A 72,089-nucleotide genomic window follows, 5' to 3' on the forward strand; every position below is an offset into this window, starting at 1 on the left:
TTGATTGTATTATATCGCCTTTACATCAAAGTTAAACAATTTGAAAAACTTTTTAAAATCACTATTCATGAGTTTAAAAGTTAATTTACTTCAATGAGTAAAGAATGCCCTCTTAAAGTTCCGTGCATTGTCAAAGTATCATTTGAAAGACTTACCTAATTCACAGGTCAATCCACGAAACCACTTGGGGCAATTACATGTGAAATCATCAAGAGAATCCCCTCTGGCAACGGATTCACACGTTCCTCCATTCGCGCATGGATTCAAATCACAAGCACCTGCGTGCCACGGCAAATCCACGGATGATCAAGAGAAAGATTATGGATGCAAACATGGGAGTAATCACAAAGACAACTGTTTGATAAAAAAATGTACCGTTACTGAAATGAACAAGTGCAAGATTCATCAGGAAGGTTTGTGTGGATTTGGTGCAGAGTTGAAGAGAGTACAAATTTGGAAGCATTTTGAGACGTACGCATGTAATTCTGGAAGAAATGTAGTCTGCAGGTTACAAATGGGTTGTTGTGAAAAAGGTGGCTGGGTAGTGGTGGTAAGATTGTTACTCGAGGTGGATCATCATGGTGAAGGGGTGCATTGGGACAGGTATTTGTGGTACAGGGGGAATGTCGGGGTGGTTCGTCATCGTGAAGTAGACTAGTCGGGACAAATAATTGTGGTGAAAGGGGATCCCCCAGGGCAGGTCGGTGTGGTGAAAGGGGATCCCCCAGGGCAGGTCGGTGTGGTGAAAGGGGATCCCCCAGGGCAGGTCGGTGTGGTGAAAGGGGATCCCCCAGGGCAGGTCGGTGTGGTGAAAGGGGATCCCCCAGGGCAGGTCGGTGTGGTGAAAGGGGATCCCCCAGGGCAGGTCGGTGTGGTGAAAGGCGATCCCCCAGTGCAGGTCGGTGTGGTGAAAGGGACTCGTCGGGCCAGGTCTTCATGGTGAGAGAGACTAATCAGTATGAGTAAGGCGTGGTGAAGGGACTCGTCGGGCCAGGTCTTCATGGTGAGAGAGACTAATCAGTATGAGTAAGGCGTGGTGAAAGGGACTCGTCGGGCCAGGTCTTCATGGTGAGAGAGACTAATCAGTATGGGTAAGGCGTGGTGAAAGGCGCTCGTTGGCACTGGTCGTCATGGCGAAGAAGGCTCATTGGGATGGGTTGTCATGGTGAAAGAGGCCCGATGGGCCGGGTGCCGGATGCCAGGGGGACTTTCAATATACAATGCCATTTCAATTGCTAGCATTATAAATGTATTTTCATTTCTCTACAAGAGTAAGGCTCATGGAGGGTGAGGTGGGGGAGCAGAACAACAATTTGGCACAACCAGCAAAGGAATAAACAAAAAGTAAAGAAGAGAGAGAAATAAGGGGAGGAAACAATGAAATGAGCAAGTAAGAGGGTTGGGGTATGAAGGGTTAATGCGGGTAATAAAGATCATGGGTCATGAGGAAGGATGACACAAGGTGGTGGCGCGCTGCCTGCTTGAATCCTTGGAGGGAAGAGTGGGAATAAACAGCCTCTGGAAGGCGATACCATACATAGGAGAAGCAAGGAACAAGGAAGGGCCGGGAAGTGTGCGGTCAGTACAAATTGGATATGCAATTGAAGAAGATTCGTGTATAATTGTTTCGAGCGAGGTTTAACACAGATGTGGAGTATAACAAATCAGGGCAAATAACAATAAAACGGAAGGTGAGGCCCAATCAGGATCTCTGTAGTACCACAGCACAAGAAAAGTATGCGTCACTTTCATAATGAAGCAAACATGATTTCATGTAGTACTTATGCTGAGTCATCTATAAGTCAGGACCAAAAGGGCATGCTTCATCTCCATAAAGGAATCCACAGGTAAATCACTGCCTCACCGCTTGTGGCTTTGATTAAACAATGGAGGTCAATGTAGCCAGGTGGACAAACGCACAACCAAACTTGAGCTTCCTCGTTCTTCGTGCATACACCTCCATTGTAACAGTTACTTCCGTTGCACTGGTGGATGCTGTATTCAATGTTTGGTGGAGTAGCTGCAGGAAACAAAACATGATATTACAGCAACAACTATAACAAAGAAACCGACCACGGATCATATGATCCTATTACTCAATTACAACACTTGGTAGAGAGCATAGCTACGCCAGGCTGATTAGTTTACGCTTTGTATCCCACTGATAGGTTGGATCTGGATCCGGACATTAACCAAAATGTAAGCAATTCGTCCTTGTCACACACCCAACCTGTCCTCAAAGTTTCGTCCAAATCCATCCACAACTTTTTGAGATATCCTGCTCACAGAAAAATACCCACGCAAATTGACTGAGCTTGAACCGTTTTGTACAGAAGAATTGGCAAATATCACCCAATAAAGGTGTGCAAAGTTGGTGGAGACCTATCCCAACAGACTCACAGCTGTAATTGCCGTCAAAGGTGCCTCCACCAAGTATTAACTCAGGGGGGTGGACACTTATCCAACCAATATATTCTAGTTTTGTATTATAAATTAACTTTCTGAAATTTGTAGAATTTGTTTGTCGCTTGGAAGTTGTTGGTTGCGATGTGTAAATAAAGGTGGAAATTTTTTTGATTTAATGCAATTTAATTCCTGGTGACAAGGCAACAAAAGGTGAAAAATTTGAAAGGGGGTGTAGACTTTCTATAGGGACTGTATATGAGTGTGCACTCAAGTGCAGCCTTTCTGCATTTGCGAAGCGCTTCACACAACCCGCCCTGCATTTGCAGCGCTTCACACAACCCTCCCTGCATTTGCAGCGCTTCACACAACCCTCCCTGCATTTGCAGCGCTTCACACAACCCTCCCTGCATTTGCAGCGCTTCACACAACCCTCCCTGCATTTGCAGCACTTCACACAACCCTCCCTGCATTTGCAGCGCTTCACACAACCCTCCCTGCATTTGCAGCACTTCACACAACCCTCCCTGCATTTGCGAAGCGCTTCACACAACCCTCCCTGCATTTGCAGCGCTTCACACAACCCTCCCTGCATTTGCAGCGCTTCACACAACCCTCCCTGCATTTGCAGCGCTTCATACAACCCTCCCTGCATTTGCAGCACTTCACACAACCCTCCCTGCATTTGCAGCGCTTCACACAACCCTCCCTGCATTTGCAGCGCTTCACACAACCCTCCCTGCATTTGCAGGACACAATGTCGTGGAAGGTCTGAGCCGCATCGGGTAGTGTACTCCAGTGCGTCTCGAACAGACCGTCACCAGTCTTGGTCCACCACCAGCTGGTCTGTGAAGTCATTGCAACCACTGGCGGCCATTTTGTAAGATGGTCGCCACAGCCGTCAGTGGTCAAGTCCTCAATACCTCAATATCCTGATATGTTCATAATATATTAGTTTATCTCTGTGCCAAATTTGGTGCTTTTATCACAAAATGCACAATTGTTGTGAATATTTTGGCCCTGGCGTCCCACTATGATGGCCGTTGCAGCAACTGAGGCACAGCTCTAACATGATGGGAGCAAGAGCATGCTGTAATGCACCCATAATAGCTAGCAAAATGGCATGAGCACCAATGACCAATGCCAGCTGGTTTCCAGTACGAGTGAGAGCACGGTTACTGCGTGACGGTGGTGGACGCTATTCCACTCCCTTGTTGGAGACGAAAATCTTTTCCACACTGGTCCTCGTCAGTGGACACTTATGCAGGTGGATGTAACATGAGATCATCAACCGAATTCGGTAATCACCATGTACAGAGGGCTTTTGGAGTTAAACGCCATGCCGTTTGGCCTCACCAATGCACCATCTGCTTTTTAGCACCTCATGTAACTAGTGTTGGTGGGGTTGCGGTGAAGCCTGTGTACCTGGATGGCATCATTATTTTCAGCCGCCTCAAAGAGGAACGCCTAGAGCAGCTCCAATTACTGTCCGAGTAGTTGAGAAGTCATCGAGTGGGCAAGCAAGGTTTGGGTGGCCTCCGATTTACCAAATCCACCAAACGACTAGATCAGTTGATGGTGAAAAATATGTCCTTTCCGTGTGACCCTGACCGTCAATAGGAATCTGAAACCTGCGAAGATTGCTTGACAATGGTGCTTATCCCAGTCTTTTCACACTTAACCGGCCATTCCTCCTGGACACATGCCTGAGACATCAGAATAGGAGCTGTGTTGGCACAAACGGACAAATAAGGGGTAAGCGGGTGATAGTACAAGTCAACCACAAACTGAAGGCCAAGGAATAAATTGCTAGTGTAGGTTTACGTACGTCTTTTTTCGACCTGCATGGCCGAGAGTTTGCTGCCTGGACAAACAATTCAGCCCCAGCAGTGGCTCCATGATTTAAAGGATAACATGGGGCAGCTGAAGCGCTGAATGGAGATCCAACATGCCTACTTATTCAGGTGGAACATCACCTGGGCCTCACCCATCACAAGGTAGATGCTGTGTACAGGTGAACTGCTGAAATGTAAGAGAAAACTCTGGTGGCTGCATTGGACACCATGCCATTCACCTGTGCGTGGGCACCAGGTCTGTCAGGGCAGGAGCTGCAAGTCAGTCTCATCGAAGATGGCATTTTGCATACGATGCTGAAATCGCTGGAGGTGGGCACACACTTATGTTTGAGCCTGTATTTCAACCTTGGGTTGAGGCTTTGGGTGGCATGCGGCCTGGTAAAAGTCAGGTGGTGGGATGATTAGTGGGTGCTGGTGTCAGCTAGACTGCTGGCATGGGTATTCCGCATTACCAATGACCAATCAACAGTGGGTCACAGGGGCAGCCACTAAATGCATGGGCAGTTGAGTGACAAAGTGTTTTGATCTGGAATGCATGAGGACATGGATCGATCAATTGAAAAACCTGAACTACTCACGGCCTACGTAAGGCCATTGTCCACACCTAAATGGAGTAATGCTCTTCTGTATGGGCTGGCGCTCCAGCATCACATCTATCTCTACTGGAATCTGTGTTATCTAAAGCTCTCAACGTTATTGACATCTGCAGCAATGAGGGCGAAGCACAAAATCTGTTATTCTCACATCTCCAGCAGGTCGGTTGCCCGTTTTTCACTCCCTCTTCTCCGGTCTACCTCCCCCTGCTCTCTCAGCCCTCTTACCATCCAAAGAAAATCCAGGATGCATGTGTTCCTCCTGGTTCAACTCCACAAATCAAGACTGACAACACATCTCCCTTGTTTTGTTAGTTTTTATCCCACTTGTGGAACTGCCTTGCTGAGGATCGTCAAACACATTCTTCTCCAGGGCTTCAAGCATGCAATGGATCATTATCTAATGTCATCCCCCATCCCTACGCACAATCATTTCTACCTCAATTAACCTTATCCAACCTAACCCACTGGGATGATAGCCGAGAGGTACGTACACTCGTCTCTGAGCTGTCTCGCTTGGGTTCGGATCTCGACCCAGGTATGCAGACTTTCATCCTTGTGCTTCACAGACAGGGCAATTAATCAATGTCTGTGCCGTCCCTTGGATGGACGTTAAGCTTGGCATCGTGTCTGAAACTTCTGGGATTAGTTTGTGGACGTTATAGATCGCATAACATCCTTCATGAAAAGTATGTGACCCTGACAAAATTCCTTCCCTCATCACCACTGGGAAGGCAATGGCAAACCAGCCAGTGTAACACTCACCGTGAAGCTACTTTGGCAGCACAGAATCTGCCTTCAACGAGGTTACCATAGTTATATTATACTAGCAGAAGTACCCGGCATTGCCGGGCGGGGGAGGGGAGGGGAACGGGGGGGGGGGGGGGGGAGGGAGCCCCTTAGCAAAGCGAGCGATTTTTTTTTTCATAGCGTCATAGCGTTCATAGCGTTTCATAGCGTCATAGCGATTTTTTTTTTCATAGCGTCATAGCGGTCATATCGTTCATAGCGTTTCATAGCGATTTTTTTTTCATAGCGTCATAGCGTTCATATCGTTCATAGCGTCATAGCGTCATAACGTTCATAGCGTCATCACGTGATCGCTCTGAGCGAATCAGCGCCCACCTGCTCTGATTCCGTCGATTCCGTGCGCTGAAATGCGCTGAGGTAAATATGAATAAAAAATATGGATCGTCAAATATTTTGAGTTCGGCCATGTTCGTCCCACGCTCAATGGCCATGTCTATGTCAAATATCAAGCACGTAAGCCTCTCCGTTTAGGAGTCTATCGGTAACATTACACACACACACACACACACACACACACACACACACACACACACACACACACACACACACACACACACACACACACACACACACACACACACACACACACACACACACACACACACACACACACACTGTGTTTTATATATATAGATTAACCTAAGTCAACCCGAATGTTATTTGGAGGTTACTGTGCTTCCTCCACTCCACCACTCTTTTCCTGTTTGTTCGTTCTCTTGCTAATTGTGTCCAACTGTCGTCTCACAGTCATTTTGTTGTCCTTTCAACTTCTGCCACCTCTCTCTTCCATGAGCCTCGATCTTGAATAATAATAGAAAATAATGCAAGGAAAGGCAATAAATATATTTCATAAACAAAGAACTGTTCATCATTAATGATAGCTAGCAATCTGAAGGTCAACATCACGCAATGGCGCTCATATCAATCTAATAGTCATTATTATCACGTGGTGGCGATCCTAATAATAACATCACGTGATGGGAATGCGCACGCGACTCCAACTAGAAACAAAATAAAGTTCATCGCAAATCCAAGGGGCTTCGGCAGGGAAGAGTGAGAAGAGCTGGGACTCACCAGCCGAGGATGTCTGTCGAAACACAGCAGCGATCATGAGCACAAGAAGCGCCTCCATGTCGACAGATTCCGCGGAAATGACCTTCATCCCACATTAGCCCTTTGTGGGATATCCGTCCCCATCATTATGCTCCTCCTCCTCCTCCTCCTCCTCCTTTACTCTTGCTCCACCCACAACCTTCCTGTCGTCCGGTTCCATTCAGGGTAAAGGGTACAACATGGCTAGGCATGGTAGTCATATAAAGACGTTAGAAAGAGCCAAAATAAACGATGTAAACCGCACTTTATCTAACAACTCAACAAGACAAATTGATATTGATTGGATAAGGGTAACATGGGGCGGAGCTAAGCTGGGTGCTGGAAGGGCGGGGTTTTGCCTATGACGTCATCGTGCGATCATTCCCAACATGTTGTGTGTGCTCTTATGTTGTTGGGAGGTTAGAAACGGACATATAACGGTTCACATTCCAACGTCCTCACTCATCTCACATCGTCCGACAGGATGGAGCGCAGCAGCCAAGTTCCCCCTCTTCGGAGTGAGCAACTCCCTTGGTGTTCGTCACACATTCCAGCTCGCTTGTTCATAACATTCACATTCAAGCATCTATATCCGTCGCCTTGCTTTCATCCCATTCGATCCAACATCGTTTCCAGAACCATTTAAATAATTATATCACACACACACACACATCTCGTTTTTTCATTTCTGTAACTCAAAATTCTTTCTATCTCTCTCTTTTATTCACACTCTCTCTCTCTCACACACACACACACACACACACACACACACACACACACACACACACACACACACACACACACACACACACACACACATATATACATATATATATATATATATATATATATATATATATATATATATATATATATATATATATATATATATATATATATATATATATATATATATATATATATATATATATATATATATATATATATATATATATATATATATATATATGTATATATATATATATATACAGGGCGAGACAGAAATATGATCATTTTTAAAAGTCGTGTGAAGGAAATAAAAATTATATTTCAAAATAAATTCATTCATGATATTGAAGTACATAACATGCATTTTTTTACCTTCGCAAAAGCGGAAGGTTATGTTTTGATCGCTGTGTATTTATTTGTATGTCTGTGTGTGTGTATGTTAATCGCATAACTCAAAAAGTATTCAACCGAATTGCATGAAATTTGGTGGGATGATTGGTTATTATACGGGACACATTTGATTAGATTTTGGGAAACAGATTTGCTCAAATTCTGACTATTTTTAACTCGATCGTATTTCACTCAAAGTTATGAGCGACTGAAGAAGAAGATGTCCATCCAGGACGTCATCACTATAACGCGATCTCCCGCGATCATTTCAACCTCAAAAAAAATTATAATTGCAGATTTGACAATAGATGAGGCATATTAACAAACGAATGAAACAGATTTGCTCAAATTCTGACTATTTTTAACTCGATCGTATTTCACTCAAAGTTATGCGCGACTGAAGAAGAAGATGTCCATCCAGGACGTCATCACTATAACGCAATCTCCCGCGATCATTTCAACCTCAAAAAAAATTATAATTGCAGATTTGTCAAGAGATGAGGCATATTAACAAACGAATGAAACAGATTTGCTCAAATTCTGACTATTTTTAACTCGATCGTATTTCACTCAAAGTTATGATTTGTATGTCTGTGTGTGTGTGTGTGTGTGTGTGTGTATGTTATTCGCATAACTCAAAAAGTATTCAACCGAATTGCATGAAATTTGGTGGGATGATTGGTTATTATACGGGACACATTTGATTAGATTTTGGGAGCAATCGGGTCAAAGGTCAAGGTCAAGGGCAAGTACAGAACAGTAGCTGCGGCGAAGGTATGCGCTCTACCGAGTGCCCGTTCTAGTTTTTTTTTTTTTACTGATTTAGTTTTATATTTTGCAGGCAAAACACTTGAGTGACCATGTGGAACTGATCGGGTGAAGAACGCGCTTTTGCTATCAAAGCTTTTTACAAGAATAATAATGTGCAACTGCTGCACAACGTCAATTCAAACTCCATTTCAATTGTTGCGGATCTCTCGAAGCCCGTCGACGTACAGAGGGGGGGTTATTCCCTTTTCCCCCTCGGGTCTTCGAGTCCACGAGGCCGGGTCGCCACTCCCGTAGCGAGCGTGCGGAAAGGTATCGGGTCGAGCACACGTACCTTCGGTACCCACGCTGCCACGAGAACGGGGACTGGACCTCACACAAGCCACGCTAATCAGATACGCCGAGCGGTTTGCGTGTCACGTGACTTGTGCCGTTACTTTTATTGAACCCGATTGAGCAGTTTTATTCGTACAGTGCTCGGCCAATGGTTGGAAATGACGGGAATGATCAAATGGAAGGAAGAACACAGGTTTATTTACAATGTACAATGATCAGGATAAGGAGAAGGGACACAGAGCAGTTGCTTAATCAGTCTTAACTTATCCCCAGACAAGGGCCCGCTTACTCACGCAGGGAAAAGAAGGAAGGACAAGTTCGCGCTCCAAACGCGCCTTGGCGCCATTCACTCCGGACAGCTCCCGGGCATGGCCCTCGGATGTTCGCGGCACGTGTGCTGGGAACGCAGGCAGGAAGATCGTGCGTCTGTGGCCCCGGGATGGATCGCCTTCACAAGCGCGTTATTCACATCCTCAGAGTGCAGGGCACAGGGATAGTTCGTGCACAGAGAGAGCTATAACAAGCCACCGATTGCCTTCACTCGTGACTACAACGTCTCTTTCTCACTGGGACGTGGTCACTGGTACTCTGACCGACTCGTTCACTGGGGCACTCTCTCTCTGACTCACTGGGGCACACTCACAACGCTCTCTCGGGGTGACTCACTCTGGGGGCTCAGGGCGGGGTGTTATATCGCCCCTCCCCAGTCTTACCCGAATGTTCCAAGCCCCACCTCTGGCTGCCGTTGTGAGCCACTCCCCTTGAGCTCCGATTGGCTGCTCGCCGCTTACCGGCCACTCCCCTGCAGCTCCTCCCTTCGGCCTGCCAGACTTGTTCCAGGCCTAGCACGTAGCATTCTAGCCCAAAGAACACCTAACTTACTGGCCTGCTCAACGCATACTAACACAGGAAAGGAGACTACACTTACATTTAATAAGAAATAACTGAACTAAAGCGAGGCTACATGTTGTAGTGCAGCTACCTACGAGGGGGGTCATCCTTTATTCCCACAACCGCAACACAATGTTCAACGTCATGGAAATGTGCCGTCTGTTCGTGCTATCACGTTATGGGTTCAGAAGTTTGATAGGACCGGTTCAACTTTAAAAGAGAAACCACCGGGAGCACCCAAAATCAGTAGGAACGGCACAAAACATTGAGTGTGTAAGGGAGTTTTGAGAGTTTTGTGTAAGTTTTGAGAAGTCTGCATTGCTCCAGCCGAAAGCATGTATCAGCCTTAATAATTTCTCACACATCACTACGCCGCATATTGCATAAGGATTTAAACTGTTATCCCTATAAAATTCAAACTGTCCAGGAATTAAGCCAAGATGATGAGATTGCCCGCAATAATTTTTGTGAGGGAATGCTTTCATTTATGGATGGAAATGAAAACCAAAACATTGCTAACAATTTGTTCATGTCTGATGAAGCACATTTTCATCTGTGTGGCGATGTCAACAAGCAAAATACTCGTTTTTGGGTAGCCGAAAACCCAACCAAGAGAAATGCACATTAAACCGTTACACAGTCCCAAAGTCACAGTGTGGTGTGCACTTTCGCCATTCGGCATCATAGGGCCTTGCTTATTTGAGAACGATAACGGAAATGCCGTCACTGTTACTGCAGCTCAATATACCGATATGGTTTCTAACTTCCTCTCCAGAGAATTAAACAGATTTGCAGAGGTGAGCCCAATGACGTGGTTTCAGCAAGATGGTGCATTGGTGCAACCTCCCACACCGCCAAAGTGTCCATGACAACTATAAGGGCGCTCTTTCCAAAGCATGTCCGGTATGATAGACCTGAGCCTCGGCCTGGTGGTGGGGTGGCTATCTTTGTCAAAAACTCTCTTCCTCACTCTCCTTGCACTGCTCTCTTTCCTCCTCACCCGCAGGAGTACCTCTGGTTACGGCTTCCTCTCCGCTCCCACCTTTTGTTCATATGTGTTCTGTACCGTCCCCCAAACAGTGATGACTCCATCTACATTTCAATGTCTGACAACATGGACCAACTTCTATCCACTCATCCCAACTCTCTCTTCCTCATATGTGGTGACTTCAACTGTCATCATGCCACCTGGTTGGGTGTGGGTTCCTCTCTCACTAGTCATGGCACCTCAGCAAAGGACTTCTGTGACTCACTGGGATTGACACAATCTGTCAATTTCCCGACCCGGATCTCAGCCAATGGAGTATCTTCTCTTCTAGACTTGGTTATGACAAACTTCCCTGCTAATGTCTGCTGCTCTTCTTCTGCTCCAATCGGTTCTTCTGATCATGTGCTTGTCAAAGTGGACATCTCTCTGGCCATTCTCAGAGAGCCTCCTCAGCGTCGACGAGTCTGGCATTTCACTCAGGCCGACTGGGACGGTCTTCAAGCAGCCATCAATCGTCTGGATTGGTCTCCCATCTCCACTGCCTCTGACATCAATTCTTCCTGGGAATTCTTCCAAAGCAAACTGATCTCTCTCATGCACAGATTTATCCCATCTCGCCTTCAATTGTCTTACCCTTCCTCCCGTCCATGGTACACTGAATCTTGTGGTGAGGCAGTTGCCCTGAAACAACTTGCCTTTGCCTCTTGGAAGGCTAATCCAACTGAAGGAAATCTCAGTTCCTTCCACCAAGCTCGGAACAAGTGTGTGTCTACCCTCAGGAGTGCCAGGAAGCACTATCTCTCCTCACTCAAGAATGAACTCTCAAACCTGTCTCCTTCCTCCAAATCCTGGTGGCGTCTGGTCAAATCCGTTTCTGGTGTTTGTTCCCCCTCCATCCCCTCCCTTACCTCAAATGGCCACACAGTTGACATCGCACGTGACAAAGCCGAATGCCTCAACTCTGTGTTCGCCTCAAAATCCTTAGTCCCAAACCCATCTCTCTCTGTTCCCACCTTTCCCAGTCGAACCAAACTGCTCCTGGACTCTGTGTCCTTCTCTCCTGACAAGGTGGAGGAGTTTTTGTCAAACCTCGACTCTGATTCTGCAACTGGACCAGACGGCATCAGCCCACGGGTCCTAAAATCCTGCTCTGCCGCTCTATCTCACCCTCTCTCTGTTCTTTTCACCCTATCTTTTGCTCAAGGTCATCTGCCAGCATCCTGGAAATCAGTTAACATTACCGCTTTACACAAAAAAGGTGCAAAAACAGATCCTTGCAACTACAGACCAATCAGCCTGCTCCCAATTATCAGCAAAGTCATGGAATCCATCATTGCTTCGGATATGAAATATTTCCTCTTCTCCAATGGCTTGATCTCTGATCATCAATTTGGTTTCAGACCAGGTCACTCTACTCTGGACATGCTGCTTCTGCTGTCTCAACAATGGATGGAGGTCCTCAATGCCAAACAGGAAATCAGAGCCGTCTCCCTTGACATATCAAGGGCCTTTGATACGGTCTGGCACCCAGCTCTGCTCACCAAACTCTCCTCCTATGGTATCCATGGAAATCTCCATGCATGGCTTGCGGACTTCCTCTCTGGCCGTAGTCAAAGTGTGGCCCTGAATGGATTTCTCTCATCTCCCCTTCCTGTTCAGGCTGGAGTTCCCCAAGGAAGTGTGCTGGGCCCTGTGCTTTTTCTGGTCTTTATCAATGATCTCTCTGACTCTCTGGAAAATCCTCTCTATCTCTTTGCTGATGACTCCACTCTCTGCCGCTCCATTCCTCTTCCCTCAGATCGGCAGTCTGCAGCCTCCTCACTCTCTGAAGACCTGGACAAAATCAGACTGGTCAAACAAGTGGAACATGTCTTTCAATCCTGACAAATCTCACTCTCTTACTATGTCTCTCCGAAAAGATCGACTGGACAACCCTCCCATCTACTTTCTCAACAATCCTCTCCAAGAAGTTCTGTCACTCAAGTTTTTGGGTCTCACTATCTGCCATGATCTTTCTTGGGAAAAACCACATTTCCAAGCTGGCCTCCAAAGCCAGTCGCCGACTGGGCATCCTCCGTCGTGCGAAGTCCTTCCTCGGCACACCTGAGCTCCTCACCACATACAAGGCTTTCATCCGCAGCTCAATGGAATACTGTTCTCCCCTATGGGCTAGTGCTCCTGCCTCACACCTGGCTCGGCTTCACGCTGTTGAATCCAAAGCTTTCAAAATCATTGGAATCTCCCGCGATGAAGCTATCTCTGAGGGCCTTTCACTCACTCACCGCAGGCAGGTAGGTGGCCTTTCTGTCTTCTACCGACTCCTCTCCGGCCTTGCTCCCCCAGCTCTCTCTGTGCTCTGTCCCCCAAATATTCCTACAGGTCGCACAAGATCTGCCAGCAACCCTCTGATGGTTAAACTGCCGAAATCTCGGCTCTCTGCTCACCTTCACTCTTTCATTCCTCTTTTCTCCCGCCTGTGGAACAAACTCCCACACTCCCTTCAATCCCTCTCCTCCCTCCAGGTCTTTAAAACAGCTGTTCACCACCATCTCTTATCTTCCCCCATCCATAACCTTGATCTTTTCTACCCCCACTAATTCACCCCAGATCCACCTTGTTTGAAATTCCAACTTCTTTCCTGGAAATCCTGGCAGTGTCCATATGTTTATACCTCTCCCACCCCCCCCCCCCCCCCTTCACATGCCTCCCCCCCTTCACATGCCTCCCCCCCAAAGCCCTCTCCCTCCCACAGATCTCTCGATGTCTCCATGTCTCTCGGTCCCTGCTCTCAAATGTTGTGTTTGTGTCCTTCCCCCTCTCTCCCCATCTTGTCTACCGCTCCCGATGTTATTTGTTTTATGTGTCTGTTTGTCTTTCTGTGTGATTAATGTTCGCTCTTTCACGAGCCTCGATCTTGTATACAAAAATGTCATTTCCAGAAACGGTGATATTCCATGGCCAGCGAGGTCACCCGATTTGACTGCATGTGTTTATTTCTTGTGGTCATATCTAAAGGACAAAGTGTATGTTAACCTTCTACCAACTCTTCATGAACTTAAGGGAAGCATCAGACAATAAATCAATGATATTGACATAAATCAATGTTGCAGAACGTCAGGAATAATTGGCGTCCAGTATTGGAGGAATGTGTCAGATGAAATGGTGCGCATCTCCGAGATGTTCTTCACCACAAACAAATGGCATTTTATGTACTTCACTTTCTTGTAAAAAATTGTTTTGAAATGCAACTTTTTATTACCTTTACACGAGTGTTAAAAAGAACCATATTTCTGGCTCACCCTATATAAGTGAGCGGACAAACACACAAATGAAAAATCACTCATAGAGCGACACTTGGTAAAAGAGAACAAAGTAGAATGGCAATCTGTAGAGCATCCTTTTAACCGCAAAAATAATTGGTGGTTGAATTGAGAATTTTCGAAATTTTAGAAATCCACCAACACGCGCTCTTGTTCTGCAATTCGGGCTTCCAACCCTTTTACCTCCTCAGCTAGCCCACCATCTTGGTGTTTAAAAATTCCCCATTCTTCTGCCTGCTGTCGCATTCTGGCATCCACACAGGTGTGATAGCCATCCAGGTCTTCTTTCATTTTGTCACTTCGTTTATTTGTCGACCCAATTCTTTCGTCCAACTTTCCCCCCATTTGGACAGTCTGGGTTTTACCCTCTCCTATTTTTAATGCCATTTCCTCCCGTTTGAGCTCAAATTCTGCTGCCATTGCTTTATCCTTTTCCCAAAAATTGAGTCTCCAATTTTTTTTCTCGAATTCTCCCAGTCTGTCCTTAATTTGATTATCCATTTTCCCCTCTATTTTATCAATTAATTCCCCCAGCACTTGTGTTGTTTCCTCCATATTTCCTTCCATTTCATCAATTTTGTTTTCCATCTGACGATAATTCACCAAATGTCCGTCTGTCCGTTCGAAGGTACCGCAAAAACGGCTGAACCGATCGCAACTATATTTTGGGTGGGTAATTCTGAGACCCCCTGGAGTAAAATAGGCAATATTGTTTTTCCAATTTTCCAGTTTTTCCAAACACAATGGAATAATATTTACCGATATGAACAGTCATGTGGCTTTTATTGAAATTCTACAAATACTGTTTATTCTACGTACCAGGAGAGAGCAGATCGACTCCTGACGAACTCTTCCTATATAAACGTGCGGCTCCGAAGTAACATGGCAGCGTGTGCAAAGCGACTGAGAAAGACGTATCGGCCACTTCCGTTTTGCAGAATTCAATCTTTTTTCAAAATAGGCGCCATGTACTGTTTAGATTTTGATGATTTGTGTGAGATATGATTGAACGGATGTTTATATGAATCGTTTAAAATAAAAATTGCCTTCAATTTCTGATATTTTGCCTTTTCATTGGGCCTCCCAATTGAAACCCCACCCGTCGGGCAGGTACCGTTGCTAGTTCCATTAATTTGTCCCTTCAATCCATCAATTTTGTTTTCCAATCGTTCATTCATTTCCCTCATTTCATTCCTTTGTTCCTTCATATTCCCCTCCATTCCATGAATTATCCCTTCAATTCTGCACTCATTTCGTTCATTTTATTCAATATTTTATTGAATAAATTGGTCGGACATCACACTTGTTCCCTGTGTCCCAAGCTCCCTCAGTGGGAAGGAGGGTGGACTAATGCTCGGTACAGGGGAGGTTCCAATCCTATCCTCAAACTCATTTACCCCTGACCCACTTCCGTCATACTCATTCCCTTCCTCCCGCTCTGCCATTTCCTGTACGTCTGCCATTACGTGCCAAATGGCTTTCCCGTGCGTGCTTAATTTACCTCAGAAAAAAAAAAAGAATTTAAATTTAGCAATGCGGTTTTTGCGTTCTTCCCCGACACCAATTAATTATAAAATGTAGACCTCTGAACTACGATCCCACCCCCTCGATCCTCGACGAGAGAAAGACTATCGTTTAAAATTTGGATTCCAAAAGCTGAGCGCAATTTGTGCACAGCGAGTGTCGCACTCGCACCCTGGACACCGAGTGTCCACCGGGTTCTTATCCCACTCTACTGACACCACTTGTCAAATCCATGGCCAATGACAACCAGCATTGGATTGATAGCGGAACAGTTAACTCAGAGGCAGAAGTTCGAAACTTGGCGGCATTTTCTTTGGCGCGTGCGGGCGAAGAAAACAAGGGTGCTTACCTCAGACGGAACTACATGGGGTTTAATCCGAAACCCAACACCATGCAAACAAGACACAACAAATGACATGCAATTATAATACATTTAATGAAATAAATCAATGAGGTAAAACTATAAATCCTATGGTGAGGGACCCTCCACAGAGACACAAAAAACAGACAGGGGGAAAGATAATGAAAATAAAACAATGGTCCTTTTAAAATATATATCAGCCAAAACTCGGATTGCTCCCTGAGGTTGTTGAAAGACGTCGGCAGTACGAAGTGGCCCAATGCTGCTCGCGCGGGAAGCGCCCCGCCAATGGCGCAGAAACCCCGCCCAGGCATGAGCAAGCAATCACACGACCTTCTTTGTTCCCACCGCCAAGCAAGATGCAGGTTCCAACTCCTCCGGCAAGCACCACAGCCAACATCCACACCTCCTTTCGACTGGACAATACTCCACGAAGCTCCGAATGTTCCCTTCACAAGCACACACGAGAAACGCGATCGCCAACCACGAAGCCGATACAAGAGTTTCTTCTTCTTCTTCTGCAATGTGCGATCCTTCTCGATGACGTCACCCTGACCAATCATGCATTTCGGGGGTGAGTCCTCACGGCCCTCTTGACCACCCAAGGATTCTCCGCCTGTACTGGGCGGGCCATTATTCCTTAGACGGTTGGTGGGGCGGGTTTTTTTTTTTTTGCGATTGGCAAATGTTCAGGTGTCTGTTGGATTTATCTTGGTTGTCATGGTTTAATGGAGGGAGCGCTTGCCTGGTTGGCCGAGTGAATGCAAAAACACAAGGGGAAAAAACAAACAAACAAAAAAAAAAAACACAGGAGGCAAGTACATACAGGGAATTATCCTTAAGCCCTGTCTAGTTAACACAAAAACCACGCCCCTTATGGCGACTTGCAAATACTCTTAACCTGACAGGTTCCCTATTTATTACATTGAGATTCTTCTTCTTTGCATCCACGGTCCATGCTAATCTACACGGTTCTACCTGCCCTATGGTATTTCATCACCTATCCCCACAAACATAACTATATACATACACACACACATATACATACATACATACATATATATATATATATATATATATATATATATATATACAGACTTGGCATTTAATATGGAATATATATATTTTCTTGACTGGGGTTTACTTTCTGAACTCGGTATATCAATCTGGTGAGTTTCTTTTACGCTTCGGTGATTTCTTTGTTAAAAAAACCATGTCACTGATTGTCTGTCACAGCAAGAAGTCAATAACAGGATTATATCACAGGTGGCGTGACAAAATGTACGGACAGGTACATTTGACGATTGGCTTCACAATCGGGTATATAAGGGTTGTTGCGTTCTGTATTAGTGGAAAACAACTGCTGCACGTCTACAAAAGTTATTGCCGCTTCCCTTGGAGATGGTCTGTCAACTCGACAATGCTGTTTGTCATTTAGTGGTGGCTTTACAAAATTCCGGCATGAAACAGCGTGCTATTGCTTGGCAGTATGGCATCACTCAAGGTCAGGTGTCAAATATCCTGAAACGAAATGCTCAGAGGGGTGTCCCTACTCCAATACCGAGACCAGGACGTCCACGCAGAACCACAAGGAGAGATGATCGCCAGCTGCACCGGTTAGTCTGCAATGGCCGTACCAAGTCAGCTAATCGGCTTATGGCTGAGTGGCAGCAACTGACAAATGTGCCTGTATCCAGAAGGCTAGTCAACCAACGACTGGTTCAAGCAGGCTATTGTGCCAGGCGTCCCCTGAGAAAGCCACGCCTGACCAGACAACACAGCCAAGGCCGATTGCAGTGGGCCAGAGAGCACCGTCAATGGCAGCCAGGACACTGGAATAACGTGACCTTCAGTGACGAGTCTAGATTTCTGGTGTATCGTCAAGATGGCCGCGTCCGAGTGCACAGACAAGTGCATGAAGCCCACAACGAAGATTGTATAGTGGCAAGTGTCCAAGCTGGAGGTGGTGGGGTGACCATTTGGGCTGCTTTTCATGCAGGGGGCAAAACTGACCTGGTTGTTCTGAATGGAAACCTGAACCAGTTCAAGTACAGGGCCATTCTGGAAGAAACATTGCTTCCATTAGCTCGTGCAGCCTTTTGAGGAAACTTTGTCTTGCAAGATGACAATGCACGGCCTCATCATGCTCGCATGATCCAACACTTTCTTGCTGACCATGGTGTAGAGCATATGGAGTGGCCTGCCATGTCCCCGGATGAATCCGATAGAGAACTTGTGGGCAGAATTAACGCGTCAAATCGACAACTTGGACCAGCAGCCTACCTCTGTGCGTGAATTGCAGCAGACTATTGTCACTTTTGTTAATGGCCACACAGTTGACATCGCACGTGACAAAGCCGAATGCCTCAACTCTGTGTTCGCCTCAAAATCCTTAGTCCCAAACCCATCTCTCTCTGTTCCCACCTTTCCCAGTCGAACCCAACTGCTCCTGGACTCTGTGTCCTTCTCTCCTGACAAGGTGGAGGAGTTTTTGTCAAACCTCGACTCTGATTCTGCAACTGGACCAGACGGCATCAGCCCACGGGTCCTAAAATCCTGCTCTGCCGCTCTATCTCACCCTCTCTCTGTTCTTTTCACCCTATCTTTTGCTCAAGGTCATCTGCCAGCATCCTGGAAATCAGCTAACATTACCGCTTTACACAAAAAAGGTGCAAAAACAGATCCTTGCAACTACAGACCAATCAGCCTGCTCCCAATTATCAGCAAAGTGATGGAATCCATCATTGCTTCGGATATGAAATATTTCCTCTTCTCCAATGGCTTGATCTCTGATCATCAATTTGGTTTCAGACCAGGTCACTCTACTCTGGACATGCTGCTTCTGCTGTCTCAACAATGGATGGAGGTCCTCAATGCCAAACAGGAAATCAGAGCTGTCTCCCTTGACATATCACGGGCCTTTGATACGGTCTGGCACCCAGCTCTGCTCACCAAACTCTCCTCCTATGGTATCCATGGAAATCTCCATGCATGGCTTGCGGACTTCCTCTGTGGTCGTAGTCAACGTGTGGCCCTGAATGGATTTCTCTCATCTCCCCTTCCTGTTCAGGCTGGAGTTCCCCAAGGAAGTGTGCTGGGCCCTGTGCTTTTTCTGGTCTTTATCAATGATCTCTCCGACTCTCTGGAAAATCCTCTCTATCTCTTTGCTGATGACTCCACTCTCTGCTGCTCCATTCCTCTTCCCTCAGATCGGCAGTCTGCAGCCTCCTCACTCTCTGAAGACCTGGACAAAATCACAGACTGGTCAAACAAGTGGAACATGTCTTTCAATCCTGACAAATCTCACTCTCTTACTATGTCTCTCCGAAAAGATCGACTGGACAACCCTCCCATCTACTTTCTCAACAATCCTCTCCAAGAAGTTCTGTCGCTCAAGCTTTTGGGTCTCACTATCTGCCATGATCTTTCTTGGGAAAACCACATTTCCAAGCTGGCCTCCAAAGCCAGTCGCCGACTGGGCATCCTCCGTCGTGCGAAGTCCTTCCTCGGCACACCTGAGCTCCTCACCACACACAAGGCTTTCATCCGCAGCTCAATGGAATACTGTTCTTCCCTATGGGCTGGTGCTCCTGCCTCACACCTGGCTCGGCTTCACACTGTTGAATCCAAAGCTTTCAAAATCATTGGAATCTCCCGCAATGAAGCTATCTCTGAGGGCCTTTCACTCACTCACCGCAGGCAGGTAGGTGGTCTTTCTGTCTTCTACCGACTCCTCTCCGGCCTTGCTCCCCCAGCTCTCTCTGTGCTCTGTCCCCCAAATATTCCTACAGGTCGCACAAGATCTGCCAGCAACCCTCTGATGGTTAAACTGCCGAAATCTCGGCTCTCTGCTCACCTTCACTCTTTCATTCCTCTTTTCTCCCGCCTCTGGAACAAACTCCCACACTCCCTTCAATCCCTCTCCTCCCTCCAGGTCTTTAAAACAGCTGTTCACCACCATCTCTTATCTTCCCCCATCCAAAACCTTGATCTTTTCTACCCCCACTAATTCACCCCAGATCCACCTTGTTTGAAATTCCAACTTCTTTCCTGGAAATCCTGGCAGTGTCCATATGTTTATACCTCTGCCACCCCCCCCCCCCCCCTTCACATGCCTCCCCCCCAAAGCCCTCTCCCTCCCACAGATCTCTCGATGTCTCCATGTCTCTCGGTCCCTGCTCTCAAATGTTGTGTTTGTGTCCTTCCCCCTCTCTCCCCATCTTGTCTACCGCTCCCGATGTTATTTGTTTTATGTGTCTGTTTGTCTTTCTGTGTGATTAATGTTCGCTCTTTCACGAGCCTCGATCTTGTATACAAAAAAAACAAAAAAAACAAAAAAAAACTGCATGTCAAGCGATTCCTGACAAAAACCTTGGCAAATCTCGTGAACAGCATGGCTCGATGTGTACGTGCTCTCCTGAATGTTCGTGGGGGTTACACGAAGTACTGAACTGTAATTTTACTGTCCGTAATCCCAGTCATAATTTAGCTTTTGTTTTTGTTGAAATTTTTTTTGGCTAATGTGCAAAATAAAGAGATACTTCTGGAAAACGTACAGAAGTTATAACACAGTACTGTCCGTGAATTGAGTTCGATATCAGTTTACATCACTTTCAAGGATCAATTTATTTGCTTCGAAATGTCAAATGTGGTTTTTGTTTCTGTTAAAGGTCACATTAACAAAATCTAGAATAATTTCAACATAACTCCAATGAACTTTTGGTTCTAAGTCATCTTGAAAAGTAAGTTCACCCCCACAAAAAAAATATTCCATATTAAATGCCAAGTCTGTGTATATATATATATATATATATATATATATATATATTGTTGCGGATATGAGTGCGTTGCCATGTTGCCATGCAGTGACAATAGTCTGCTGCAATTCACGCACAGAGGTAGTGTCGTTGAAGCTGAAGGGAAAGGTGTATGCTGCATGTGTGAGAAGTGTTATGATTTATGGGAGCGAGACATGGGTAATGAACGTAGAGCAGCAACGAAGGTTGGAAAGGGTGGAAATGCGAATGGTTCGACGGATGTGCGGAGTATCGTTGAGAGAGAGGAAGACAAATGATAAATTGCGAAAGATGATGGGAATAGAGCTTGTGATTGATGCTGTGAAGAGGAACAGGTTGAGATGGTTTGGTCATGTGTTGAGGAAGGATGAAAGTGACTGGTTGAGAAGAGTGATGGAAATGAATGTAGAAGGAAGTAGAAGACGGGGAAGACCGAGAAAGACTTGGCTAAAGATGGTGGAAGAAGAAATGCGGGCAAGGGGGTTAACAAGGAGAGATGCAGAAAATAGGGCAAAATGGAGAAGATTGTCATGGGGACCGCAAGGCTAACCCCCGCTCTAGCAGGGAAAATGGCCTTTAAAATGCATGTTGTTGTTGTTTGTTGTTGTTGCGGATATGAGGACTGTATTTTTTTTGATTGTGTGCTTTATTATTATTATTATTGTTATTCTGCGCCCCCTGCCTCCGGAGCTGTGTAAAGGTCAAAAGGGCGTCCCATAATTAGTCCACAAGCATACACGTCAGCCAATCATAGAATACCCCTGTTCGATAGTTATATCTTATTCTGTGTTTTAGGGTAAGGCTGTGTCTCCCATTAATAGAAGTACTCCATTGCACCAAGTGAAAGAGATAGATTCCCTTCATTCCCATTCCCAAAACCTCCATTCCCCCTTTTCGTCAATTGCCAACTGCATTTTGGGCGGTTTTCCCTTCATCCGCCATTGACCACGAGGCAGGGTTGGGGAAGAAAGGCGGGTCCCCACCTCGTCATAGAGGGGAGGAGTGAACCAGCCCTTGCCGACCAACCCAGAACGAGGGGTTGGCTTTAGAGGGCGGAGAGAGAACGTTTTGGGGAGGTTCGCAAAGGGTCAAGGGTGGGGCTTATATAACCCGAGGCAGAGGCCCCCCGGAGAGAGTCGAGGAGGGAGGAGATCAGAAGACAGAAAGGCCTTGAGTTGGACTAAGCAAGAGAGCGGAAGTTGTTGGACTGGGTGGGACTAAGAAAGAGAGAAAGAGTCCTGAAGCTTGTGAGGGAAGGAGAGAGAACCCGTCACACCAACCCCCCACCAGCCACGTTGGCTCCACCAAGCGTTCACCTCCACCAAGCTCCGCGTTGGCTCCACCAAGCGTTCACCTCCACCAAGCTCCGCGTTGGCTCCACCAAGCGTTCACCTCCAGCCATCCACCTCCTGCGATTCCTGTCATCATTCCCCACGTGAGTCTGTCTTTTGTTTGTTCTGTCCTGGGTTAATTAAGACTGTAGGTAAGCTAGTATTTTCACTGTGTCACCTGCGTCTTATGTGCTGTAAATAAACGTGACTGCTTTCTTTTTGCTTATGTGTGTAAATAGTAAATAAATTTAGTAGTATTTCCAAACCTTTCTTTGCCTTCGTCTTCCTCTTTGCATTCATCGTTTTAGTCTTTTCCCTCATTGAGCAGCCGCGGTGCGATCCGGCCAACGTTTGGGTGGAATCGGGTTCGAATCGGGGAATAACTGTTCGGTCGCGGTAATACCAACCGCTCGGTAAAATAACATCTTTTACCGCGTCCGCAACAATATATATATATATATATATATATATATATATATATATATATATATATATATATATATATATATATATAAGGGTGGCACTAAAAACCAAATGTTTCAGAATTTTAGGTCTTAGGGTCTGGGTTTGTTTGATCCCATGAGAAAACACTCTTGGTAGATTTTCAGTGATAAAATCATATTTAGAGGTTGCTCATGGCCTCTAAAGTTTCTGTACTGGCATGGTCAACCCAACATACTCAAACTCACTTGGCCACCGCGCTCCCCAATAATAATAATAATAATAATAATAAACAGCAATAATAATAGGGTACGTTTTTGTTTTTTCTTTTTCATCTTAACCAATTAAAGCCCACTGGCAACGATAGTTCGTCTTTGTTGCAGTTTGTTATGTAATATGTATGGACATAATAATGTAATTATATTATTAATATATAATTGTATGTAATTACACAATTTTGTATTGTATGCTCACCGCAACAAGCCATGATGCAGTGAGCAACCCCTAGATATTATATGATTTGCATAAAATTTTACGTGTGCGTTTTCTACAATAAAGGGAACCACTTTCAATGGTAAGACCATAATTTTCATGTTTGAAATTTTACCCCTATTTTAGTGTCACACACACACACACACACACACACACACACACACACACACACACACACATCTCCGTTCCACCTTCTGAAAACCGCATATGTAGATAACAAACAATGGAGTAGCATATTAAGACCATTCAATTCACGTACATGAAGGAAAGAAAGGTCAAACGTAGACCTTCAATCTATTTGATAGTTTTCACTTATGGATGTTGAAGAAATCATAATCTTTCAAATATTTAATGGCAAACCAAATTCCCTCCTCCTGCTCTGAAAAATCACTTGGACTGTTGTTGCATCTTCTAGATGTGACGAGTTTTGTCGATTTGGTACCAAGACTGGACAATGCACTTTCGTGCCAAAAAGACAAAGAAGTTTGTGTCCCTTCAATTGAGAAACATTCATTTATTACTGTTAACACTGTGTTGACCGACTGACACCAATTAAAGACCAGCACATTGCATAAATATCTGACAAGAGTTTTGAGAGACTTGCATCATTCCACAAGCCAATAATCATCAAAGATGTCAAAATGATTTTCTTATAAAGATGACGTGTCAGGATGACGGTTTATTGTTGGCGGGGCAGAGGGAGGAAGGGGGCGGGGTAGGGATATGGACAACGCAGTATTTGGTCCGATAGCTTCCTTTAAGGAAGAAAAAGAGAAAACAAATCAAAGCAGTCATGAATGAGCCACAAAACAAAACCTATGTGACTAATACCCTCTTTATCTTGCCAGGAATGGAGAGGATTCAATAAACCCTTCGTTCTCTGAGCCTGCAAAACATTTTTTAAAAGATAAGTCGTCCACTCGCATTGAAAATCCATTTACTTTTACACAATATTTCCGCACCGTACTTTGTTCTTCTTTTTTTTTTCTTTCTTCTTTTTTAAACAAATGTGACCAAACAGAATTTGGCAAATGTGACGATAAACTAACGATAAGTGGTGTTTATTTACGAACATAGAGTGCTACAACTGAAAAAAATCTATTTCCACTTCCTTTTCAAGGGATTCCTGAAAAACAAGGGAAGAAAGACATTTGAATCAGGTCACAGAGGTTTCGTTCCAGATGTAGCAAAAGGCTCAGAGTGCGCGCACTTACCAGGTCTCTCCTGGCTTCTTCAACCTTTACTCGTGCCAGCATGAGGTTCTGCAGGTATTCAAAAATACAAAATGAAGCCATTAGGGTGTTTAAGGTGCCAGAGAGATCAAAAGTGTGCTTCAGTGCTGCTGCAATAACAGTTAATACCATACTCTGTGGCGTAATGGATAGAGCCTCCGCTGTGACGCTAGAAGGTCGCAGTTAGAACAGCGGCCGAGTCATACAAAGACTAAAAATTGTACGTGCTGCTTCCTTGCTAGATGCTCACCTTGCTAGACGCTCAGCATTTAAAAGGACAGAGCACGTCCAAACTACCACAGATCTGCCATTACACAGGTTTAAAACCACCTTTAGAGGCCATTTTTCCCCGCAAAGCGGGGGTTGGCCTTTTTCGGGAACCGTGGTTGTTGTTGTTTTTCGGTCCCCTTTTTGAAGCAATGTTTTACGGCCGGATGCCCTTCCTGACGCCAACCCGTTTTGCCGCCTTTAACGACAAACAGGGAATTACCAGTGAACTGGTACTCAATTAGCCGACCTCGGAAGGATGACAGGCTGAGTCAACCCCCCTGGCGTTAATTCAGCGATCGACCGGGATTCGAACCCAGGATCCTTGGATCCTAAGCCGGCACCCTAGCCGCTAGCCCAACACCAGGGCTGGGCTATTACACAGGTTTGATGGGCCTAATAGCATCCCCCTCTATTGAAGTACCTTTCCAGTTACTTCTAGATAAATAATTATCCAGCAATTAGAAGCAGCTTAAAGAGGGAAAGGGACTTTCATGAATATTCTCTTTCTGGGGATATATAAATGGGAAGCAGAGAAGAAGCCAAGAGAGAGAAAGGTTAGCTCGTCTCGAGTTGATTGGTTGTTGTGTGCTGTGCCACAACAGGGTTTGTATTTTACTTTTGGAATAAAACCAAGGTTTTCAGTACACTCGCTTGCTGGGTCAGATCGATCGAATGGAGAACCTTGGGGGTTTTGCAACAGCCCAGCAATGGGGGTAAAGAATGGTGTATTCAGTTTCATTACATTCAACAGGGCAGCACTTACAGGAGGAAGATCTTGAAAACTCTGCAGCTTGGCTTTCAGGGGCACAATGTCTTGCTTCAGTTTGGAAAGTTCCTATAAAAAGGTACAAAATGCTGTATTATCTTTTATGGAACATATCTCACTTGTACAAGGTTACCTGTTGTGTACCTGTACTTAATTTTTTTTCATCAATATCCAAATCATAATGGCCTTGGTTACCCAGACATCGTTTTGCTCTGCACTCACTGCCCAGGTGAACTTAAGAACAAGAGTATATTGTACATTGTCAATGAACAAGAGTACATCGTCATTGTACTAGGGCACTTGACCATAGGCCTTTGACCTTTTGAACCCAAAATGTAATTGTTCATCTTTGTATTACAGTCCATAGGTATGCCAAATTTAGTCAAAATGCCTTCAGTAGTTCACAAGTTATCGCGTTAACGAAAATCTGCTACTTTCAGCTAAAGGTCACATGAGCTTTAACCTTTCCCCAAAATATTTGCAGTTCATCTTTGCATCATAATGCACCTTTGTATCAGGTTTGGTCAAAATCCATTCAGCGGTTCACAAGTTTTCACAGCAACAAAAATTGATCACAGACGAACTACCTGAAAACATCATTCTTCCGCCTTCGGCGGTGGAGGTATAATAATAAAAGATTCCAATTGCAATGAAACTTTATCAATTTAAACGACAAACAGTAGCATTCGATTCTGCTAATTTGTCTTTCCACGGATGGCTGATGATTTAGTGACCATTTACAAACCAAAGCAAGTGTTTTATAATCCCACTGGTAACATGTAACCCGGTCCATCCGGATGTCGAATCCTGGTCGATCGCTGAATTAGCGCCAGAGGGATTGACTCAGCCTGTCATCCTTCCGAGGTCGGCTAATTGAGGACCAGTTCACTGGTAATTCCCTGTTTGTCGTTAAAGGCGGCAAAAAGGGTTGGCGTCAGGAAGGGCATCCGGCCGTAAAACATTGCTTTAAAAAGGGGACCGAAAAACAACAACAACCACGGTTCCCGAAAAAGGCCAACCCCCGCTTGCGGGGAAAAATGGCCTCTAAAGGTGGTTTTAACATGTAACCCAGTGCTACCTGTCGCATGGTCGGGTTGTCTGTGACTAAACCGACACCCCTCACTGGCTTTGCTATGGGGAGGGTGATTGCGACACCCTGCCAGGACTAAAAACAACACCTGACAAAGGGCGGATGAGCTCCCTTCGAGAGCCAAAGGCCATCTAGTATGGAGATGGTGTCTCCTAAAAACACCCAATCGGGGTAAGAAAATTTAGTTAACCCCTCCTTGCACAGTGGTTTCCTTGTTTCAGGCCTAGGTGAAGGTTCTGCCCGTTTTTTCTCTTTTTTTTTTTTTTAGCTGTTCACATTTAGTGGCCCTCGGCCTTGTTTAGGGTGAATTAAAAATAAAATCCCAGCTTAGTTTGAAGAGACCCACTCGGTAGCAGTTGAGTGCAGTTTCAGGCAAGAATATGGTCAAAATGTGTCACCAATAAATAAAAACACAACTTACAAAATCCACCGTGAAGCCACAGAACATTGCTAGCCAATTACACTGCACAAGACTCGGGACAACATAGTGCAGCCTCAGGAGGGAGACGCAGAAGTTCCCGAAGCTTTAATAGGCCATGGCCTAACCTTGTTATTATGCATGAATTATCCAGTGTAAAAGATGAACACTGCTTGTGGACATTAATTGCTTGACAAATCAATATACGAGTAGTAATAAACTATAAAATGTGCTATAAAGAAAATGAAAAGTTAATCAACGAAAAAAAAACTACAAGTTAATGTTGACCAATCACAATCGTTATTTTAACTCCCTGCACACAAAAATGGTGGCACACATCATGTCGTTTTGGTAGAAAACTAACCAGTAATTGCATTTTTGAAAATATCTGTGGACTGTGCGAGTGTCTGGAAAGAGTACCAAGGGATGGGAACTTTGGTTTGTTTCCTGCAGACAAAAAATAATAATAAATAAAAAAACTACTCCAGGTACCTTCCTACCTACTACCTTGATATTTCCTTCCTGGATGCAGCAGCTCATTTCTCCACCATCACCAAAAACATATAGCTGGAAAATGACAGGCTTGGACTACAATGCCCGTTGCTCTAGATGCTGTTAAACAACATTTTCATCGTATGTGCAAAATATATGCGTGTAACAGGTATTCTTGCTTTGTTGGCATCACAGCTGCACTGACCTGTACCATTTTTTTGTATTATTTTATTATTTTGTATGCAGAGTCGAGGCTCGTGTAAGAGCTGACACAAACCTGAAAATATGCACGGACACATAAAGCATACAATGAAGGTAGTGGGAGACAAGAGGGGGAGAGAGGGAAGCACACAAGCACAACAACAGTGGAGAACAGGGACGTCGGTAGATCTGTACAAGGGAGAGGGTTGGGAGGGAGGGAAGAGGGGTACACGGTATTAAGCAAATGAATACTACTAGGAATTTCAGGAAAGAAATTGGAGATTGAAAGAGGTAGATTTGGGGTCTTTAACAGGGGTAGAAAAGATCAAGGTTTTGGATGGGGGAAGAAGATAAGATGGATGGTGGTGAACAGCCGTTTTAAAGACCTGGAGGGAGGAGAGGGCTTGAAGAGTGTGTGGGAGCTTGTTCCAGAGGTGGGGGAAAAAGAGGAATGAAAGAGTGAAGGTGAACAGAGAGTCTTGATTTTGGCCGCTTTACCAGAAGAGCGGTTTTTTTTTTTTTTTGTATACAAGATTGAGGCATGTGTAAGAGCTAAAAGTTGGTTGTGCGTTTGGTTGCTGGCAGATATTGTGCGTCCTGTGCAGGAATATTTGGGAGACAGAGCACAGACAGGGCTGGGAGGGGGGGGGGGGGGCGCTAGGCTGGAGAGGGGTCGGTAGAAGATCCTCCGAATTAGCTTCATCACGTGAGATACCAATGATTCTGAACGCTTTGGTTTCTAAGGCGTGAAGCCGAGCTAGGTGTGAGGAGGAGCACCAGCCCAGAGGGGAGAGCAGTATTCCATTGAGCTGCGGATGAAAGCCTTGTATGTGGCGAAGAGCTCAGAAGTTCCAAGAAAGGACTTCGCATGGCAGAGGGTTGCTCAGTCGTCGACTGGCTTTGGAGGCGAGCTTGGAAATGTGGTTTTCCCAGGAAAGATCATGGCTGATAGTGAGACCCAAACGCTTGAGTGACAGAACTTCTTCGAGAGGATTGTTGAGAAAGCAGTACCATTGTGGCGAGTATGAAAATTGTGGTGACACCGAACTTTGCTACGATGACAGCGACAGCAGCTGTGATAGCCGGCAAAGCCGGTGTTGTGAATGAACGCGTATTATGTTGAAAAGCCAGATTTTGCTGGATCCTATGAGAATTTCGAAGCTTTGACGCACCAAATTGCTCCATGGAGGCCGCCATCTTGCGGATGCGGAAGTATGCAAAAACAATTGCGAAAAAGTTCAATAGGAGTTTGTTTCACCCGTCTTTGTTTGATTCACAATCTTATGCACCTCTAATTTGTAATTAAAATACTTTTGAGACAAGATGGATAGTGATGGCTTTGGCTTCGCCGGCTCATTGCGGCTTTGCAGTAGGGTTAGTAGTGTGATGATTAGGTTGTGCTTACTATACTATGATGTTTAAAATGTGAACTAGAGTCTGTTTTTGTTTAACCCTTCAACTAGAGACAATTATATATTGATTACCATTTAAGAACGACAAGCGGCCAGTGTTTATGGAGACTTGAAGAATTGAAGGAAGAATTGATTGAATTTTGGTGAACATCCGAATCCGGATCCAAGAATTTAAGTGATTCTTCACCTTTGAGAGACAGGGCCTAAAAAGATATATTGCACGATAAGTCAAAACGTTATGAACGGATTCGGATGAAACTTGGTGGACAGGTTGGGTGTGTGACAATGACAAATGAATTCGATTTTAGTAAAGATCCGGACCGTGGTGATTTCAAGTGATTCTTCACCATTGAGATGGGACCAAAATGATATATAGCATGATACTGTACTTCAAAAGGTTGTGGACGAGTTATGACAAAACTTTGTGGAAGAGTTGGTTAGGTCGAAAGGACAAGCCATTTCGATTTTGGAGACCGGGTCAAGATCCAGCCTATCAGTGGGATACAAAACAAACTGTTCAGTCAGGTGGAGATATGAGCTATACCAAGTGCTGTCCGAGTTCACTCTGATGGTGCAGAGGAATACCTTTTGGCCGTCTCGTCTTCGTTTGATTCCCGGCCTGGTGCATCAGAAGCAAGGCATTCTGGTGGATGTTAAGCTGGTTGTCCCATCAGTTAGCGGATGTTCAGGATCTCACGATATCAGCGAGTTATTGCCAGCACCCTATACAAATTACTGCCCAAATCAACTTTCGTTGAATGTCAGGCAATGACCACTGGGTTTGTGAGAGACTTGGGCCAATAACTTTCCTCTGCTGATTGCACATTGGCAGAATAATTGGGTTGTTAAAGAAGCAGAGTAGTGTATGCGTGTATCGGAGTGTGTGCATTGGAGTATGTATGTATTGGAGAGTGTGTGAAAGAGGACTAATTGATTAGATGTTGGTGAAGATTCGGATCTGGATTCTTTGTACATTTGGGTTATTTTTTGGTTTATGTATTTTTTTTTCCACGCCTTTCAATATACAGTCATGTGAAAACGTAAGTACACCCCATGTAAAGTTTTGGCTTTTTCAACGTATTTCAACATACAGCTATTTGATCTTCATTTCAACAATATTGATAGATAAAGGTGATATAATATAACAAATATCATGAAACATTTACATTTTGTAGTCCATTGTATTATTTACATAAACATAAATGCAAATTTCGCATGTGGAAAAAGTAAGTACACCCCGACATTTATCACTACTTCAAATACCTAAAAGTAGAATCAGGTGCACCAGCTCAGGTGCAAATGATTAGAACATCGTTAGAGAGGATCTTGGAGGAACCTGTCTTATTTAAACCTCAAACATCGTTTGGTTTGCTCTTTGTTGTTGAAGTGTGCGGCATCACCATGCCTAGATCAAAAGAGCTCTCTGAGGCCTTCAGAAAGAAGGTTATAGATGCCTACGAGTCTGGGAAGGGATTTAAAAAGATCTCCAAACAATTTGAAATCAATCATTCGACTGTCTGGAAGATCATCTACAAGTGGAGAAGATTCCAAACAACTGCCAACTTGTTCAGGCCAGGCCGCCCCAGCAAGTTAAGCCCGAGAGCAGACCGCAAGATGCTGAAAGAAGTCTCTAAGAACCCCAGAATGTCATCACGGGACCTACAGGTAGCTCTTGCCACTATTGATGTCAAAGTGCACGAGTCTACCATTAGAAAGAGGCTGCACAAATTTGATCTACAGTGCCAGGAGGAAACCTTTGCTGTCCAGAAAGAACATCAGGGCAAGACTAAAGTTTGCCAATGAACACCAAGGCAAAGACCAGCACTTCTGGAACAATGTGCTCTGGACAGATGAGTCAAAGGTAGGGCTATTTGGCCACAGTACCAGAAGACATGTTTGGCGAAAACCAAAGACAGCATTTGACCACAAGAACCTGATACCAACTGTAAAGCATGGTGGTGGAAATATTATGGTTTGGGGCAGCTTTGCTGCATCAAGGCCTGGGCAGCTCACCATCATATAATCCACTATGAAATCTTCATTGTACCAGAGGGTGCTTGAGGATAATGTGAGACCCATCTGTCGGAAAGTTGAAGCTCAACCAAAGGTAAACCTTGCAACATGACAATGACCCTAAACATACCAGTAAATCCACCAAGGAATGGCTGAAAAGAAGGAAATGGAGGGTTCTGGAATGGCCAAGTCAAAGCCCGGATCTAAATCCCATCAAGATGTTGTGGGGGGATTTGAAACGAGCTGTGCATGCAAGAAACCCCTCAAACATCGCACAGCTGAAAGAATTCTGCATGGAGGAGTCGGCAAAAATTTCTCCCAGTCGATGTCAGAGACTGGTAGACAGTTATAAGAAACGCCTACTTGAGGTTGTTTCTGCCATAGGGGGCAATACGCCCTATTAGAGCCAAGGGTGTACTTATTCTTTCCACATTCGAAATTTGCATTTATGTTTATTTAAATTATACAATGGACTACAAAATGTAAATGTTTCATGATATTTGTTATATTATATCACCTTTATCTATCAATATTGTTGAAATGAAGATCAAATAGCTGTATGTTGAAATATGTTGAAAAAGTCAAAACTTTACATGGGGTGTACTTACTTTTTCACGTGACTGTATATACTTGATTGTGAATCGTCATGCATGAGGTTTTGGATACAAGAAGCTGTCTTCATTCATCGGGGCTGACCAAGCAGTATGTGCCAGGTCGTAGGTGAGGAGAGGCAGATGTGCATCACAACAGACAAATGAATGAATGAATGAATGATCGTTTTAAGGCCATTTTTCCCTGCTAGAGTGGGGGTTGGCCTGCCCATGACCTCATGGGGCCCTGTTTGAGGCAATGTTTTTATGGCCGGATGCCCTTCCTGACGCCAACCCATAGTCACCTCTTACGCTGCGCAGGGATACGGTGTACCTATTCTAAATCGGGGTGCACACCGGATCATTCATCCCAGCAAGCTGGTACTCAATTTGCCGACCTCGGAAGGATGACAGGCTGAGTCAACCCCCCTGGTGTTAATTCAGCGATCGGCCGGGATTCGAACTCAGGATCCTAGGATCCCAAGCCAGCGTCCTAACCGCTAAGCCAACACCAGGCAATCACAACAGACAAATAATTCACGAAAATCAGTGCATCCAGCACATTACGTCTTAACAATTCAACAGCATAATAATCGATCCACCATTGATTCGACAATCTTTGTGCCTAAAGATGAACAAAAAAGTCTTTCAAAGTGGTATGGACATCACCTGTGAAAGCGACACAAGAGACTCATGGGAAAGTGAGGGGTTCATGTTCCTGCTGGTGAGCTGCTCCTGAATCAGAAACAGGACCACTCACATTAGATGGTTAGCGATACAAAATACACAATCTACGATTGTACGGAAATGCAATGAGCGCACAATCAATCACAGCGTGGAAAATAAATGGTACATGTCCTTATAAAATTTTTATTGTATCATTATTTTATACGCAGCCAAATCAACATTACCTCTGCATCTGCAATCTGTTCCTTGTAGTTCAATGTTTTATCACTGAGAAACTCAGTTTGTTTCTGCTCCTTCTCCAGCTGCCCTTTCTTCAGCTTTATCTCCTGCTCCACCATCCTTAAATCACTGTAAAACAAGCATTCTGAGTATTGCGCTGCAATACATGTCCCCTACCGGCAGTTTGTCGTCCGGAAAACTGTTGGGGAAATTACCAAAATTCAAAGTGCCATAACTTTGTCAAAAATGATCGAAACGTCGTGAAGTTCGAACTTGATCTGTAACTTATCATAAGGAAACCATGTACCAAGTTTGAAATCATTAGCATTAAGAGTTTAGGGGAAAAAGTCCGGAAAGCTGTTCTTTGCTTGACGGACTGACAGACAGACAGACGGACAGACGGAGGGGCGGAGGGACGGAGGGCAAACCTATAGTCCCCTCCGGTGTACACCGGTAGGGGACTAATAATGAAGAAGAGGAGCTTGAGCTATGTTGAATGAATGAGAAGTGGGAGAGAAATTCATTTCGTAAATTAAAGATACTGTGGTTCACAAATCACAACTGCTCATAGGTAAAACCATCATAGTGTTCATCATTGCCAGAAGCCTATTGCTTTTAAGATGTTTTTCGGCACAGAGTTGTGGGTTCTTGAAGCACACTTGCATTGTGTATAAAAACAAGCAAAACAAAGTAAAAAATAATTCAGATATATATGGAAAGCAGCAGCGACAGAGTACTCACCGAGCCAGCTGCTGTTCCCGAGAGCATGTGGCAGACACCAAGTGCAACAAATGTTGCACCTGCACCTTGCTCTCGTTTAACGCTGCATGCGCACCCTCTATATTCTTTGTTTGCTCATTCATTGCCAACATGAAACTGTAAAACAACAAAAATCAAGGTGAAATTACCCCCAAAAATAACAATCTCCATATTTGGAAGCGTTGAGCAAGAGCAATGAGGTTTCCTTCCTTCTACAATTCTTGCATATTACACCACCACCATCTCAATGTTAACAACATGGCACAGACAACCAATGTTGCTAATTCAAGGAAGTTAATAATAAGGACTGTCAATTTCATCTTACATGCTTGTAACATATCCATAGCCAATTAATTCAATCCATTCGTTTATTAGCCCCTGTTGGACTTGGTCCGAAACGGGGGCTTATGGATTGGGTCTCATCCGTCCGTGCATCCGCAACCATATCTCGGAGATTTATGGACCGATTTTGTTCATACTTGGCACACAGACAATACATGATGGTACACATAAACACATCATTTTGTTTCGCGATGCGATCAAAGATGGTCAACCGGCAGCCATTTTAGTGGTTAAAAAAACCCGATGTTAAATACGTCCTCAACCATTTCTCAGACATGTGTTTAACGATGTTGTTCAAACTTGGCACACAGGTAAATGAATGATGTTTTACATATGCACATCATTTATTTTTTGACATCAGATCCAATATGACCGACTGGTGGCCATTTTGTTACTTAAACGTGTCCCCATCCATTTCTTGAACATGCATGGTCCGATGTTGTTCAAACTTGAAAAAAAATCACAGCACATGACATACACATGCACCTCACTTTATTTTGCAATCTGATAAAAGATGGCCGACTGGTAGACTGGCGGCCATTTTAGTTGTAAAAAAACCGATATTGAACACGTCCTCAACCGTTTCTGGAACATGCATTTACCGATCTCGTTCAAACTTGGAACACAGCTAATGAATGATTGTTACATAAGCACGTCATTTCGTTTCGAGATCAGATCCAATATGGCCACCTGGCGGCCTTTAACTCTATACAGCAAAATTACTAAAACCACGGGGGCTGTGACATTTAATGTCTTTTCTTCTTGTTTATCTTTATGTATACACCCCATTCACTCAATGTTTCATATGACTATACCTTGGATTTTGTTTTCTATCCTCAAGTGTCATTGCCTTCCCACCACCAGCAGCACCTTCCTTCTCCTGTCTCTATGTGTAGCATCTTTATCCTCTGAATGATGCACACACAATAAAACATAGGGGCGGGGAAAGGAAAGCTAAAAATTTCCCATTTACCTGGAGTCTTTGGTGTCCTGGAGATCAAGCACCGTAGCAGAGCTGACAAGGGTTTGTAGGCTTGTTGAGGATATTGTAGAGAATCCCACAGAGTCCAAAAGAAGCTTTTGCAGCTGCTGACCTGTAAAACATGAAAACAGGAAATTAAAAGGGAATAAACCAAAAAAGGTTGAACTGAACTCATAGAAAAGACACCTGGTATATCATGGTAGTGAAACACAAACAATGGTGTCAACAAATCATGGAGCTGTTCCTTATGGAATAAACGAAGTTTGTGATATAACACTCAATGTCCATGTGCAAGCTTTGATCAACGTTTGATTTGGTAGTTGTCCACTAATTATGATGCCCACTGCCTGTGCACATGGTGGATGCATTGACTGAATCATGATCACACTATTATTTACCAGGGGTATTACAAGTTTTTTGCTTACAAAGACAAGCAAAACGGTTCTGTACACTTTGGCACTGCCACTTGCATCCGAGCACATTATTTATTATGTGACTGCACATTCAAACAAAACATATGCAATGTTGATTTGTTCATTATTTACTAATGCTTCTGCCACTAAGCTAGAGGTTGCAAGTATGGTTCTTCAAAACTGAACAAGAATGTGTTCAAGAACAAGAAAGCACCGTAGTCACAACCTGCGACACAAAACATACATTTTTCACCTCCTCTGTCTCCCCCTCATCCTTGCTGTTGGTTATTGTCCAATTAATCTCCGAAGGTCTTCATGGTTTGGTTAAATATCAATTACAAATCTGAGACACTGAGTGTGGTTTCAGGCAACTAGTGCACCCACTTTGGGCAGGAGCGGCAGGAAGGGTTAAGTTATTATCCTCTGTGGGGTATATAGATTACGGTCGATCTAGGGTCGGGCCTCAAGAACATCGTGGGTGTGCTCATTTACCCAGTTTCTTGTGGAGCCCTCGAGCCTGGTGTTGGCTTAGTGGTTAGGGTGCCGGCTTGGGATCCTAGGATCCTGGGTTCGAATCCCGGTCGATCGCTGAATTAACGCCAGGGGGGTTGACTCAACCTGTCATCCTTCCGAGGTCGGCAAATTGAGTACCAGCTTGCTGGGATGAATGACCACAGTGTGTACCCCGATTTAGAATAGGTACACCATATCACTGCGCATATTGAGTACCAGCTTGCTGGGATGAATGATCACAGTGTGTACCCCGATTTAGAATAGGTACACCGTATCACTGCGCATCGTAAGAGCGTGACCAAGGGTTGGCGTCAGGAAGGGCATCCGGCCATAAAAAAAAAAACATTGCCTCAAACAGGGAACCATGATTGTCATGGGGCCCGCAAGGCTAACCCCCGCTCTAGCGGGGAAAATGGCCTTAAAACGATCATTCATTCATTCATTCTTGTGGAGCCCTCGCCAAGTGGTTTAAGCATTCAAGCAAGCACTCCATTCAAAACCGTTGATAAGGAACGGTTGGCTTGGCAAGCTGGCTGCACAATAGAGAGTTACTAGCTGCTTAGTAACTGAACTCGCAGTGTGGTAATCTTCATCCTGATGAAGCAGAACTTACACGGAAGGAAGGAAGATATATCTGTTACCTCAGTTTTGTCGTTTGTCTCTGTGTCTCTCTATGTCTGTCTGGCTCTGTCTCTGTCTCTGTCCCTCTATTCCACCCTCCCACTTGTTCTGTGGTAATAAACCTTTTGTTTATAAAAACCTGAACGAGGTCATTTGAGGTACGGGACTCTGCCCTGAAGCAGGACAGAATTGGTTTTAAAAAATCCGACAATGGGCCAATTGGGAAACGTGCATTTGAAGCACTCTTAAAAGATTAACAGCACGATTGGAAAACACATTTAATGCACTATTAAAAAATCAACTCGACACCTCTCAGTCATATCAGCATCCACACTGTTATATCAGAACCAGCTGATTCATCACGATCACGGATTGTTTAACCCCAATATTTGCCATTCAAAAATTACGTAACGCTATATTTTGTTAGGGAGGAGCGTACGGGCTGGATTAATCCTTAATAATTTAACAATTGATCCAAACAAAGATGATGGAAATCTGACACAAAAAAGCCAGACAGTGTATAATCAGCAAAGGCCTATACAGCCGAATGTATTAGGTCCACCAGGAAACAAGATGGCGGCCATATCATGCCATCTCGGCACAATGGTGGGTGGAGTCAAGCTAAAGATGCGAGTGTGGTATCAGAAACAGCTGGCAAACCAATGGGTGCACATTTCAAAAATCGACCCCAACAACAATAAAAACAGCAGCAGCAGCAACGCGAAGCACTTGCAGACAGATCTGCAACATGTCGGAAGTAAAAACAGATGACTGATTAAAATACTGCCTATGAAGGTTAAAAACATGTGATCAGTGAAACAAATATCTATTCCACAAAAACAACAATTTAGTCTCAAATTCAAGATATGGAATATGTCTTTCCCACACCCGTGGCCGAGTGCAGCTGCTTTCCATCTTGCCCACTGAGAGGGAATGCAATTTTAGGCACTTTGTCTCTGACAACTTGTGACAGGTCTGCTTTTCAATCGACAAAGAATGGTCAGTAGCCTCACAGTCTCCAAGTGGATATATTATGACCTCTTTCGTCAAACCACAATCCCTCTGGTCATCCAATGCCGCTCCAGATAACATGCTTTCCACCAGAAACCCTTACCAGAAACCCAAGACTAAGAAAAACTCTCACTCCATTCATCGCACACTTATCTTGTTTGTCGAACAATCATCTTCATCATCTTCATCATCTTCATCATCTTCATCAATCAACACCTCCCCATCCCTCTCTGTACCCACCATACCCAGTCGTACCCAGCTGCTCCTGGACTCTGTGTCCTTTCCTCCTGACAAGGTGGAAAAGTTTCTGTCAACCCTCGACTCTGATTCTGCAACTGGTCCTGACGGCATCAGCCCACGGGTCCTAAAATCATGTTCTTCCGCTCTTTCACTCCCTCTCTCTGTTCTCTTCACCCTCTCTTTTGCTCAAGGTCATCTGCCATCTGCTTGGAAATCAGCCAACATCACCACTTTGCACAAAAAAGGTGCAAAAACAGATCCTAGCAACTACAGACCAATCAGCCTTCTCCCAATTATCAGCAAAGTCATGGAATCCATCATTGCTTCAGATATGAAATCTCTCCTCTTCTCCAATGGCTTGATCTCTGATCATCAATTTAGTTTCAGACCTGGTCACTCTACTCTGGACATGCTGCTTCTGCTTTCTCAACAATGGATGGAGGTCCTCAATGCCAAACAGGAAATTAGAGCTGTCGCCCTTGACATATCACGTGCCTTCGATACGGTCTGGCACCCCGTTCTGCTCACCAAACTCTCCTCCTTTGGTATCCATGGAAATCTCCACGCATGGCTGGCGGACTTCCTCTCTAGTCGTCGTCAACGTGTGGCCCTGAATGGGTTTCTCTCATCTCCTCTTCCTGTTCAGGCTGGAGTTCACCAAGGCAGTGTCCTGGGCCCTGTGCTTTTTCTGGTCTTCATCAATGATCTCTCTGACTCCCTTGAAAATCCTCTCTATCTCTTTGCTGACGACTCTACTCTCTGTCGCTCCATTCCTCATCCCTCAGATCGGCAGTCTGCAGCCTCCTCACTCTCTGCAGACCTGGTCAAAATCACAGACTGGGCAAACAAGTGGCACATGTCTTTCAATCCTGACAAATCTCACACTCTTACGATGTCTCTCTGAAAAGACCGACTGGACAACCCTCCCATCCACTTTCTGAATAATCCTCTCCAAGAAGTTCTGTCACTCAAGCTTTTGGGTCTCACTATCTGCCATGATCTTTCCTGGGAAAACCACATTTCAAATCTGGCCTCCAAAGCCAGTCGCCGACTGGGCATCCTCCGTCATGCAAAGTCCTTCCTTGGCACACCTGAGCTCCTCGCCACATACAAGGCTTTCATCCGCAGCTCAATGGAATACTGCTCTCCCCTCTGGGCCGGTGCTCCTGCCTCACACCTAGCTCGTCTTCACGCTGTTGAAACCAAAGCGTTCAGAATCATTGGAATCTCCCGTGATGAATCTCCAAGGGCCTTTCACTCACTCACCGCAGGCAGGTTGGTGGTCTTTCCGTCTTCTACCGACTCCTTTCTGGCCTTGCTCCCCCCAGCTCTCTCTGGGCTCTGTCCCCCAAATATTCCTACAGGTCACACAAGATCTGCCTGCAACCCTCTTATGGTTAAACTGCCAAAATCAAGACTTTCTGCTCACCTTCACTCCTTCATTCCTCTTTTCTCCCACCTCTGGAACAAACTCCTTCACTCTCTTCAATCCCACTCCACCCTCCAGGTCTTTAAAACAGCTGTTCACCACAATCTCTTATCTTCCCCCATCCAAAACCTTGATCTTTTATACCCCCGCTAATTTCACCCCAAATCCTACACTTTTTTGAAATACCAACTTCTGTCCTGGAAGTCCTTGGTCTCCTTGTGTTTTATACCTCTCTCCCTCCCGCGCTTCTCCCTGCTCTCAGGTGTTGTGTTTGTGTGCTTCCCCTCCTCTCCCCATCTTGTCTTCCGCTCCCTCTTTTTGTATGTTTTGTTTGTCTGGTTCATTTGTTTGTGAAATAAATGTTAGCTATTTCACGAGCCTCGATTCAGTATACAAAAAAAATAAGAATAATAATAATATCGAGTCTGATGCATCCACCTCTTCCCTCAAGCACTTCAAGTCTGCTGCCCACTGTGACCATGTGGTCTCGCGTATTTCTACGAGTTTTTTTTTTCTAGTTTTTTCTACTAGTTTTTTTTTCTTCTGAAACCCAGTGAGACCTCATATTTGCCCTTTTACCAGCAACACCTCCCCTCATATTGGACTGCATTCGTGCATTCTTGTCCTCCAGTTTCCCCTTTACCCAGCTTTGTCTGTTCATTCTCTGCGCTGTTGCCCTGCTCTTCCATGAGCATTAGCACCTGCATATTATATAAATGTAGAAATAAATTTCCACCACGTTCGACTTCTTCTTCTTTCATATGCAGAATGTGGGTCTGGTTTGCCATCATTGTTGCTGAGAGTGCGGATGTTCTACTGATGCAGTGTGCGCTGTAGGTTAGATCAGTAATTTGTAATTTCTTCATGGTGCCGGCAATAGCTCGTCTACTCTTCATGAAGGACACCGTGGGATATCTAACATCCACCAAATAATGCTGGCAGATGGGGAGCAAAGTTTAACGTCTATCCAAGGGACGATGCACACATCGATATATCGCTTTACAGAAATAGCAGGACAGTTTATAGCTGGGTTGGAATTTGAATACAGGCGAGACAACTCAGTGGCGAGTGTGTTTACCTCTAGGCTATCTGAGTATTGGTTGCTGCTGGTGGACATTAGATCCCATGGTGTCTTTCACAAAGACTACACTATTGTCATCAACAACCTGGTCAAATTCCAAACTCCTGTGCTGACCACTGCCGGTGTATTTAATTGCCTAGGAAGTTGGTTATACCCTGGAATGGGATTAATCCAAATTATTTTCTTCTCAATGATATGTAGTTCTGACAATCAGAAGTTGTGGGTTTTATTGCTGATGGAAGACCCCACGCATGGAACGGTGGAAGGCACACAGAATACTGCTCAACACACCACGAGCTTCATACTCTTGAGTCTTGTGCTTGTATTCTTCGATCAAGATGCGGGCAGCGTCATCCTGCCGTCTGTTCCGCTCCATCATCTCCTCCAACACCTCAATCATGTGCTCGTCGAGATCACAGATAGGCACAGGAACATCTCCAAATAGCTCATGAAGCCAAGATTTGACCTGTGCAGGACATATACATCGATAAAAGTGAGGTTGGAATACAAGCTAAAGATAAAGACATGCAAAAGTAATGTCTGTTTGTTTGGTGTTCCCATCCGAGTGCATGATTCGTGATGCTGGTTTGACAGATTAAAATCCCATAGTGCTGTGTTGTGCAACAGTGTCCTTGCACACCATGAAAGTAAAAATAAACAAATTTCTACAAACACCCTGATAATGCATACAAGCTTTGTACCAGCTCCTCAATGAGCTGTAAGACACTGGAAATAAATAAACAGGAAGAGAGCCTAAGGTGGCGTGCTGACCGTTTTTTGTACCTTCCTTTTGTCAGACGTTATTTAAAACAGGTTGTAGATCTTGTACAACTTGGTAACAGGCTAAAGAAGCATGAATGTACATCCAAAATAACTGGTCCAAAGTCAAACTGGTTAAAATCACAGTCAGGGAAAATTAGAAAGGCACTCGGTAGAGCACATACTTCCGTAGGCTCAACAGTTTACGTTTTATAACCCACTGATGGGTCGGACCTTGACCAAAATCGAATCGTCGGCTTCTTGTCACCTACCCAACGCATTCACCACGTTTTGTCATGACCAGTCCAAAAGTTTTTTTTTTTTTTTTTTAGTTATCGTGCTCCGCATCATTTTTGGCCCCAATTCTCGATGGTGAAGAATCACTTAGACATTCTCGGATCAGGATCCCGATTTGTATCTTCATAAAAATCGAATCAATTCATCCTTGTCACACACCCAACCTGCCCACAAAGTTTCGTCTGAATCCATCATTAACCTTTTGAGATATCATGCCGATCGACAGACAGACAGGGGTGAAAACATAACCTCCATCTGCCTTCGGTAGCGGATGTACAGTGCCTATAGAAAGTCTACACCCCCTTAAAAAAAACGTTTTCACCTTTTGTTGCCTTACAGCCTGGAATTAAATTGCATTAAAAACCTTTTTCCACCTTCACTTACACACCGTAACCCACAACTTCCAAGTGAAAAACAACTTCTACAAATTTCAGAAAATTAATTTAAAATACAAAACTAGAATATTTTGGTTGGATGTGTCCACCAAATGGTTGGATGTGTTTTGTGCTCGTGGAAGAGTTAGGACACTAAATGGATCAGGACGCAGCAGGACAAAAGGAACAGTACAAAGGGAGAGGAGGAGGAGGAGGGTTTAAGTACAAATAACAGGCGTGGGGAGGAAAGAGGGATAGGGGAGGACGCATGGGGTAGACAAGATGGATACACAAGGAAACTCTCAGAAAGGAAAAACTGGAAATTTGGAAGGAGGAGGTGGATCATGGTTTTGTATGGGGTAATAATAGGTTACCCTAATTTAATAACAACAATAATAATATTCATAAAAAATGCAGTTTAATTATTTATTACCTTTACTTCTCGTTCATCCAAGGTGATGGGTGAGGCCATGACGTAAATCTGGAGGAGCGACAAAATGAAAATAACACATTTAATACATAAATCACGGAAAGGACAACCATGTTAAACAAATAAATACCATGGTGAGACGACGACGGAAAACGAACACACACACACACCTTCCCCCACCACATACACACTCTCCCCTACCACACACACACACACACACACACACACACACACACTTAATTGTACAGTATCGGTTGTTCCTAAACTTAAATAATTTAAACTTTTAAAGGATTGTTGTAAATGATGTTAATTTTACAACATCCCATATTCAACTTTATTTAAATTGTAAACACACCACACACACACACACACACACACACACACACACACACACACACACACACACACACACACACACACACACACACACACACACACACACACACACACACACACACACACACACACACACACACACACACACACACACATGATCAGCCGAGAGGTATCCAAGTAGTCGTGTGGGTTCTCGTTTGAAGACCGCCGGTCCGTGACCGATGTTGTGTCACGATCAGGAAACGTTTATCAAGTTGTACACTGCACAGTGCGGGCACAACAGCGGAAAGTGCAATAAACGGTCCTCAATGTGTACGTTTCCCCTCCTCAAGTACAAGCACGTTCTCAATGAGGCAAACGTCAGCGCGCTGACGTATCAACAAATTCACCATTCACGACACACACACACACACACACACACACACACACACACACACACACACACACACACACACACACACACACACACACACACACACACACACACACACACACACACACACACACACAGTCAAAATCCAAAGTGCGCGGGAAAACCTACCTGGGAACAAGCACTCAGCGCACACGACACAAACCGTCTCGTTCTTCTTCTTCTTATTTGTTTTAATGGCGTATTCAGACCCGCGAGGCTCTATATACGCCACGCAACTAAAGAGTAAAAACTTTGGCCGAAGCAAACAAGTACGGGCGACTTTATATCGTTTGACCCGTTTCTTATATTAATTTTTATCCGATTTGCAGAGTCCAGGGTGCTTTTGGCCTAATCGGCAAGGTGTATCCGGTACACCTGACCAGCTGATCCCCATTTCTCGGACAGAGTGTGTGATGTATGTGAGTCCGGTGTGCGCATGCGCGACACACGGGACCAGGAACGTGTGGTGGAGTGCAATGTTAATAAAGCGGATATAAAGTTGAGTGCCTTCATTGGTCTAATTGTTTGTGCTTCCAGACATCACAGAGTGGAACTGTGGAAGAGGCGCGATCTGGGTTCCCCGTAGCGAGGACATTGTGTGAAAATGTGTTGCAAATATCCGAGGACCTTACACCGCTCGGAGAATCCCTTCGGATGACACCCACACACCTGACACCCACTATTAACATCCTGTGTAAATGGGAATTTATAGCGCAATGTCCGAGTCTGAGCCTATAAAGGATTGCCTGGTCTCTTCGGGAGAGTCGAAGAAACAAGACGGAGGACTTGACCAAAGGGTGCACCTTAAGGCACCATCTCACCTTTGAGGAGTCCTATTAAAGTGCCATGTCACACCTTAAGGCACCATCTCACCTTTGAGGAGGTCTCCCACTGAAATTGCCATTTGCTGTTATTCCTAATTAGATGAGAGAGTTCTGATGGGCCCAGAGGGGTTGGTGTTTCAGAATTTAACCTTGGTGCCCGCTTGGCTGCCTGATAGCAGGCTTCATTGCCTCCAACGCCCACCTGGACAGGTATCCAACACAGGTCAATGACTGTTTTTTTTTGTTTTGTTTGGTATACAAGATCGAGGCTCGTCAAAGAGCGAACATTAATCACACAGAAAGACAAACCGACACATAAAACATAACATCGGGAGCGGTAGACAAGATGGGGAGAGAGGGGGAAGGACACAAACACAACATTTGAGAGCAGGGACCGAGAGACATCGAGACATCGAGAGATCTGAGAGAGGGCGAGGGCTTTGGGGGGGGGCATGGGAAGGGGGCGGTGGGAGAGGTATAAAACATATGGACACTGCCAGGACTTCCAGGAAAGAAGTTGGAATTTCAAACAAGGTGGATCTGGGGTGAATTAGCGGGGGTACCTTAAGGCACCATCTCACCTTTGAGGAGTCCTCAAAGGACTCCTCAAAGTAAGGCACCACCTGTGCCCCTCCAATTGGCCGTGTTAATAAGGTGAAGCACCTCAAGAACCAGGTCATGCCTCCATCCAGACTGTATGGACTCCAATGCCTTCAGACCAGAGAGCGAATGGGATAATACAACTTGGTTAAGAGGGTTGAAGTAATTTATGCATCCGAGGGCCAAAACGATAGCAAAGAGTTCAGCCGAGGATACTGAAAGGGAATCAGAAAGGTTAACGCACTTCATCATTTTGAGGTCTGGAGTGCAAAAAGCAGCCACTGTTCTTGCTCGTATAGGTCTGTAAAGCCACCTGTATGGACGTGTAAGGATTGGCTCCAAACAGTGTTCATATATTCCATGGCCTGGTTACAAGTCACAACCCGGTTATCAATTTTTCCCTGTAGATCCAGGTGTATTATTTGGGCTTCTAGAGTCCAGGGGGTGGCATATTGCCACTTTGTTTGAGGGATTAACAGGTAAAGAATCCGAAACCATTCCTTTTGCTGCCCTCACGCACGCAAGTCCGAAAGGAGGTGGAAGGTAATATCTGCCAAGAGCTTGGTCCTCCCAACAGTCTGAGAACAAAGCCTTACCTGGATGGTTGTCCCCAACGGAAATGCTCTTGGCCCAATACTTCAAATTGGATACTTCCCACCGAAGAGACAAGGGCATCTCACCAGCTTCTACCAGGAGGGCACAAACAGGAGTGCTTTTCAAGGTTCCCAGACACACACGGAGTGCTTTGGATTGGATGGTTTCCAGCTTTTTGCAATTGGTTTTGGACCTTTCCCAAAAGGCTTGACTGCCACAGTCAAATTGAGAGTGGATGAGGGCTTCATATTTGGTAGCACATTTCCTGATGCCCCCCCCCCCCCCGCAAGTTGTACCGGATAGAATACGTAAAAGGTTGAGGCCTTTTGTACATTTTGCAGTAAGTGTTTTAATATGGGGGTTCCAGGTTAAGCCCATATTGAAAGTCATTCCAGAAAGGACCTGTCCTTTCTTTTAGGGATGTACCATTGACTTATAAATATGTCCTTGGCCTCACTGTTTCAGGTGAAAATTATGAATTTGGACTTTATCGGATCAAGAAGCCTTGTCGGCGAGGATTGAAGGGAAGCTCCACCTCCGAGGGCAGGGATAAAAGGTGATGCACAGGGACATTCAAGCAGTTCTGCCGGCTTGTGCTGGTGATCCAATCTAGTGGGAGACGTCCTGTTGGGAACAGTCATTTCTGGGGTTGCAGTCCTGCGGAGTTTGGGTGGTCCTGGCAGTAGGACTCACAAAAAGAGCAAGAAGTACTGCATCACCGATGCCACTCAGCCAAGCTGAACTCCGTGGCACTACCAGACGATCTCCAGGCCTGTCTGCGCTTGGAAAAGCCGGCAGGGCTCACCAGAGACCTGTCACGGGTAGATGGAGTGCCTCTTCTGTCCTGTCTTGCTCACCTTGCCTCAATATTGTGATAAGTTTGAAGGCCGGTATGGTAGTTAGTTAAAATGATCCCGCTTGTTCGCTTGGTCTGTTCGAGGGCACGTACATCGGGTAGAGGGTTAAGGGGTTTTATGGTTATTGGTATTGCTTATTTTGTATTCCTGTCTCCCATGCCATTTATCAACACACAAATACAAACGTGACTTTAGTTTGTCTCCGGGTGAATTCTGGTTGTTCTGTTGGCTTCGTCTGGTGGTTGATTAAATCCCGTCAAGGTTAATTGGTTGCTGTTAACCCCGCTAGATATGCTTGTCATGTGATCAAGGTTAACTCGGTCTAATTAGATTGGTCACGTGATCGCCCATAGGCGTGATCCTCGCTCGCTTTGAGGACCCCAATCTATATGGTAACGCTGTCGTCAGACACAGATCCAATATAGGCTCCGGGCCAGGTATGGTCCATCTGCACCCCCCCCACAACTCTCCGACCCTGGGTTTTTCTGAACCATTGGGGTGTCCTGGGGTGGAAATCAACTGGTAACAGTAAATAAACTTGGACTCACTACCCATTTGGTACCTATATTGGATGGTACCCTCAAAACAGCATATTTTTAAATCCGCGTTGCGCCATATTCGACACACGTGTTCTTTTGGTATTTGTGCCTGCTAATATTAACTCAGAATAAAAAGTTATATACCAAAAGAAAGCTGTTCATCTACTGATCATCATAGAATATTGACACATTACTTATAATGGTACCTTAATGGTCATAACTAGTGCTGAATAGCAGTACCCCACTTTAACGTAACATAATTCGGTATCGACCGTACTATTTCATCTTACACACATAATATGAACACATTACACCTGATATGCTTACATATATATTTTATTGGCTTTCTCCTGTATATCAGCTTTAATTTGATACCAGATACATCCCCATAGCTTCAATTCTCTTTTTTATACAGCGTGTCAAAGATACTACCGGTATGGGGTGATATTGTAGGCGATGCTGCATTTGTCAATTTACAAATGCTGCCACGTATATCATGTACATATATGTTGGACACATGACAAAATCTATGTATTGTTAATATGTGTTACTTAATATATTGTTGTATTGATGTATCACTGTAGTTTATTGCAGGAATTTTGACGAAAATGGCATGCAGATCCTTCCATGTTTGTATCCTGCGTAAATTGAGATCATCAGATTGTACAATTATGTTATTTAAGTGTCTCTTACAGCGACAGAACGAGTCAATTAGTTAAGTTAAACACCTTTTTTTACATAGTTAAGTATGCAATATAAGATATTTTTTATAATTAAGATGCAATTTATAATAATTATTCAGCTTGGTACTTACCAATATTTTGATGTGTTTTGCAGGTGAAGTAACAACGCTAATATGGAACATCCGGCGCGAGCGAAACGTACACGTGAGAGTGAACAACCACCCATTGTGTGCATAACTCATGTAAAGGGACTGAGCTATGGAGAGTTGCACTTGTTATCTGGACTCAAAAATTCTGAGAAGAAATTGGCCAAGCTGCAGGAGGTCAAAGAAAGACGCCTTGCACAACCCCCACAGTCTCCGCATATGATGAAGGACACATGTGATTTGGTCCCTGAATCTCTGGCCGAACACCATGGTTTCCACTGGGAGTGTTACAAGCGTTTCACGATGAACTTAGACAGACTGAACCCTCCTACTGCAGGTACATCTGAAACAACTGGTGCCACAACTCAGCGGATGGCCCGTACTAGTTCTGGTGACAAGATCATATTTAAGCCAGACTGTATCTTCTGTTCTTCGGAAAGTCGTAAAAAAGTGAAAGTGCATGGCAGTTGGACTACCCAGGGGATGAGCCAGTTCGAGTATGAAGGCTGGAAGCCGGTACTGGAGATGGCTGAAATGAAGCAAGATGAAACGCTCTTAATGAGGATCCGAGGCCATGATCTTTTTGCCTCTGAGGCAAAGTTCCACAAAACTTGCCGTATGAAATATATGCAAAAGCCAGAGAAATGGCGCAGTACTGACGAAGAGGCACAGCACCATCAAGGAGAATTAGAAGAAGCCCACAGACAGGCATTCGATGTGGTATGTGATGCCATTGAAAGGGATGTGTTAATGGCCAAGAAGATAATGAAACTATCCGACCTGAGGCAAATGTATGTCATTAACCTGCAAACCAGCAAATATGCGAATCCTGACTACCGAGCCAGCAAACTAAAACTGAAGCTTGAAAACCACGAGCCTTTCAGGGAGAGACTATCATTCTGTGATCTGGGAAAGTCCTACATAATATTCAGCACTGCAATTGACGTGCAGACAGCAGTGAAACAAGCCTTCAAATTGGGATCAAGAGATATGCTTGAGAGTGCAGGTAGCCATTTACGACTGTCAATTCTGGATGATTTCTCGAATGCCCCAGAACTGAAATGGCCACCAAGTCCTTCTGATCTCCAACAAATGGACGATGTTATACCAGATTCACTCAAGAAGCTGCTATGCTACATCATAACTGGAACAACATCAGCAAGGTCACAACGAAGCCAGCGATTAGTTCAATCAATCGGCCAAGATATCTGTCGCGCTGCCACCAAAGGCTCTTGGAAGCTTCCAAAACACATCATCATGTGCACGTCCCTGAGACATCTATACAGAAGTGAAAAGCTCATAACCCTTCTTAATAGAATGGGACACTGTGAGAGTTATTCATTTTCACTTGAATTGGAGACTGCACTGGCCGAATCAGTGATGAAGTCATCGACACAACTCTCCAACCAAATCATCAGGTCACCACGAGAGCCGTCTGTCTTCCACTCGGAGTTTGACAATTTCGACTCATTGGTGAATGATCTGACAGGAAAAGGTTCTGTTCATACAGCACACGGGATCATGATGCAAGAAGTCAGTGATGATCATGCCGCATCTGGTCCAGCAAGGCCAACTCAAGTTAGGACCAAACGGCGTTCTCTGCAGTTGATGCCAAAGAGTTGCCTCAGCTGGAATCGTCTCAAGAAGAAACAGACTCGCGCGTGATATTATACGTAAACTACGCCAGGAGCCAGAAATATGAGTTTGTTCGAGTGAAGAGCCCAGACTCGGATGTATTCTTCATCTTACTGCACTACGCCGCATCGATAAACGACATAAAGATACTGTTTGACACAGGCACAGGAAACAAGCAGAGGCTAATAAACGTCAGTAAACTCGCAGCAGACTTCGGCCAAGAGAAGAGTACTGCTCTTATGGCACTTCACGCCTACAGCGGTTGTGACAGCACTAGCGCTTTCCGAGGGATTGGAAAAATCAAACCTGTTAAAACGCTGCTTCGTCTGCCGCAATACATCCCTATTCTCAACAAGCTTAGCTTTCTCTCATCTCCTCTTCCTGTTCAGGCTGGAGTTCCCCAAGGCAGTGTTCTGGGCCCCGTGCTTTTTCTGGTCTTCATCAATGATCTCTCTGACTCTCTCGAAAATCCTCTCTATCTCTTTGCTGATGACTCCACTCTCTGCCGCTCCATTCCTCTTCCCTCAGATCGGCAGTCTGCTGCCTCCTCACTCTCTGAAGACCTGGACAAAATCACAGACTGGTCAAACAAGTGGAACATGTCTTTCAATCCTGACAAATCTCACACTCTTACTATGTCTCTCCGAAAAGATCGACTGGACAACCCTCCCATCTACTTTCTCAACAATCCTCTCCAAGAAGTTCTGTCACTCAAGATTTTGGGTCTCACTATCTGCCATGATCTTTCTTGGGAAAACCACATTTCCAAGCTGGCCTCCAAAGCCAGTCGCCGACTGGGCATCCTCCGTCGTGCGAAGTCCTTCCTCGGCACACCTGAGCTCCTCACCACATACAAGGCTTTCATCCGCAGCTCAATGGAATATTGTTCTCCCCTATGGGCCGGTGCTCCTGCCTCACACCTAGCTCGGCTTCACGCTGTTGAAACCAAAGCTTTCAGAATTATTGGAATCTCCCGCGATGAAGCTATCTCTGAGGGCCTTTCACTCACTCACCGCAGGCAGGTAGGTGGTCTTTCTGTCTTCTACCGACTCCTCTCCGGCCTTGCACCCCCAGCTCTCTCTGTGCTCTGTCCCCCAAATATTCCTACAGGTCGCACAAGATCTGCCAGCAACCCTCTGATGGTTAAACTGCCGAAATCTCGGCTCTCTGCTCACCTTCACTCTTTCATTCCTCTTTTCTCCCGCCTCTGGAACAAACTCCCTCACTCCCTTCAATCCCACTCCTGCCTCCAGGTCTTTAAAACAGCTGTTCACCACCATCTCTTATCTTCCCCCATCCAAAACCTTGATCTTTTCTACCCCCGCTAATTCACCCCAGATCCACCTTGTTTGAAATTCCAACTTCTTTCCTGGAAGTACTGGCAGTGTCCATATGTTTTATACCTCTCCCACCGCCCCCTTCCCATGCCCCCCCCCCCAAAGCCCTCGCCCTCTCTCAGATCTCTCGATGTCTCCATGTCTCTCGGTCCCTGCTCTCAAATGTTGTGTTTGTGTCCTTCCCCCTCTCTCCCCATCTTGTCTACCGCTCCCGATGTTATATGTTTTATGTGTCGGTTTGTCTTTCTGTGTGATTAATGTTCGCTCTTTCACGAGCCTCGATCTTGTATACAAAAAAAAAAAAAAAAAAAAAAAAAAAAAAAAAAAGCTTGGAGATACGTGGGATGTGCCAGAAGAGCTGAACAATCAACTAGACAGCTTCACATGTGCCATGTATGGAAGAGGAAAGGTATCACACGTTGATGATCTGCGACTCCTGAGAATAAATGAGCTATGTGCCAAGGAGAATCGTCACCTACCCTCAGGCAATGTAGACATGGCCAATATTCCACCATGTATGAGGAGCCTCACACAGCACATCCGAAGGGTCAACCACCAAGTGGGAATTTGGAAGAGAGCTCACGTTCCTCGACCAAGGATTCCCAAAGCAAGTCCAGGCCATGGCTGGGAAGAGGAGAAAGGCTGCCTGGATCCTCTCTGGTATGATGGAGACATGCTTCCGCGTGAGCTGGCTGATATAGCTCAGGTCATGTCAGACGACGATGAGAGTGATGATGAATCAGGTGATGAAACACCTGATGATATGGATCGTGTTTTGTACAGTGATACCGATGAAAGTGACAGTGACGATGACTGATCATGATGGACATATGCCATTCGTGCAAGCAAGCCAACTTGACTGCACTCATGCAGTGTTTGACTTTTGTTGATAATTAACAAAATGCAATTGTTTGTTTGTGTTCTTTTGAGAGTGGATACTTGTATTATATGATATAATGTGGTTAACTGAGTGTACGACATACATATGTAATTGTAGGGATAAAACTGACTGTTAATATTATTATGATATCTGTTGTTGAGCAATAATGTTTGGTTTATCATCAAAATATTCGATACTAAAAATTTTTTCAATGGGATGTTAAAATTTAGTTTCAAATAAGAAATATTTTTACTTTTACAGTAAATATTCGAGCATTACATTGTTACTGTTCTGTGGAAGGTGTTTGACCCAGTGTATGAATATTAATATGATGATATTAAAAACTACTGTGATTAATAAACAAGTTTTTCTTGTTTAATATGTTAATAAGATGGCAGTATGATTATGATATTCGATTATGAATGACATTTATAAGTGTAATAGGCAGTTCTTTTGAATATAGACAAAGACTGTTACCGAGATTATATGATTCATGGTTCCCGCGAAACAGGTAGTATCTTTGACACGCTGTATAAAAAAGAGAATTGAAGCTATGGGGATGTATCTGGTATCAAATTAAAGCTGATATACAGGAGAAAGCCAATAAAATATATATGTAAGCATATCAGGTGTAATGTGTTCATATTATGTGTGTAAGATGAAATAGTACGGTCGATACCGAATTATGTTACGTTAAAGTGGGGTACTGCTATTCAGCACTAGTTATGACCATTAAGGTACCATTATAAGTAATGTGTCAATATTCTATGATGATCAGTAGATGAACAGCTTTCTTTTGGTATATAACTTTTTATTCTGAGTTAATATTAGCAGGCACAAATACCAAAAGAACACGTGTGTCGAATATGGCGCAACGCGGATTTAAAAATATGCTGTTTTGAGGGTACCATCCAATATAGGTACCAAATGGGTAGTGAGTCCAAGTTTATTTACTGTTACCAGTTGATTTCCACCCCAGGACACCCCAATGGTTCAGAAAAACCCAGGGTCGGAGAGTTGTGGGGGGGGGGGGGGGGGGGGGTGCAGATGGACCATACCTGGCCCGGAGCCTAGTATATAATACGAGCAGGATACACCATCCCCAGCTTTGCCCAGTTCTGTTCTTTCCCTGTTGGAATTTTGAAGAAATCTAATTTTGGTTTTTACCCTGCGCTCAAGAAGCGAAAACAGGGTTAGGCGATCGGGTGCGTACCGAACGGGTCGAGTTACAGGGGATGAGTTTAAATTGGACAAGGGAGTGCAATGATGCCTTCCTCAAATTAAAGGGGTGTTTGACATCCTCATCCGTTTTAGCTTACCCCACGAATGATATAGGACGTTTATCCTGGATGTAGATGCAAGCCAGGAAGGATTGGGTGCAGTTTTTGTCTCAGACACAGGGGGGCGTGGAGAGAGTGGTTGCGTAATTCAGTCGGGCCATGAGAAGGCCCGAGCGAAATTGTTGCGTCACTCGCAATGAGCTATTGGTGCTGTCTGCCATGAACCACTTCCATCCATAATTGTACCGGCTAATACAAAAATCTATACAAAACTTTCTGAGGGTGATCAAAAAGGAAATGCGTCCAGTGAATTAGATGAATGACATAATTTATGACATGGTTTGGCAGCCATATTGGATTTTTGCAAAAACCTTAAAAAATAATCCTCTCTTAAACCATCAAACTGAATGACACAAAACTTTAACTGCCATCGACTACTTTTGGGGATATATGAGTGATTGCTAAAATGTCATCAGTCACGTGGTCTGGCAGCCATATTGGAATGCAGGAAAATGATTTCTCTGAAACCGCTTTACCTATCCATGCGAAACTTTTCAAATATTATCCAATACCATTACTGCACATAGTGTGAAATGATGACGTTATCGGTAACATGGATTGGCAGCCATATTGGATAGAAAAACGAACCTTATCTGATTAAAACTAAGCTTCGCAAACATGATCGTCTACCCAGTTAGAATTTTAATTTTACTCGTACACCCACTCACTACGGGAGCCGCAGGAAGGGTCATTCCTCTTTTGGGGTATATACCAGGACCAGTCAATAAGCAACCTTAAAATGGCGATATAAATTCGAGAATGTAATGTGTGTAGTTGTAGACGACATATAGTATCTTATATACATGGGTAAAGAGTCATGTTTTGCCTGTTTTAGATCTGGCAACATTAAGCGTATGACGTCAGTAGAGCAGTTCCAAGATGGCGGCTCCCAAAGAAGCATGCACCAGGGAGGAACAATGTTCTGTCATCCGTTTCTTGGGAAGTGAGGGTGTGAATCCCAGTGAAATCCATCGCAGAATGAAGATGCAATATTTTGACGCATGTTTATCGCTGCAGCAGGTGTACGACTGGGACAGGAAGTTTAAAAGTGGAGTGTCCAGTGTGGCAGGTGCTGCTTGCTCGGGTCGGCCTCACACAGCCGACACACCAGAAATGGTTGCAGGAGTTGAGCGCGTGCTAAAGGCCAATCGTCGCATTATGCTGGATGAAGTGGTCTCCGAATCGAACATTAGCCATGGTTCAGCACACCATATCATTCAACGTGTTGGGGTTCCACAAAGTGTCTGCAAGGTGGGTGTCTACACAACTCACACCCGAACTGAAATAACGGCGAGTGGACGCATGTGAAGAACTTCTGCGACGTTACGAAACAGAAGGCGACACTTTCTTACAGCACGTAGTGACTGGGGATGAAAGCTGGGTCCACTACTTTCAGCCAGAAACGAAGAGGGCAAACAAAGAGTGGCGCCATTCAACTTCAACGAAGCCCAAAAAATTCCGCACGCAGCCGTCCACTGGAAAAGTGATGCTGACGCTCTTCTGGGATAGCCGAGGCCCACTTGTAGAGCATTACATGCCCAGAGGGACCACAGTCACCAGTGCATCATACTGCGACCTCCTTAAAAATCATCTGAAACCAGCAATCAGATCAAAACGTCATGGACTACTCACTCACTACCAGTGTTTTGCAGCAACATGACAATGCTCGGCCCCATACTGCCCACGCTGCAGCTGCAACAATTGAGGACCAGCATTTTGAGTGTTTTCCTCATCCACTTTACTCGCCAGACCTCACCTCTTCGGATTACCACATATTTGAGCCATTTAAAGAGGCGCTTGGTGGAACCACTTTCCGATCCGCCAAAAAGGTCCAAGAGGCGGTGCACAAATGGCTACACAAGCAGCCAAAATATATTTTTCCTTGAGGAATCCAGGCTTTAGTAAAGCACTGGAAAAATATGGATTGAACGCAATGTAGATTATGTTGAAAAATAACAGTTGTTACACACCTACATGCAATAAACAAGTTGTGAAAAATATTTTAAGGTTACTTATTGACTGCCCCTCATAGATTACAGTCGATCTATGGTGGTGTCTCAAGAACATTGGGTGTGTGTTCATTTACCAAGTTTCTGGTGGAGAGATCACCAAGTGGTTTAAGCATTCGTGCAAGCACTCCATTCAAAACCGTTAAGGAACGGCTGCCTTTGCAAGCTAGCACAACCCAGGCTTCCTCCCTTTCAATTTCGTGTTAAACAGCAGGAGCGAGTTTCAAAGTATGCTACAAAAAACGCCACGTTGGTGGCAGGAAGGGTCATGTTATAAACCAGCCCCTGTAGGGTATATATAGATTACAGTAGATCTTCGCTCAGTTTGGTAAGTAAAACGTACCTCACGGATGTCGGGATTCCTCCAAATTTCTTTGTTTAATGTTATAAAGTGCATTAGCGACTGTTTAAAAAGCTAAGCATACGTGTTTGTGGTTTATAATATTTTTATTTCTGGTGGAGGCCGTTGAGCCATTGCTCCCACGAAAACGCCAGGCTAAGATATTTATAAACATTGACTCGACGTTTGTTCAAGGAGGAAAAACTCCTTAGGGAGGTGGGATATTAATGGTATTAATATTGTTTTGTACTAGGGCATGCCCGTACTATATATAAGCTAGGACGTGCCCGTACGTGGGTGCCCGTTCCTTGCCAAAAAAAAAAAAAAAAAAAAATTTGTGTAGGGGTGTGTGTGTGTAAACATCCTAGGGCGTGCCCGTACGTGGGTGCAAAAAAACATGCGTGCAAACAACAACAACAAAAAAAAACTTTGAAACCACGTGGCAGTAACGACCACAGAACCCCCCCCCCCCTCTATTTACATGAATGGTTTGGTCCATTCGCAACGACCACAGAACCCCCCCCTCTATTTACATGCAATGGTTTGGTCCAAAGCGAACGGCTTGCAGTGTTTGGTAAAGAAATCGCCATAGCTCGGTAACTACTTGTCCGATTAATATGAAACCTTGAAAAGGCACATCCTCGGGTCCCCAGCAATATACCTGGCAAGTTTAAAGTATATCGGACCGGTAGTTGTCGAGAAACAGCGGTCACAGACAAACATACACACATACACACATACAAACACACAGAGATTACTGGAATTATAGATAGATTAACATTAATATTATGCTATTATCGTTAGTTATGTTATTAGAAGCGGCCTTGGTAAAATGCCACGATAAAGCTAACTTAACATGGATATACACCTCAACATGCAACCCCATTGACGGCAATGGCGGGGAAACCCCGCTGGGGGGAAACCTCCCTGGGGAGGGGGGCCAATTGAATGCGCTACAACCTTCATTGTGTAACCCTTAGTCATTCTGTCAAGTTTGGTGAGATTGGATAAGTACGGAATGTATCGCGGTCAAAAACAAGAAAAAATGACCACAGGGTGGTCACCAGCTGCGACGTGTAGAATCATGAGGATATCCGAGGCAATATGCGCGACCAACTTCGACCAGTCATTAAATTATACGCATGCACTAGTGCGCATGCGCTATTCAAAAAGGCACCCCAACAACAAGAACAATGCGGTCCTCTCATAGAGGTGCTCGTCGCAGCCAAAAATCATCAGACACCAAATTGTGTATTTTAGTATGATGACATCAAAGGTTATGGGGTCAAGCCATATTACATTGAAAAACAGATCCTTTAAAAAATCATCTTTTCTAAAACCTCTTAACTGATTGATGTGAAACTTCATATATATGATCGCCTAACCACGATAAATACAGTTTGTTAACTAAAACATCATAGGTCACGTTGTTTAAAATATAAAACCTTTATCGAAGCTAAAACCTTTAAAAATCTCGTCAAACTGTTGAACCAATTGATGCAAATCTTTAGGTATATCATCGAGTACCCGTGATGATAAAAGTTTGTTTGGTAACTAAAATGTCATTGGTTAAGTGACATCGGAGAAAAGTATTTTTCAAAGATTTTCCTTCAATTCATTATGGTTGCTAAACCATGTTGCCCTGTGACATTACACTGATCAAACTTTATTCCTTTTGTAAGCGCCCGTGTAGAATTCACTGCTCACAGTTATATGTGGTGGTTCATGGGACAGACTAGTAATGAGAAATAAAGTTTAATAAAAATGACATAATAGAACGACATTGTGATCGCAACGGGTGGTGTGGGATGGCATTATCATCGGAATGGGCGGCGTGGGACAGCATTGTATTTGGCACGGGTGGTGTTCGGTGTTCGGCCCGGCCTAACTGCCAGCATTTATAATTGGCACGTCTAGTTACCTCCGCCACCAAAGGTGGATGGAGGTTATGTTTTCACCCCTGTCTGTCTGTCTGTTTGTGAACAAGATATCTCAAAAAGTTGTGCCCGGATTCGGACGAAATTTGGCAGAGATGTCGCGTATGCGACAAAGACGAAATGATTCGATTTTGGTGAAGATCCGGATTCGGATCCGGCTACTAGAATTTTAAAATTGATTCTTCACCATTGGGAGATAGCGGCGAAACACGATACATAGCAGGATATCTCAAAAAGTTGTGGACGGATTTAGACGAAACTTGGTGGACCGGTAGGGTGTCTGACAAGGACGATTCGATTCGATTTTGGTGACGATCTGAATATGGATTCGGATATGATAAAAAAAATTTTTTAAAGTGATTCTTCACCTTTGGGAGATAGGGCCAAAAACTATACATAGCAGGATATCTCAAAATGTTATGCATGGATTTGGACGAAACTTGTTGGACAGGTTGTGTGTCTGACAAGGAAGAATCCATTCAATTTTGGTGAAGAATGATTCTATATTATATTATAAATTCTGTATTGTGATTTTCTGGTCGACTCTCAGATACAAAACGTAAACTGTTCACCAGGTGGAGTATGCTCTCTACTAATTGCCATTCTAGTTATTGTCTTATTTTTGTTTTTCTATTCTGTGACGAATATAAATACTACATTGTTGGACCATGAGGATAAGTGTAAGATGCCCAGCAGGTGGTATTATATTTCGTCGTGCGTTATTCATCTTTTCTTGACTTTATCCAACCGTCTGTGCTAACTGCTCTCGGTGTATTTTCCCTGAAGGTGAGTTGGACATTTGAACATTAATTTGCATGTCTGCTCCCTATGGCTGATTTTAAAGTTGTCATTGCTTGAGCCAACCTGCTTGATTGGTAGGCTGGTTGGGAGTCGAGGTTGGCGCATGAGGATAAACAAGTTAAATGGGAGGTGCGCAGGATAGTCGAGGGAATATGGGAGATTTCGAGGAAGTTGAGCAGTGAGGGAGTCTCAGCTGCACAATCGAGTTTGGAAGAATGAGTGGGGAGAAGAATAAGTGAGTCAAGTCGAGCTTTTGCAGTTGATTTCATATGGCAGCAATGGCCACAGTGGCATGTGCTCAGTCCTGCATGAGTTAGCTCAAAATGGTCGGTTGTTGGTGTTTGGCAGTTTTTCATATCTCTTCATGAGTCTGCAGTTCGACTCTATGATTTTACATGCTGCCAATACTAATATAAAGACTTGGACCTATTGTGCCAACCTGTGCTGTTCTTGCTACTCTCAGTGCTACTTAAATTGTTATATGAGACTCCACTGTCACTGTGGCAGTTCGTGTGTCATAATGCCTTCAGCACTCTTCTGCTCAAGTCCACTAGGCCACCCTACGTGCTGGTGATACCTTTCAGGGCACTTATACTCATGTACCGAAGGCTGATCATTCAGCACAACAGTTATACAAGCAGTCAGCCATAACGTCATCCATGAACCTCAAGCACCACTCAACAACCAACTGTCCAGAATCCATGAACGGAAACAGTTGAGGAAAGATGAAGCATTGTTAATATTTGTGTTATTTACAAGAGCAAAGCTCATGAAAGAACAGAGTGAACTGACAGTAAGGCAAGGTGATCAGCTGACACCATAAGTTAAGGGAATTAATTAAAAGGAAAAGTGGAGTCCAGTCGAGAAAACACTGCAACCTACAAGCAAGAGGGTTTAGATAGGAAGAGTTATTGGGGGTAATAAAGATTCTGGGTAAAATTGGGGAATGAGGTAAGATGGTGGTGCATCTCCTGCTTGAAGCCATGGAGGGAAGAATGGGAAAGAACAGCCTCTGGAAGAAAGATCTACAAATGGGAAAAGCAAGGAACAAAAGAGTTGAGGTGCACCATCAGCCTGGATTTCTTAAGTTTAACCTGAAGGAGTTAGTAAATCCTGAAGTTGCTGGCAAAAAAGAGTAAAAGAAGGAGTAAATCCTGAAGTTGCTGGCAAAAAAGAGTAAAAGGAGTATATCCTGAAGTTGCTGGCAAAAAAGAGTAAAAGAAGGAGTAAATCCTGAAGTTGCTGGCAAAAAAGAGGAAGCGAAGGAGTAAATGCTGAAGTTGCTGGCAAAAAAGAGTAAAATAAGGAGTAAATCCTGAATTTGCTTGCAAAAAGAGTAAAAGAAGGAGTATATCCTGAAGTTGCTGGCAAAAAAGAGTAAAAGAAGGAGTAAATCCTGAAGTTGCTGGCAAAAAAGAGCAAGCGAAGGAGTAAATGCTGAAGTTGCTGGCAAAAAAGAGTAAAATAAGGAGTAAATCCTGAATTTGCTTGCAAAGAGTAAAAGAAGGAGTAAATCCTGAAGTTGCTGGCAAAAAAGAGTAAAAGAAGGAGTAAATCCTGAAGTTGCTGGCAAAAAAGAGTAAAAGAAGGAGTAAATCCTGAAGTTGCTGGCAAAAAAGAGAAAGGAAGGAGTAAATCCTGAAGTTGCTGGCAAAAAAGAGTAAAAGAAGGAGTAAATCCTGAAGTTGCTGGCAAAAAAGAGTAAAAGAAGGAGTAAATCCTGAAGTTGTTAGCAAAAAAGAGTAAAGGAAGGAGTAAATCCTGTAGTTGTTGGAAAAAAGAGTAAAAGAAGGAGTAAATCCTGTAGTTGATAGCAAAAAAGAGTGAAGGAAGGAGTAAATCCTGTAGTTGATAGCAAAAAAGAGTAAAAGAAGGAGTAAATCCTGAAGTTGCTGGCAAAAAAGAGAAAGGAAGGAGTAAATCCTGAAGTTGCTGGCAAAAAAGAGTAAAAGAAGGAGTAAATCCTGAAGTTGCTGGCAAAAAAGAGTAAAAGAAGGAGTAAATCCTGAAGTTGTTAGCAAAAAAGAGTAAAGGAAGGAGTAAATCCTGTAGTTGCTGGAAAAAAGAGTAAAATAAGGAGTAAATCCTGTAGTTGATAGCAAAAAAGAGTGAAGGAAGGAGTAAATCCTGTCGTTGCTGGCAAAAAGAGTAAAAGAAGGAGTAAATCCTGAAGTTGCTGGCAAAAAAGAGTAAAAGAAGGAGTAAATCCTGAAGTTGCTGGCAAAAATAGAGTAAAAGAAGGAGTAAATCCTGAAGTTGCTGGCAAAAAAGAGTAAAAGAAGGAGTAAATCCTGAAGTTGCTGGCAAAAAGAGTAAAAGAAGGTGTAAATCCTGAAGATGCTTGCAAAAAAGAGTAAAAGAAGGAGTAAATCCTGAAGTTGCTAGCAAAAAAGAGTAAAAGAAGGAGTAAATCCTGAAGTTGCTGTCAAAAAAGAGTTAAAGAAGGAGTAAATCCTGAAGTTTCTGGCAAAAAAGAGTAAAAGATGGAGTAAATCCTAAAGTTGTTGGCAAAAAAGAGTAAAAGAAGAAGTAAATCCTGAAGTTGCTGGCAAAAAAGAGTAAAAGAAGGAGTAAATCCTGAAGTTGCTGGCAAAAAAGAGTAAAAGAAGGAGTAAATCCTGAAGTTGTTAGCAAAAAAGAGTAAAAGAAGGAGTAAATCCTGAAGTTGCTGGCAAAAAAGAGTAAAAGAAGGAGTAAATCCTGAAGTTGCTGGCAAAAAAGAGTAAAAGAAGGAGTAAATCCTGAAGTTGCTGGCAAAAAAGAGTAAAAGAAGGAGTAAATCCTGAAGTTGCTTGCAAAAAAGAGTAAAAGAAGGAGTAAATCCTGAAGTTGCTGGCAAAAAAGAGTAAAAGAAGGAGTAAATCCTGAAGTTGCTAGCAAAAAAGAGTAAAAGAAGGAGTAAATCCTGAAGTTGCTGGCAAAAAAGAGTAAAAGAAGGAGTAAATCCTGAAGTTGCTAGCAAAAAAGAGTAAAAGAAGGAGTAAATCCTGAAGTTGCTGGCAAAAAAGAGTAAAAGAAGGAGTAAATCCTGAAGTTTCTGGCAAAAAAGAGTAAAAGAAGGAGTAAATCCTGAAGTTGCTGGCAAAAAAGAGTAAAAGAAGGAGTAAATCCTGAAGTTGCTGGCAAAAAAGAGTAAAAGAAGGAGTAAATCCTGAAGTTGCTGGCAAAAAAGAGTAAAAGAAGGAGTAAATCCTGAAGTTGTTAGCAAAAAAGAGTAAAAGAAGGAGTAAATCCTGAAGTTGCTGGCAAAAAAGAGTAAAAGAAGGAGTAAATCCTGAAGTTGCTAGCAAAAAAGAGTAAAAGAAGGAGTAAATCCTGAAGTTGCTGGCAAAAAAGAGTAAAGGAAGGAGTAAATCCTGAAGTTGCTAGCAAAAAAGAGTAAAAGAAGGAGTAAATCCTGAAGTTGCTGGCAAAAAAGAGTAAAAGAAGGAGTAAATCCTGAAGTTGCTGGCAAAAAAGAGTAAAAGAAGGAGTAAATCCTGAAGTTGCTGGCAAAAAAGAGTAAAAGAAGGAGTAAATCCTGAAGTTGTTAGCAAAAAAGAGTAAAGGAAGGAGTAAATCCTGAAGTTGCTGGCAAAAAAGAGTAAAAGAAGGAGTAAATCCTGAAGTTGCTGGCAAAAAAGAGTAAAAGAAGGAGTAAATCCTGAAGTTGCTGGCAAAAAAGAGTAAAAGAAGGAGTAAATCCTGAAGTTGTTAGCAAAAAAGAGTAAAAGAAGGAGTAAATCCTGAAGTTGCTAGCAAAAAAGAGTAAAAGAAGGAGTAAATCCTGAAGTTGCTGGCAAAAAAGAGTAAAGGAAGGAGTAAATCCTGAAGTTGCTAGCAAAAAAGAGTAAAAGAAGGAGTAAATCCTGAAGTTGCTGGCAAAAAAGAGTAAAAGAAGGAGTAAATCCTGAAGTTGTTAGCAAAAAAGAGTAAAAGAAGGAGTAAATCCTGAAGTTGCTGGCAAAAAAGAGTAAAAGAAGGAGTAAATCCTGAAGTTGCTGGCAAAAAAGAGTAAAAGAAGGAGTAAATCCTGAAGTTGCTGGCAACATTAGAAGACAGAGAGCAGAGGGATCTAGTGGAAGGTGAAGCGGTATAAAACCGGCCATCGACCTGCCTGCAAATCTTCTTATTTCGTATGCAGCATATGGCTATGAGTAACATCATTGGCTGAGGGCATGGCTGTGCCGCTGATGCAGTGCCCCCTGGAGGCTCGCAGAAATGTGTAATTTGTTCAGGGTGCTTGAGAGCTCACGTACTCTTGCGAAGGACACCGTGGGACCTGGAACGTCCCCAAAACGAATGCTGGCAAATTGGACACCCAGTTTAACGTCGATCCGAGGGAGGGCACACACATTGATGCTTCTCCCTGCTCGTGAGACACCAGGATGACAGTTTGTAGCTGGGTCGAGATTCAAACCCAGGCTAGATGGCTCAGAGGCAGGTGTGCAACCTTACCTGCCTGCAATGTGAGAGCAACAGACCTTATGCTTCAGCCTCATGGCAAGAGATTCCAATAATGTTGAGACCGTAGCTTTGCTTTTTCTGCCTTTCATTTTCGATGAATGGAACCGAAACGATGAAAAGGAATAAATTCGCATTTTTCAGTGTGGCAGATGACTATATAAAGCAGGTGCTTACAGTAAGTACCCTGTTGCCTTTGAGAAGGTAAGAATAGCATTTCTACAGATAGAACTGTGATTTTAGCACAATGGCATCACATGGAAAAACAACCTACAGAAGATGGAATTCAAAATTTTTCATGGAATTACTCCTGGATATCAGGTTGGCAATGCAGGTTACAAACTCCTATACTATAATTTGAGCTGTTGCTCCTGTACCGAGGTGTCTCATGATTGAGAATTTCTGCAAAATGTTTTGGTAGGTGAAGCACACAATGAGTTCAATGTTATTGTGGAGCTCCCAGCATGATCTGATGATTATTCCAAAGTCATGGTTAACTCAGGTGTGCAACAAATAAATGTGCATCTGGCATCGTCACAAAAGCAAAAAGTATCGTCACAAAAAGTATCGTCAGATTTTGGAGACGGCGGCAGCGATTCTCGAAGCTCCACACGGTCTCCACGTTTTCAAAGTTAAGTCTGTTCACAATTGTATTTTGTCGAAACTGTATTTATCTTTCTGTGAAGTTATAGGGTGCCCCTTTTTTTTTTTTTTTTTTTGTATACAAGATCGAGGCTCGTGAAAGAGCGAACATTAATCACACAGAAAGACACACCGACACATAAAACAAATAACATCGGGAGCGGTAGACAAGATGGGGAGAGAGGGGGAAGGACACAAACACAACATTTGAGAGCAGGGACCGAGAGACATGGAGACATCGAGAGATCTGTGGGAGGGAGAAGGCTTTGGGGGGGGAAGGCATGGGAAGGGGGGCGGTGGGAGATGTATAACACATATGGACACTGCCAGGACTTCCAGGAAAGAAGTTGGAAATTTCAAACAAGGTGGATCTGGGGTGAATTAGTGGGGGTAGAAAAGATCAAGGTTTTGGATGGGGGAAGATAAGAGATGGTGGTGAACAGCTGTTTTAAAGACCTGGAGGGAGGAGTGGGATTGAAGGGAGTGTGGGAGTTTGTTCCAGAGGCGCGAGAAAAGAGGAATGAAAGAGTGAAGGTGAGCGGAGAGCCGAGATTTCGGCAGTTTAACCATCAGAGGGTTGCTGGCAGATCTTGTGCGACCTGTAGGAATATTTGGGGGACAGAGCACAGAGAGAGCTGGGGGAGCAAGGCCGGAGAGGAGTCGGTAGAAGACAGAAAGACCACCTACCTGCCTGCGGTGAGTGAGTGAAAGGCCCTCAGAGATAGCTTCATCGTGGGAGATTCCAAATGATTCTGAAAGCTTTGGTTTCAACAGCGTGAAGCCGAGCTAGGTGTGAGGCAGGAGCACCAGCCCATAGGGGAGAACAGTATTCCATTGAGCTGCGGATGAAAGCCTTGTATGTGGTGAGGAGCTCAGGTGTGCCTAGGAAGGACTTCGCACGACGGAGGATGCCCAGTCGGCGACTGGCTTTGGAGGCCAGCTTGGAAATGTGGTTTTCCCAAGAAAGATCATGGCAGATAGTGAGACCCAAAAGCTTGAGCGACAGAACTTCTTGGAGAGGATTGTTGAGAAAGTAGATGGGAGGATTGTCCAGTCGATCTTTTCGGAGAGACATAGTAAGAGTGTGAGATTTGTCAGGATTGAAAGACATGTTCCACTTGTTTGACCAGTCTGTGATTTTGTCCAGGTCTTCAGAGAGTGAGGAGGCTGCAGACTGCCGATCTGAGGGAAGAGGAATGGAGCGGCAGAGAGTGGAGTCATCAGCAAAGAGATAGAGAGGATTTTCCAGAGAGTCGGAGAGATCATTGATAAAGACCAGAAAAAGCACAGGGCCCAGCACACTGCCTTGGGGAACTCCATGGAAGTTTCTCGGTGTTTATCTTTCATAAATTAATCGTCTGTTTGCCGCGTCGCGAGCAAGGCCTTTGCCGCGTCGTGAGCGATTTGAAATCGAAGTTAAGTAATTGTTCCCATTTGTATTTTCGTTATAACTGTATTTATTTTATGGTGTGTACGTACGTATATTGTGTCCCGAGGAAGATTTTCGGTGCAAATCTTTCATACCTGTATTGAAAATCGTGTTAATTCGTGTCGTGTCTTGAGGCCTTGTACAGTGTACAGTGTACACTGTACAATCTTGAGGCTTTGTATTTCTCTCAGCGGTCCGTCGTTTGTGATCCAATAACTTTCGTTCTCTGTTTTCCCAGTCTTTTCATCCCATAGCCTACTTCCTTGTGTAAATCTCAACTAAAAAAAAACAAAAAAAAAACATTTCCTTCTTTGTTCTCATTCGTTTATTCATTCTTATTCGTTCGTTCTTCGACCACGTGTTTCTCCCCCATTTCCCCAGATAGTTTTCACTGTTATTAACCTTCAATGTTTACACTTTCCCCTCAAGTTATGTATTTCGTCATATATTACAACACCTTTTTCTTCTTCTTTAAAAGGCTGCTTTCGACTTGCTCACCAAATCTATTCATCCCAAAAAAAAATTCCATCTCTTATAGTGCCTTTTTTCTACATTCCCTAAACTCTCCTGCACTCCATCCTCCATCCAGCGTCCTTAAACGTATTTTTGACTCGAAGGTCACAAGAAACTCATTTTGCAATAAATGTTCGTTTCCCATTAATCATACACTTTCTAAAATCAAATCTCACCCCTCCCCTCCAAATCTTCCCCATAACCCCTCCCCTCCAAATCTTCCCCATCACCCCTCCCCTCCAAATCTTCCCCATCACCCATCCCTTTCAAATCTTCCCCCTTTCCCCTCCCCTCCTAATCCTCCCCATCACCCATCCCTTTCAAATCTCCCCCCTTGCCCCCTCCCTCCTAAACTACCCCCTCACCCCTCCCCTCCAAGACTCCCCCTCGCCCCTCCCCTCCTAGACTCCTCCCTCACCCCTCCCCTCCAAATCTCCCCCATATCCCATCCCTTTCAAATCCCTCCCCTTGTCCCTTCCCTCCCAAACTCCCCCCTCGCCTCTCTCCTTCAAATCTCCCCACCCTCATTTCTTCTCAATTTCCCCCCTCTCACTCCCCCTCCTCAAAGCGTCCTCCCCGCTTCTTCCCCCTTCCAACTCTCACCTCCATCTCCCCCAACCTTCTGCCTCGCTCTTCCCCCTCCTCAAATAACACCTCATTGTGCCTCACCCAATCACCATCAAACCTTTTGCCCGCCCCATCCTTCCCTTTCTCCGAGCTATTCTGAAATCTCTGACACACCTCCAACAGCTCTCCCTACCTCTTCCACCTCTTCCACATCTTACCCTGCCCCTCCTCCCCCCTGTTCTGTATCCGATGCTCCCCCTTCCTCTTCATTAACGGTATGGACCTCAAACATCCGGGGCCTTCGTTCAAACTTAACTGATCTCTCCATACAGGTTGCTTCTGTCAAACCAGACGTGATCTGCTCAACAGAAACTTTCCTCCTTCATGATGTCTCTGATTCCTTAGTATCTCTCCCGGGTTACTCCCTCCTCCGGTATGATAGACCTGAGCCTCGTCCTGGAGGTGGGGTTGCTATCTTTATCAAAAACTCTCTTCCTCACTCGCCCTGCACTGTACTCTCTCCACCTCACCCCCAGGAATACCTCTGGCTACAGCTTCCCCTTCGCTCCCACCTCTTGTTCATATGTGTGTTGTACCGTCCACCAAACAGTGATGACTCCATCTACATCTCGCTGTCTGATAATATGGACCAAATTCTATCTACTCATCCCAACTCTCTCTTCCTCATATGTGGTGATTTCAACTGTCATCATGCCAGTTGGCTGGGTGTGGGTACCTCCCTCACCAGCCATGGCTCCTCAGCAAAGGACTTCTGCGACTCACTGGGATTGACACAATCTGTCAATTTCCCGACCCGGATCTCAGTCAACGGAGCATCTTCTCTTCTGGACTTGGTTATGACTAACTTCCCTGAAAATGTCTGCTGCTCTTCTTCTGCGCCAATCGGATCATCTGATCATGTCCTTGTTAAAGTGGACATCTCTCTGACCATTCTCAGGGAGCCTGCTCAGCGTCGACGAGTCTGGCATTTCACTCAGGCCAACTGGCACGGTCTTCAAGCAGCCATAAATCATCTGGACTGGTCTCCCATCTCTACCACCTCTGACATCAACTCATCCTGGGAATTCTTCCAAAGTAAATTGCTCTCCCTCATGCACAGATTTATCCCATCTCGTCTTCAGTTGTCATACCCTTCCTCCCATCCATGGTACACGGAATCTTGTGGTGAGGCTGTTGCCCAGAAACAACTTGCCTTCGTCTCCTGGAAAGCAAATCCAACGGAAGGAAATCTCATTTCCTTTCACAAAGCCCGAAACAAGTGTGTGTCCACCCTCAGGAGAGCCAGGAAACAATATCTCTCCGTTCTCAAGACCGAACTCTCTTATCTGTCTCCCTCTTCCAAATCCTGGTGGCATCTGGTCCAATCCGTTTCTGGTGTTTGTTCCCCCTCCATCCCCTCCCTTACCTCAATCGGCTACACAGCTGAATCCGCACGTGAAAAGGCTGAATGCCTCAACTCTGTGTTTGCCTCTAAATCTTGTGTCCCAAACCCATCCCTCTCTGTACCCACCATACTCAGTCGTACCCAGCTGCTCCTGGACTCCATGTCCTTTCCTCCTGACAAGGTGGAAAAGTTTCTGTCAACCCTCGACTCTGATTCTGCAACTGGACCCGACGGCATCAGCCCACGGGTCCTAAAATCCTGCTCTGCCGCTCTATCTCACCCTCTCTCTGTTCTCTTCACCCTCTCTTTTGCTCAAGGTCAACTGCCATCTGCTTGGAAATCAGCCAACATCACCGCTTTGCACAAAAAAGGTGCAAAAACAGATCCTAGCAACTACAGACCAATCAGCCTTCTCCCAATTATCAGCAAAGTCATGGAATCCATCATTGCTTCGGATATGAAACCTTTCCTCTTCTCCAATGGCTTGATCTCTGAGCATCAATTTGGTTTCAGACCAGGTCACTCTACTCTGGACATGCTGCTTCTGCTGTCTCAACAATGGATGGACGTCCTCAATGCCAAACAGGAAATTGGAGCTGTCTCCCTCGACATATCACGTGCCTTCGATACGGTCTGGCACCCCGCTCTGCTCACCAAACTCTCCTCCTTTGGTATCCATGGAAATCTCCACGCATGGCTGGCTGACTTCCTCTCTAGTCGTCGTCAACGTGTGGCCCTGAATGGGGTTCTCTCATCTCCTCTTCCTGTTCAGGCTGGAGTTCCCCAAAGCAGTGTTCTGGGCCCTGTGCTTTTTCTGGTCTTCATCAATGATCTCTCTGACTCTCTTGAAAATCCTCTCTATCTCTTTGCTGATGACTCCACTCTCTGCCGCTCCATTCCTCTTCCCTCAGATCGGCAGTCTGCAGCCTCCTCACTCTCTGAAGACTTGGACAAAATCACAGACTGGTCAAACAAGTGGAACATGTCTTTCAATCCTGACAAATCTCACACTCTTACTGTGTCTCTCCGAAAAGATCGACTGGACAACCCTCCCATCTACTTTCTCAACAATCCTCTCCAAGAAGTTCTGTCGCTCAAGCTTTTGGGTCTCACTATCTGCCATGATCTTTCTTGGGAAAACCACATTTCCAAGCTGGCCTCCAAAGCCAGTCGCCGACTGGGCATCCTCCGTCATGCGAAGTCCTTCCTCGGCACACCTGAGCTCCTCACCACATACAAGGCTTTCATCCGCAGCTCAATGGAATACTGTTCTCCCCTATGGGCCGGTGCTCCTGCCTCACACCTAGCTCGGCTTCACGCTGTTGAAACCAAAGCTTTCAGAATTATTGGAATCTCCCGCGATGAAGCTATCTCTGAGGGCCTTTCACTCACTCACCACAGGCAGGTAGGTGGTCTTTCTGTCTTCTACCGACTCCTCTCCGGCCTTGCACCCCCAGCTCTCTCTGTGCTCTGTCCCCGAAATATTCCTACAGGTCGCACAAGATCTGCCAGCAACCCTCTGATGGTTAAACTGCCGAAATCTCGGCTCTCTGCTCACCTTCACTCTTTCATTCCTCTTTTCTCCCGCCTCTGGAACAAACTCCCTCACTCCCTTCAATCCCACTCCTCCCTCCAGGTCTTTAAAACAGCTGTTCACCACCATATCTTATCTTCCCCCATCCAAAACCTTGATCTTTTCTACCCCCACTAATTCACCCCAGATCCACCTTGTTTGAAATTCCAACTTCTTTCCTGGAAGTCCTGGCCGTGTCCATATGTTTTATACCTCTCCCACCCCCCCCCCCTTCCCATGCCCCCTCCCCGCCCAAAGCCCTCTCTCAGATCTCTCGATGTCTCCATGTCTCTTGGTCCCTGCTCTCAAATATTGTGTTTGTGTCCTTCCCCCTCTCTCTCCATCTTGTCTACCGCTCCCGATGTTATATGTTTTTGTGTCGGTTTTTCTTTCTGTGTGATTAATGTTCGCTCTTTCACGAGCCTCGATCTTGTATACAACAACAACAACAACAACAACAAAAAGCCAGATAAATGTGATTTTTTTTTTATTCCGCCACCTAAGGTGGATGGATGGAAGTTATGTTTTCACTCTGTCTGTTAGTCTGTTTGTGAACAAGATTTCTCCAAAAATTGTTGACGAATTCGGAGGAAAGATGGTGTGGAGGTTGGGTGTGTGCCCCGGCCGAAATGATCAGATTTTGGTGAAGATCCGAATGCGGATCCGATAATTTCAGTGATTCTTCACCATTGAGAGATAGGCCAAACAACGATATATAGCATGATATCTCAAAAAGTTATTGACGGATTATGACAAAACTTGGTGAATGAATTGATTAGGTGACAAGAACAAGCCGATTAGATTTTGGTTCAGGTCAGAATCCAGATTCGGTCCATCAGTGGGATACAAAACATAAACTGTTCACCAGGCGGAGGTTTGCTCTCTAGTCCCTACCGTGTCCCGTTGTAGTTTTTGTAAAGCACCGACAGGCAGATGGGGCTACGGTTCAAGAGAGGCAGCTGCGGCAATTCTGGATGTCAGGTCAGGCCACACCAGTGAGAGCTGTGAATGTGTGGAAGATGCTTTCATCTGAATCCTGGCATATTCCACACATTGCCCAAGACAAAGAGCATCCTGTTCATTTCACGACATTGACAAGTCTGTGCTGACTCTTCTTTTTTCGTATGCAGTCGGAGCATCAATGGCTGAGGGCACGGCTGTGCCACTGATGCAATGCCCTCTGTAGGATAGGACAGGAATTTGGAAATTGGCCACGGTATCAGCGATAGCTTGCATACTCTTCGCGAAGGGGAAATTTAGCAATCTTGACGTTGCCTTGTCAATGAAAATGGCCTCGTCATTTAACAGCTGCAGAAAATGATGCCTGCTCCCAACGCCATGACACTTACACATCCATGTGTTACTTGTCTACATTGGAAAACACCAGAAAGTTAGTTGCCCGTGCCAGCATGGGAATCTAAATGGGGTGGGGATGGATGCAGCGGAAATGCAAATGGCGTCTTCTGTCATCCAGCCGGAAATCTGGGAGCAACAATTCACATTTATTGTCACATCTGATGCAATTTAAATGCTCTGTCGGCGAGGTGCTCCATTTGAAACTGTTTGTTGACACATGTAATTTTTTGATGCTTCGGGTCAGTAATAAATATTTGTGTTGGTGTCAAAGCCAGTGACCAATTGCAAATTAATATTGGATGCTTTAAACCTAAAGCCGAACAAGCAAAGAGAAATTTCAATGGGGCCCAGTGAGCAAGGCAAATTACCCCAATGGATATCAATTATTAAACATGACATTAAACTTGACATATCACGTGCCTTCGATACGGTCTGGCACCCCGCTCTGCTCACCAAACTCTCCTATGGTATCCATGGAAATCTTCACGCATGGCTGGCGGACTTCCTCTCTAGTCGTAGTCAACGTGTGGCCCTGAATGGGTTTCTCTCATCTCCCCTTCCTGTTCAGGCTGGAGTTCCCCAAGGCAGTGTTCTGAGCCCTGTGCTTTTTCTGGTCTTCATCAATGATCTCTCCGACTCTCTTGAAAATCCTCTCTATCTCTTTGCTGATGACTCCACTCTGTCACTCCATTCCTCATCCCTCAGATCGGCAGTCTGCAGCCTCCTCACTCTCTGCAGACCTGGACAAAATCACAGACTGGTCAAACAAGTGGAACATGTCTTTCAATCCTGACGAATCTCACTATGTCTCTCTGAAAAGACCGGCTCGACAACCCTCCCATCCACTTTCTGAATAATCCTCTCCAAGAAGTTCTGTCTCTCAACCTTTCTGTCTCACTATCTGCCATGATCTTTCCTGGGAAACCCACATTTCAAATCTAGCCTCCAAAGCCAGTCGCCGACTGGGCATCCTCCGTCGTGCGAAGTCCTTCTTTGGCACACCTGAGCCCCTCACCACATACAAGGCTTTCGTTCGCAGCTCAATGGAATACTGCTCTCCCCTCTGGGCTGGTGCTCCTGCCTCACACCTAGCTCGGCTTCACGCTGTTGAAACCAAAGCTTTCAGAATCATTGGAATCTCCAGCGATGAAGCTAACTCCGAGGGTCTTTCACTTACTCACCGCAGGCAGGTTGGTGGTCTTTCTGTCTTTTACCGACTCCTCTCCGGCCTTGCTCCCCCAGCTCTCTCTGGGCTCCGTCCCCCAAATATTCCTACACGTCGCACAAGATCTGCCTGCAACCCTTTTATGATTAAACTGCCAAAATCAAGACTCTCTGCTCACCTTCACTCCTTCATTCATCTTTTCTCCCGCCTCTGGAACAAACTCCCTCACTCTCTTCAATCCCACTCCTCCCTCCAGGTCTTTAAAGCAGCTGTTCACCACCATCTCTTATCTTCCCCCATCCAAAACCGAGATCTTTTCTACCCCCGCTAATTTCACCCCAGATTCACTTTTTTGAAATACCAACTTCTTTCCTGGAAGTCCTTGCAGTGTCCTTGTGTTTTATACTTCTCCCACCCCCCCCCTCCCCATCCCACGCCTCCTCCCCCCAAGCCCTCTCCCTCCCACAGATCTCCCGATGTCCCTGCTCTCAAATGTTGTGTTTGTGTGCTTTCCCTTCTCTCCCTATCTTGTCTACCGCTACCCTTATTATATACTTTGTGTGTCTGTTAGATTTTTTTTGTGTGATAAATGTTAGCTCTTTCACGAGCCTCGATTCTGCATACAAAAAAAAAACAAAAAAAAAACATGAGCATGAGGTTGATCTTCAGTGAAAGAAAGGCCAGGTAAAAAAAGGGACTGACTGCGGCTGTTTGAAGTGATTTGGATTGTGTTGCCTTTTCCTTAAATTCACTTTCTTTATTCATATGTTCACTAACATCTCAAACTAGCTGAAGTACACGACCGGTCAAAAGTTTTAGAACACCTCAATTTTTCCAGTTTTTATTGAAATTTACGCAGTTTATTGTCTCAATGTTTTCTGAAATTAAGCATAGAACAAATAAACAATTGGATATAAAAAAGAAATCATAGAATCATTATGTTTAACAAAATTTAATTTAAACTTTTCACTCAGAAAAGTAGCCACCTTTTGCAGATATAACGCCGAACACACTCGTGGCATTCTTTCTACAATGGAAATCAAATATTGTTCGGGAAGTTCTTCCCAACGCTGTTGCAGAAGTTCCCACAAATGTGTTGCACTTGTAGGTTGCTTTGCTTTCACCCTTCTGTCCAGTTCATCCCAAACCCGCTCGATAGGGTTTAAGTCTGCAGACTGTGCTGGCCATTCCATGATTTGAAGCCTACCGTCTTGTTCTTTTCCTCGAAGGTAGTTTTGACATAGCCTGGAGGTGTGTTTAGGGTCATTATCTTGCTGTAGGATGAACCCCTGACCAACTCAGCATATACCAGAGGGTATTGCATGGCGCTGCAAAATGATGTGGTAGCCCTTTTGGTTCAGGGTGCCAGTCACTCTGTGCAAGTCGCCGACTCTGGATGCAGCAAAAGAGCCCCAGACCATCACACTTCCTCCTCCATGTTTGACAGTTGGTGTCACACACTGAGGAACCATCCTTTCACCTACTCGACGGCATACAAAAACCCTGCGTGATGAACCAAATATTTCAAATTTTGATTCATCGGTCCATAAGACCTTCTTCCAGTCTTCAGTTGTCCACTGGCGGTGCTTCATGGCCCAGGCAAGCCTCTTTTTCGTATTTTGCCATCTTGGCAATGGCTTTCTTACTGCCACTCGACCTGTCAAACATGCAGCTCGAACTCTTCTCTTCATAGTTGAAACTGAGACTTGCTCACTTCGACCAGTGTTAAGCTGTGCTTGAAGCTGTTGTCCTGTAAGCCGCCTATCACGCAAGCTGTTGACTTTCAGAAACTTGTCTTCTGATTCTGTTGTGGCTTTGGGTCTGCCAGACCTCTTCCTGTCAGAGTTTCCTGCAGTTTCCAATATACTACTTCCTGCAGTGCAATATTGTCCAAATAATGCTCAGATGGTGAAATAACAGTCTGTTCCAATACTGCTTTTATACAGACAGGGGGTTTGTAATCA

At 44.5% G+C, this 72,089-nt stretch overlaps 2 protein-coding genes across 3 annotated transcripts in view; both read right to left on the reverse strand.

Moving 5' to 3' along the window:
* The window catches only part of LOC144891060 (EGF-like repeat and discoidin I-like domain-containing protein 3), a 16,879-nt gene extending 10,006 nt beyond the window's left edge, over positions 1–6,873 (reverse strand). Inside the window, exons 1-3 of the mRNA XM_078773456.1 lie at positions 6,737–6,873; positions 1,865–2,020; positions 156–278 (exon numbers count right to left, since the gene is read on the reverse strand). Of these exons, the coding sequence (XP_078629582.1) occupies positions 156–278; positions 1,865–2,020; positions 6,737–6,824 (367 nt within the window). The 5' untranslated portion in view covers positions 6,825–6,873. The remainder of the gene's footprint in view (positions 1–155; positions 279–1,864; positions 2,021–6,736) is intronic.
* Positions 6,874–23,615: 16,742 nt separating this feature from the next.
* On the reverse strand, positions 23,616–42,931 carry LOC137421647 (HAUS augmin-like complex subunit 1). Of its 2 annotated transcripts, XM_078773457.1 has the most exons (11): positions 42,640–42,715; positions 42,253–42,359; positions 41,766–41,813; positions 40,194–40,368; positions 34,586–34,706; positions 33,253–33,387; positions 32,517–32,640; positions 32,275–32,340; positions 25,387–25,458; positions 24,336–24,383; positions 23,616–24,247 (listed from the first exon to the last, which is right to left on the reverse strand). In XM_078773457.1, exons 3-11 carry the CDS (start codon positions 41,802–41,804, stop codon positions 24,203–24,205), a joined length of 825 nt encoding a protein of 274 aa, XP_078629583.1. In that variant the 5' UTR covers positions 41,805–41,813; positions 42,253–42,359; positions 42,640–42,715; the 3' UTR covers positions 23,616–24,202. The 2 variants fall into 2 exon arrangements, with proteins under 2 accessions (XP_078629583.1, XP_067964002.2); XM_068107901.2 differs by lacking the exon at positions 42,253–42,359 and having other exon boundaries at positions 42,640–42,931.
* Between the last annotated feature and the right edge of the window lie 29,158 nt (positions 42,932–72,089).

This window comes from Myxine glutinosa, chromosome 2 (assembly GCF_964187855.1).
Source record: "Myxine glutinosa chromosome 2, kmMyxGlut1.1, whole genome shotgun sequence".
In the NCBI taxonomy this organism is placed as follows: domain Eukaryota; kingdom Metazoa; phylum Chordata; class Myxini; order Myxiniformes; family Myxinidae; genus Myxine; species Myxine glutinosa.

Excerpts from the sequence above, each read along its gene's own strand:
- LOC137421647 (XM_068107901.2), bottom strand. The coding sequence starts at position 41,804 with ATGGCCTCACCCATCACCTTGGATGAACGAGAAGTAAAG. Across the intron at positions 40,369-41,765 it reads TGGATGAACGAGAAGTAAAG|GTCAAATCTTGGCTTCATGA; the intron begins GTAATAAATAAT and ends TGTCCTGCACAG. Across the intron at positions 24,248-24,335 it reads AAGAAGCCAGGAGAGACCTG|GAATCCCTTGAAAAGGAAGT; the intron begins GTAAGTGCGCGC and ends CTTGTTTTTCAG.